This window comes from Notolepis coatsorum (assembly GCF_963971535.1).
Source record: "Notolepis coatsorum genome assembly, chromosome: 11".
Lineage (NCBI taxonomy): Eukaryota > Metazoa > Chordata > Actinopteri > Aulopiformes > Paralepididae > Notolepis > Notolepis coatsorum.
Window position 1 is genome coordinate 99039069 of NC_140175.1, and position 72089 is coordinate 99111157.

The following is a 72089-nucleotide window of genomic DNA, read 5'->3' on the forward strand; positions in this document are numbered from 1 at the left end:
TTTCACAGGTTTTTCCTACATTTATGATGAAACACCTTCAATTAAGTGACATAACTTAAGTTCAGCAGTGAAACACTGTTATTTTACAGGTTTCCCCATAATTATTACAATCAAACTCCTTCAATTAAGTGACAGAACTTCGTTCAGCAGTGAAACGCTGTTATTTGGCAGGTTTTTCCTACATTTATGATGAAACACCTTCAATTAAGTGACATAACTAAAAGTTCAGCAGTGAAATACTGTCATTTGACAGTATTTTCCTAAATTATTACGATCAAACACCTTCAATTAAGTGACATAACTTAAGTTCAGCAGTGAAACACTGTTATTTTACAGGTTTCCCCATAATTATTACAATCAAACTCATTCAATTAAGTGACAGAACTTCGTTCAGCAGTGAAACACTGTTATTCTACAGGTTTTTCCAAAATGATTACAATCAAACTCCTTCAATTAAGTGACAGAACTTAAAGTTCAGCAGTGAAACACTGTTATTTCACAGGTTTTTCCTACATTTACGATGAAACACCTTCAATTAAGTGACATAACTTAAGTTCAGCAGTGAAACACTGTTACTTTACAGGTTTCCCCATAATTATTACAATCAAACTCCTTCAATTAAGTGACATAACTTCGTTCAGCAGTGAAACACTGTTATTCTACAGGTTTTTCCAAAATGATTACAATCAAACTCCTTCAATTAAGTGACAGAACACAAAGTTCAGCAGTGAATTTTTTTTTACAGATATTTGCTATATATTCTCTGTATTTTTACAGCCCAACTGCTGTATACAAATTCAAATTACCTATTATTTGAAATCCCTTTAAAAGTATCTGGACAAGACATTTTTCTTTTTTAAATGTCAATGCACATTAGGGAAAATGAATGATGTTCAAATAAAAGCCCAAGTTCTAATCTATCGGTTTTCATTTCATGTTTCAATCTGCTCCAGAGGCTGATATAAAAGGTTTTATTAACTGACAATTCTGAAAATCTTTCCAAAAAACCCTAATTGCATAGGTTTTAATAGGAGTTTTTAGCAGGCGTTTTATGTCTAAATGGGTTAAGTATTCATTTTGCATGGTCTCAGCTGCACTCCAGTTCAACAACCCACAAGCAAGCACTCTTCTCAGTATATTTGGAGTACATACAGTTGATATATACAGTTGATATACCTTGTAAAAGTCAGTACAGTTAATGTGTCAAAAGTAGAAATAAGCATTTAAAAGCTCTATTCTCCAATGTGGATGATAATCTGCCAATGGTGAAAAGGAAACGACTATATCTAGCATACTATTGTATAGTGCTGAGAGATGAGTCGGCGGTGGTGTCTCGAAGGAGAGCGGTATTTATTAGCACAACATTTTATATGGAAATCACAACATTTATATGGAATGTCACTGTAAACCAGTGTTCATTTTGGCAGCTATTTTCATTTTAGTTTTAGTCTTAGTAATGTGTCAAGTGCTCCTTTTTCGTTTATCATATTTAGTCATTTTCATTTATTTTTTTCGTTTAGTCAGTTTTAGTCAACAAAAATGTCTGAGCATTTTAGTAAACGGATGACATTTTTGTCTATTTTTAGTCAATGGAAAAAAACTTGGCAGAAGTCAGAAATAGTCAACATGGAACATATTCTGATTTAAATTGCGTATTTATTTTTTAACCTATAGGGGAATCTGAGTCGGCGGCACAAGTAATAAACAGGAAGGGTGCAGCACTCACTGTCGATCTGTGAATGGAGAAATAACTTAATAAGACAGTCACATTATGGCCCTGTCCACACGAGAGTTTGGATTTAATATGACCGAAGTTTGAAAAAATAAAACTCCGTCCACACGGTGAACACAGGTGGACAACCGTGTATAACTGCGTACTCACGGGCAGAGCTGGAACCCAGCAACCGATACATTTAGTACAATGTAATACAATGCCAAAGCAGTAGGCGGCGATGTTGTTCAGACATGAAGGCCATTTCAACCAATCAGAAAAGACTGAACGCTCACTAAACTTCCTGTTGGGTCGCGATCTGCCATTAATTTACTGAAGAAGAAGAAGTAAACTTCCTGTTTAGAAGCACAGCTGGACCCTATTGATCATTTTGCCAACGGAACATATATTTTCAGCAAAGAAAGAAACTGCAATAAACAAACGGATACATTCACTGTGTTCTGCCTCTCATTTTGTTGATGAAACAAAACCATCAGCAACACAATTTACCACCAAGAGCGGATAGTTTAGTCTCACAAAAAAGATCTCCGGTGTTGTTAGCTACATGCTAATGTCAATGGCATTCTCTATGTATAGTATATAGCTTAAATGCTAACGTAATAATGTAACGTTAACGCTAGTATAATGAATGGATGCAAACGTTATTTAACACATTGCAGAATGGGTACAATACAATACGGCTCAATACAAACAATTGTTAAGGGGATGCAGTCTGGACTGGGTTCCTTATAACAATAACTTGACAACACATGAGTTTAGTTTAGCTGCAGCTACATGTTTACTCTGAGCGTCAACAGACATCAGTCGATCACAACACTCTTCAACACAGACGATACGTTTTTAACAAAAGTTTGTTACAATCATTTTCATATAACGCTACTTGGGACAGCTCTGCTGTAAACACTGGTGTAGTTGGCTCTGCTCTAATCTCTCTACCCCGCGGTCTGCCGTGAACATGGGGAATAATTGCGACAGCTCTGCTGTAAACACTGGGAATAACCCCGGTTGCTATGCCCACACGCAACTGCAAAACCGCACAACTCCACCCTGGCCACCGGTTTCAAAGACCGCGGTTGCAGTGTAGCAAATCCCCGGTTGTGTGTGGCCGAACAGTGCAACTGCGCACATACAATCACGGTTACATTAAACCCAGCGTTCGTGTGGACGGGGCCTATGTCTGGCCTTGCTCACCTGGCAGCGATTTATTTGAAAATATTAAATAACAGTAACAGCAGCCAGTGTAACAGTGTCAACAACACTAACAGGATACTGTGTTTTGTAAACAAACAAACACAGTAGTTGAACTTGAGTAGATAATAGTACAGTACAATAGTGTATAGCACACAGTAGCAATCTGATTGCAATCTGCTTGCATAAACATAAAATGATAAATCACATTTTGAGGTTGTTGTGTAAAGTGCCACATGGTGATGGAAGGTCTGGTTAGGGGTTAGATTTAGAGGTGGTCTAGGTTTGGTTAGGGGTTAGAGTTAGAGATGGTCTAGAGGTCTGGTTATGCCTCTATTAACCAGACCTAGACCACCTCTGACTCTAACCCCTAACCAGACCAAGACCACCTCTCTGACTCTAACCCCTAACCAGACCTAGACCACCTAGGCTCTTACTCTAACCCCCAAGTTAAGTTTGGTGATGGTCATTGGTCAGTGCTGGGCTGCTGCTGGCAGCGGTTTATTCTATAACAACATGATACTGTAAACTAAACACAGTAGTACTAGTAGTACACACTGATTGCAATCTGCTTGCATAAAAATATACATTCTGAGGTCAGTGTACTGTTAAAGTGCCACATGGAAGAGGTCTGGTTAGTGGTTAGAGTTAGAGGTGGTCTAGGTCTGGTTAGGGGTTAGAGTTAGAGGTGGTCTAGGTCTGGTTATGGCCTCTATTAACCAGACCTAGACCACCTCTGACTCTAACCCCTAACCAGACCTAGACCACCTCTAACTCTAACCCCTAAGTTACGGTTGGTGATGGTCAGTGCTGTATTCTATAACAGTGTAAACGTCCGTGCGGAACCAAAGTGCTCAACCATAATATACTATAATGTGTATATGTACTGTATATCACTTTATATACATGCCAACACTAATTTATTAATCATATTGTAAATAAGCTGTGTATACCAACTATGGGGTGCTCTTTGCCATGTGTGTATGGATATATATATATATATATATATATATATATATATATATATATATACATACACACACATACATATCCATGGCAAAGAGCACCCCAGTTGGTGTACAGCTTATTATTTATAATATGATACAGTATTTATGGGATAAATATATATGCGTGTGTGTATATGTGTATGTATACAGTATATACAGAACAATGCTATAAACATCATGTATGAATATGTATCATGTATGAATATGTGCAGGTATATATGTGTATAAAAAATGGGAGTCTTCAGGCGTAGGCCCGGCAAGCTATATAGTGCTTCTCCCTAGCCCTTTTCGGACAATGCTGCAACAGCAGCTGGTAAAACTTGCGATTTATGACCATTGTCATGTGTCCAATATAAAAATTAACTGAACTGAAAACAAGAATGTTATTCATCCTCTTTCTTCCAGTGCTGCTGTATCTTGTTTCGCTTCATTTTAGTCCTGATGGCTCTGGATTCTCTGTAATACACACAAACAGAAATACTATTTCAATCAACCTCATGGAGAAATAAAGAAGAAATTGCATCAGATTGATGTCCAAATCTTCAGAATTTGGACATGAGACCATTCTGATCTTGTGAGCTCACGTTTCACTGCCCACATCATTCTGGCAAATCTCCATAGAGAGAAGTTTGTAATCTACGAGAAGAGGTGGTTTAGGTGTGACAACAGTGAGAAGCAACTGTTCATTTCAAAACACCAATGGCGGAGGTTAGCGTAGATGCTGCTATTAACATTAGTTATATCTGAAATGAAATGAGTTTCTTAATTGGAAGAGCAAAGAACAGCACTGAAGGTTTTCTTTCCTGTGGAAACTGTATTCGCTTTACTCCCGACCTTGTGGTGGAAAGAATTAGATTTACCTGAATAGAGGTTGATCCGATCACCTGCCAAATAGTTTTGAAAAAAGGGACATGAAATAAATCACAAGTAATCAAATGAATTAACAGCAAACTCACCAGTCATTCCAGCCAGTCGTGCTCTGATATCTTCGATATGAGTGACAGGACCTTGGGATTGACTGCGAGACACTTCTTATTGCCTTGTTTGTGGACTTTTGAGCCCTTGTCCGGATTTATCTTGAACATGCATCTGTAGAGGAGTGGTACATAAAAGGATTGACATCGTTATCAAATGGTGTACATTTACACAATTCCGTTCATTCTCACATTGGTGGGCCTTGGCTGCATACCGTGATACTGCTATAGCCTATGTGTGTGCTGCTCTCAATGAATGTTTGAAAGAATGGGCTCTGTCACTCATGCCCTGCCTTCTGCACTGCATTGATTCACTCTCAAACTGCTACAAGGACTTTATGATTAAAAGTTCATTATGCTGCGGTTAGGTGGCCGAGCGGAGATTGCGTTCGTCACCAACCCCGGAGCTGTGAGCTGGATTCGCCTGTTCGAATCCAGCTCGAATCCAGCTCACAGCTCCGGGGTTGTCACCAGCTTGGCTGGCCGTCTGCACTAATACAATTGGCTGTATTAGAGGGTGGGAGAAGCTGGCGGGGTGGGTCCGGGTCGTTGTAAACAGCGACTTCTACAGTTCGGTCGGGGCGCCTGCTAAGCGCGGATAGGACTTGAGGGGGATAGTGTGATCCTCCCACACGCTACGCCCTCTCGATGAGAATCCGCGCTGCCAGGTGAAAAGAAGCGGTGATTGGCTGGACGTGTGTCGGAGGAAGCACGTGGTAGCCTCCACTCTCCCAGATGATCTGACTGTGGGGGGTAAGTGCGCAGCGACCAGGAAGGGACTGGGAATTGGCATACGACTAACATTGGGATGGGAGAAAATCGGAGGAAAATGGAGGGGGAAAAAGATAAAAAAAAAAAAAAAAAAAAAAAAAGTTCATTATGCTGGTAAATGAATAAAAAGATGAAAAAAATATACAATTACCTTTGAAGAAACTCCATTGTTGCACCCAGCTCTACAGGATAGTCGATGTTGAGGGCATAATAGATCATGAACATGGCATTGACTGCTTCAGTGAACGTTGAGACTCCATCATTGACCACCACCTGGTCCACTGCTACCATGAAGACAGATGCAGTCAGTGGGCTTTGTCCTGTGAAGGTATGACAGACACACGCGCACACACACACACACACACACACACAGAAAAATAGACAACACTGAGCTGACAAGTTTTAACATTAGCCAAAATGCGGGCGGCTAGGTGGCGCAGTGGGCAAGGCGTTCGCCACCAATGCAGGAGATGCTGGGTTCGAGCCCAGCTCTCGGCGTTGCTACCAGCTTGGCTGGTTGTTCATACTAATACAATTGGCAGTATTAGGGGGTGGGAAGCTGGTGGGTGGGGATTGGACATTGTGGACAGCGACTCCTACAGGTCGGTTGGTGCGCCTGCGCAGTAGAATCAGGAAGCAACGAGGGCGGCGTGTCTCTCCCACGCAGACCCTCGCCGCTGAGAGATCACGCTGTGCAGGTGAAAAGATGCGACGGCTGCCTCCTTGAGTACCGGAGGGGACACGTGATGCAAGGCTTCGTCCACATTGCAGCCGGCTTGTGGGAGGCATGGCCTAACAGCGTTCGAGACAGGGGAGGGTAGGGGGAAGGGTAGGGTAATTGGACAATACGAAATTGGGGACGGGAGAAAAATAGAAAAATGGGGAGAAAAAGTAGATAAAAAAAAACATTTATTTTTCGATAATTCACCGCTGTCATGGGCAACGCGCAATAATGACCGCTGTCAGGGGCAACAGAGCGCTATTGACCAATCACAATCAAGCATTTTGATTGCAGTCACGAAAGCTAAGCATTACCATTATGCACAACTGCACTACATCAGTGCAATCAAGTCCACACACCTGCCGGGTGCCGGCGATGACAGAGGAGCCACAGAACAACTGAGTCTGCATTTGATCTCATCTTGTCGATGGTGTAAAATGAATTAGGTATATTGTTAGTAAGTTAGCCATGTAATAAGCGGGATAATGTATAGCTATACTCTGTCAATGTCGCAAAATAATTGACCTTCACTGGGTTTAGAACACCTCGGCTGTGCCTCGGTGTTCCAGAACGCAGTGTCTGTCAATTATTTTGCGACAATGACAGAGTATAGCTATACATTATCCTTTACTTAACTTACCACACAGCAATATGCATGGGGTTGTGGGAAGATCCTGAGAGTTCACATCTGCTGCAAGATCGGTATCGTCAACATTTATGAGCATCTTGTTTTGGTCTTCTTTGAAGTGAGCTAAAAGCAGTAACACAGTCCCAACGGAGTCATCACAACCCGCAGCCTGGATTTGAGGTTGGAGTTTTCCTGCAACACTATCTCTTTCTGGGCGCAGACACTTGAAAAATCCCAGGACTCTTTTGTATTTTACATTCATGGCCTCTTGGAATTCTTCATTTATCTGGACCCCAGTCAGTTCATTGAAATGAGCCTTCAAGCCAGTTGTGTTGAAAAGATAGGGCCATTCTTTTTTCAAAGTCCGTGTGTCTTTCTCATCTAGGACATCTCTTCTCTGGGAGGCAAACGTGTTAGTCATCAATGCTTCTATTTTCTTCTCATCTTTCTCATTTTCCTCAAACATTTTATGTAGGTCCTCTTTCATCTTCCTCTGTGATTCGTCATTTGCAGCACGCAGTTGAGGTTCTGGGTTCACACATCCATAAGACATTTTCCTTCGTGTCTTTCCCTTGTCAACACTGCTGGGAGTCATCGTTGGTGGACCTATCCTTTTGTGGTTGTCCACTCTGCATTGTAGTTGTTTTGCTAGAGCATCGTAGCCACTACCTATGACTTGATCCTCAATCACATCCTTGAATGACTTAGGATACTCTTGTACCATCTTGCGGGCAATTTCATTCAAATGTTTCTTTTGAGGATGTTTGCAGACAACCAGGATTTCTGCGGAAATCAACCTGACTATTTCTCTTCTATCCCTCGCCGTTGGCCGCTCTTCATTCTCCAATATTTTTTGTATATTCGACGGCATGATGTTCCACTGTATCTTGAAACTGAAGTGCCAGTTATTGTCCAGTGCTGCTGTTCCCTTCTCACGGCTGATGGAGCACTCATTGGTGGAGGACAATGAGGACATCGGCAGACCTGGAATACAGTAAGCCATAATTAGCACAGATATGAGAGATTGGTTGTTTTGCCTCTGAGACAATATCATTTATATTTTAAATGAAACAATGAACTATGAGGTAAAAGTTCAGAATGTCTGCTTTCAATTCATGTGTTGTTTTTTAACATACATTGAACCATTTTAGAATAGTGCCATTCTGTATGACAGGTGTTTATTTTTTTTTAAACACATTTACATAGTCAGTAAGAACAGTTTTGGGCCGACCATTTACCAATTGAATTCAACATCCCCAACAGTATACATGGTAAATGTACGCACGTTTATTTGTGATGGGGCATAGTCTTGGCGTGAACGGAGGTGACAAGGAGCTTGTAGGCGAGCAGGAGTCAAACAGCGCATCCGCATTTCTGTCTGGAGTGTTGTTGGGAAAGTCTGTAGAGGGGTCCAAAATGGTAGTGAATGATAACGTTATTTTCAAAACAGGCACAGAGGAGTATTATCATATTGTTTGGACCACCACCTCTGCAAGTACACTACTCAGTGCGACCATGGTTGGATGTTAACAGTGAAGACGGCAACAAATTGAGCCCACAATATGAAACTCACATTTGAAGCTTAAATCAGTGTATTTAAGGGGGGTAGGCTCCCAGATTTCTATGTACTTTTTATTATAATCTCTGCATTTGTCATAATGTCTCGATGGTAATCAATAGATTATGATGATAGGTGCATTCTGGTTCGGCTTCTGACGCACAACTAGGCCGTCCAATTAAACCTGCTGGTTTGAGTTTTGATTGGGTGGAGGTAAATCTTCCCCTGACCCCTTATCCATTATGGATTTTGATTTGACATCATAATTTATTGATTACCATCGAGACATGACAAATGCAGAGGTTATAACAAAAAAAAAAGTACACAGTACATTTCACAGAGTAAATTCTACTCAAACTGAGTACATTTGACTCAAACTGAGTAAGATTTTACCCAAACCAGTTTGAGTAAAATGTACTCAGTTTGAGTACAATTTACTCAGTTTGAGTAAAATTTACTCTGTGAAATGTACTGTGTATATCTGGGAGCCTTCCCCCCCCCCCCCCTTAATAGGAGAACCCATTAGAACCCTAATACTTGAACTCATTCCATGTGTACCTCATTAAGGCAGCAGCTAATTATGTAATGAGCACAGTGCAATCTCCTTTCTGGTCGTAACAGACCTCTCAAGTATTGTCATTTGAAAGGAAAGTGTGCACAATGGTTTTACTTACTGCTGCTAGAAGAAAAAATGCCTGAACTGGCAGGAAAGGCTGTAGACGGGCTACTGGAATCTTCTTCCGATTCTCTGCGGTTGTAACCTAAAGATAGATACTTTATTAATCCCATTTTGTTAAACAAAAGTCAGTTTGACATACACTCTACTATATAAAAATGAAGACATGCTCAAATAGAGTGACAGTCAATGTTTCACTTACGCTTGGCATGAGCAAGTAACTTTCTGGATTCCACCGGCTTCAGTACACCTTCAAGTTCATGCGGTTGCAAAAACTGTAGATCGTCCACACTAGTCACTCCGAGGCCGTCAAGTAAATCCAGTAGTAAAGGTTGTAGTCCAGAGCCTGGAAGCACGGCATTTATGTAACTGGCCAGGTCACCCATGACTACAAAGAAAGATAAACACAGCTTGAGCCCAGATTTAGCTAAAAGCTAGCAGGTGAAAAGATGCGACAGGCTGCCTCCACATGTATCAGAGGGGACATGTGATGCAAGGCTTCGATCCTCCCTACAACCGACCAGTGGGGGGCATATGCAAGCAACAATCAGGACAGGGGAGGGAGAATTGGCACAAGAGGTAAATTGGGATGGGGAGAAAAATCACAGAAAGGGCAGAAAAAGTAGAAAAAAAAAAACAGTAATGAAAGCTGTTTAGGATGGTAGTTCAATGCTAAATAAATACGGCTGTTTTTATTGGCTCACCTGGGGTGGCATTGGCTGAGGGGCACAGCTGTTTGATGCCAGCTCCTCCTTGCAGTGTGTGGAAGTGTGTGAAGACACTGAACGCCAAACTGCTGACACCTATCCTGCCACTTTGCCTGAGTCTGTCCTCAGTGTGTGTGTGTGTGTGTGTGTGTGTGTGTGTGTGTATGAGAATGATTTGGATGCCTATACTACATGTTATATATGCCTCGTGCAGCAATTTAGAATTTAGAATGTATGTACCCAATCAATTATGAATCGAATCATTACTCCCAAGAATCAAGATCAAATATAACTGAGATTCCCATCCCCTCCCCAACTAATCAGCCACCCCATATATCGTCAGTAGCGAATTCAGTAAGCTACTGATCCAGAACACTGTGTTTAAGGGACAGGACTCTCATTCCACATAGACTATATGCAGCTAGTGGATAAAAGTCCAAACACTGTTCAGCATTGATGCAAACCATTTGTCTAGCTGCTTCTCCAAGGTTATAGAGGCCATACTCTGCCAGATAGGATGACGAGTGTGGTATCACCAGGAAGTACACACACTTGTTTTCCTTCATCAGAATGAGCTCAATTTGTCCAAATTCCACTGACTCTTCATTCTTAATGCATAGAAAATAGCCTTTCCTATACAGGGTACCCTTCCACTGCACTTCTGTGGACACCAACTCAGGATGTGGGAGCGAGCTTGCTTTAACCGCATCACGCACTTGGTCACTGTACAAGTCAGTGTGGTAAGGAAACATGTTTTTTACTTGCAAAGTTGCAGGAAAGAAAGAGCTGGAGTTCAGATATGACTGAAGCAGCTGATGATTGTTTGCAAGTGTCTTACACACATTTTTGAAGTTCTGTGTCCTCCTTATGCATCTTTTGAAGTATGAGTGTTTGCTCTCAAACCTCATTGTCCACAACCGTATGAGCGGACCAAGTTTCACGATCAAAGAGGGATAGTGGACGAGGTAGTGATGTTTTGGTTTGAGTTTCTCTGTGGGAAATAGTTGTTTCCTTGTTTCAAGATAATCTTGAATCTGAACATTGAGGAAACAGATTTGAGGTACAGATATCTTGGGGGCACAGACCAACTCACAAAGCTCTTTCAGCAAGATCAGTAACTGCCACACTGGATCCTTAGTATCCGACATCTTATCCCCAATAATCACTGGTAGAAGTCTCAAAAGACACCAATTCTCAGCCGCCTGACCACCAATCTTCATACCACTTATACTTACTTCACAAGGAGCAGAACCAGCATCAGAACCCACATATTTGAACTGTGCGATTCGTCGGTTCAGCTGTGTGTATGTGAACCATTTCTTCACCTTTACAAAATACCTCAAGTAAAGGGTAAGGTCATAGGCTACTACGCCTTCAAACAAGTCATGGCCTATGCATGGTGGGAGCCCTGGCTGGCATACATGGAAATACTTAAGAGAGTTGAAAACAGAGTCAAACTTGAGTCCCTTTACATGTGTTGCCTCAGAGTCCTGTAGTTGTCGCAGTGCTTCCTTGTAGGTCTCAACTGTTCTTACCGGAAACCGGTCTGTCGGGTTGTCCATTTTATTTGTAGGGACTAAGCAATACCTGCAGCAGTGACTTGCAGTACTGAAATTCTCAGTAAAGCCACCGATCGAGTGAGAGCCTAAATTGTCCCCCAGAATACATACGACTGTTGCCCGCACCACCTGGCCAGATGAAGTGACCAGTCCATGCCTCTCAAGTTCTCTAATATCTGACAGCATCCGTGCAAACAACTTTTCATGTGCAAAGTACTTAAAGTACCTCTCAGGACACAGAAGCAAAAGCTGCAAGTTGTCAACACTAGAACGATAGATGGCCTCGAAGTTGGCAAGTGTAAAGTAAACTCCTACAATTTTGTGCTTCTTCTTTGATGATCCAAGAGGGTTCACTACCTCAAATGCATCCTGGTACAAGATAAGCTTTAAGCTTATACCTGGCTCCATGAATAAGTCGTTGGACTTGAAAACAGATCCATCGCAAATATCAGTGAACACATTAGTAGAAGCAGCATTATTTTGTGGCTTCACACACTGTTGCCACACAACTGGGTCTTTTAACATGGATCGTAAAGTATCCTGAAGTGGGATATATTGTGCATAGCACTCCCTTCTATTCTCGTCTGTGCCAAGATAAATAGCCTGTGGGTGCACATATGAAAAGTTCTTTTGGAAGAACATCTTTCTTCTGTGCCCAGTGGAAAGGTGAGAGCTGCACAGCGAATGCAAATCTGCTTCTCCCAAAATACTCAAAACACTGTCAATATCAGTCTCAGACAAGTTTGTTTTAGCTCCCATTAACTTTTTGAATTCCTTCTTAGTGTACCGATGACACGCATCATTCAAACTGTCAATTTCTTCAACAATAATCTGTATTGTTGATGATGGAATGAGGCATTTAGCCTGCAGACGCATGTAAAAAAGGCATAGATTTTTTTGATACAGGGCTCTCATTTCAGTGTCATCTGGCATGTCGTCAGATGAACTTGCTACATGACTTTCATCTAAATCCCTTTGCACCTCAGCGGAATCCTGAGTAGACTGCGATTGTGTAGGGCCAGGGGTTACAAACAACTCTGTTTGATTAATATGCAACCGTGCGATATGGCTAGTGAATGATGATTTTACTTTATAGGTTTTGTCACAATTTGCAAATGGACATTTTACTGTCTCTTTTTTCAATATATGCAATTTCAGATGTGCAATGACATCCCTGAGATTAGTATATTGCTCCTGACAACTTGCGGCCTCGCATTTGAATGAACATCCTATATAATTTCTTTGTGAAGCAGAGATGGTCCTGTGGTCACGGTACATATGTTTTTTCAAAGCAGTATACTTCAGAAACTGATGTTTGCAGTCAGCCACACCACAAGGGAATTGCTTGTTTGCTTCATGTCTATGAAGTAACTGATGGTCAACATAACGTTTAAGCGATTTGAATGACAGGCCACAGGACCTACATTTACATGTATGACCAGGCATTTTTCAGAAGTTAAGTATTCCCTCAAATCTCATGTTACATCTAACAATTCCAGGAAGTTCTGTGTGTGCATGTGTATATAACCTGTCCTAAATCTGCAGATAGGCTAAATGTTGCAACTGATGAAGCGGAACTGCAATCCAAACTGTTGAGACAAAATAAGTGGAAGTGAAGCACAAATAAACTTCAAAAAAGGTTATTTCTAGTGCCGTCAGGCAATTAAAAAAATTAATCTAATTAATCGCATTTTAACCGCATAACCATTTTAGGCCTGATATTTTATATTCTATAATCATATTTCAAATTGCATGCGTCCGGATGGCAGAATTCAGTACTGTATCTACAAAACCTTCTGTTGTATTTTTGTTCAATAAACAATGTGGACTAGGCCAACAGTGACTTTCATGAAGAATGGGGAAAAAAAGTATTGAAATTGACCCAGTTTTAGCGTTTTTATCAAACATTTTGTCTGCCCAACACAATCACTGCACGTGCATATTTTAATCAATGGTTCATATGTAATCGAAATGATCGTCACAACAGGTGCAGGGCACCAGGGGGCGCTGAGAGTCACACACAGCTAGTGGCATGGCACTGATATATGCTTGCTACTACTAGCCGAATGAAAATGTATCTGTTTCACCTAACACTATTGCTCCGTGATTATAGCCACCCATCTCTAAAGCCACAACCACGTTACCATATTTGTAATAATGTAAATCATTGTGTCGTTGTACACATATTGTGTTTATAACTTAGCTAACTTAGCTAACATAGCTTAGCTTGGTAGCTATTGTGCTAACAAAATATCCCGACATCCGGCTCGCTGGCCGGCATGAACGGCCGACCCAAAATGGTTCTCTCCTCTCTGTACACCCCGTCCCCACGGGTACCCTGCCGGGGGGCCATGGACGCGACAACGGCGACAATGGTGGCAGCCTGTAGGGCATAGATATCTATAATAGAATATAGATGTCTATGCTGTAGGGTGCTCGAGCCCGTAAAGGCTAGTGGTTCACGATAGCTATGAGCTAACAACGGCCGCCGCTGTTGTCGCGTCCACAAGCTCCTCCGCAGGACACCCGCGAGGACGGGGGCACACAAAGAGGAGAGAACCATAGGCTAACGTCAGTGTAGTGGTCCTGACTGTAGGCAGCAGGGACGGCGGAGCTATATACTATATAGGCTAACTGTGATGCACCTAGTGGGCCACCATTGAACTAGTACTATGACCCGGACGAGCAAGGCATTTCCTGAAGTGACGTCACGGCCGTGCTAGCTTTTAGATTCGGCTCATTAATATGCACCTGGCTGTAGTGACGTCGGCGTTTGATAAGCTTTTTTGATTCGCACGTGCATGTTATTCGTGCGTGGACCTTTTTAACTCTTTCAGAGTGGCATTTCCGGTGTCAAATGGAAAAAAATAAATAATGAAATTATATACCAATGATGTAAACTACCCATAATTGATCAGTAGGGTTTAACCTGGAGGTTGGGCTTTAATCATCTTTAGGATAGAGGGGGGTATCATGCACCCCCCGGAAATATACTTCTAACCAGTGTTTCTAGATTTGAAAGTTGTCAGAGTGTCCCATGTATCATTTATATGCAAATTAAGGACATGATTATCAAAAAACCGCAAACAAATCTGTTTAATATATCTCAGCCAATATTGCAGATAACTGAACCAATTTGGACAAGTCAATCAGGGCAAGCTTATTTGACGCATATCTCGCCTAGAAAGGCTTTCGAAATAGTGAAATGCCATTTGATGGTAGAAATTCGTTTGTTTTCACTCATAAGATGGCGGCGGTCATAAGATGGCGGCGGTCTCGTAACAATAACCTGCAAACCATCCACGTGGTACATACATGTACATAGGCGCCGCTATACTATAGGTGGCAGTGAGATCCTGCTGTAACAACCTCTGTGGAAATATTATCACATTTAAAAAAAGATAAAATCTCCTAAGTTTTAACCTTAACCTAAACAAACGTATTGCTGAAAATATACACTCTATGACTGCTGTCATATACTGCAGAGAACTCTTTCATGGCAAATAAGTAATCTGGTCTTTCCAAAGACATGCGGGACACGTGTGCACGAATACACCTTAAATGATTTTCGAATATAATGCAAAGTTTTGTTCATATTGATTCTACCAAGTGTATACTTTTTATTTCTGAATTTCCCATTCTTAATTCTTACATGTGTGCATGAACACATTCATTGCTTTAGCTGCTTTGCACGAACAAACATGTACGCTAGCATATTGTTACGGTAAAATACGTGGAAATGTACATTTTAAGACAAGACGACAGTCGCAGATTTCTATTATATAATGACTATTTGAAAACAATGACTTAATATAAATGTCTTACTGGGTCGGGTCTTGCTGCTGTTCCTGTCTTTCAGGGCGGAAAAAGGTTTTTTTTTTGTGTAATGACGATTTATATAAGAACCTCCCATGCGCAGAACAGCTTGCATAGGTATCTGTGTCTTTTGCCGGTAGCTAAATGACAATGTAATTATAATGTGATTGATTGATTGATTGATTGATTGATTGATTGATTGATTGATTGATTGATTGATTGATTGATTGATTTAAAAGTTTATTAACAGATTGCAGAATGGGTACAGTGCAGTACAGCTCAATACATACAATTGTTAAGGGGATGCAGACCAGAGAAAGACTTCCCCCATTTTCAATTCATCATATGTACACGACTTACAGATAGACAGTACTGCTACATCTATACATTTATGACATACCAGATTTGCAAATACAGTACTGTTTGTGATACAAAAAGTGTCCAGAAAAAGAGTGTATATACATTTGATGTCGAAACTGTATACATTGGAGGAGGTTGGGTAGGTGGGGTGGGGTTGGGTGGGGTGGGGGGGGGGGGCTGTACATTGGAGGTGGGGGGGGGGGGGTTGGGGGGGGGGGGGGGGGGGGGGACAACTGGGTTAGGAAATGTTTCAACTCATTCAGAACGCAGCGGCCCGCCTGATCTCAAACCTACCGAAGTCGGCCCATGTCACCCCACTTCTTAGGGACCTGCACTGGCTCCCCATTGCTGCACGAATCCGCTTCAAGGCCCTCGACCTAGCATACCGTGCGGCAAAGGGAACCGCTCCCGCCTACCTCCGATCAATGGTTTCTAACTACACACCCTCAAGACCCCTACGCTCTGCATCTTCTGGCCGCCTCAGACCTACTCCTATCCAAGCTCCGGGAGGGTCATCAAAGAGAAGTCGCCTATTCTCAGTCCTTGCCCCACAATGGTGGAATGAACTATACCCACCCCAGTTAGGACAGCCGAAACACGTCCAATCTTTCGCCGTCGACTAAAGACGCACTTCTTCAACCATTATCTGAATTAAAAAAAAATAATCTAACCCTAACTAACCGTACTGTCATGCACTTGTCCTAATAAACTAACCAGCACTCAACACTTTGATGAACATTGTTGCTCAGCTTGTGCCCTTCCTGATGGCTTGTCGTACAGAACATGTAAGTCGCTTTGGATAAAAGCGTCAGCTAAATGACTAAATGTAAATGTAAATGTAAATTTGTAGGGGCCATGTTTCGAATTGCAGTATCCCGTATAGGTGTTCTTTGAGGGTGTTTTTGAAAGTGGGTAGTGATTCACATTCCTTTACAGCTTTGGGTAGGGCGTTCCACATTGATGTGGCATAATTGCGAAACGTGTTTAGTTCATTGTTTGAGCCGAATCTGGGTTTAACATGATTTGTTGAGCTTCCTCTAGTGGTTGTGGTATTCACTGACCTTTGGGAAGTATTTTGACATGTACATGGGTACCTTAGTCGTATAGTGTATCTTGTAGACCAGGCCCATTGCAAGTTGCTGTACTCTGTCGTCTACTCTAAGCCATCCTAGGTTGTCAAAGTGGGCAGGGGTGAGGTGGGTTCTGGGGGTAAGGTCAAGTAGTAGTCTGACCAGTTTGTTTTGTGATGTTTGTAATTTAGATTTAAGCGCTTATGAGGTGCTTTGGTACCATGAGGTGCACGCATAGTCGTAGTATATTGAATGAGGGCTCCTGCCAGAGTCTTCAGGGTATTCTTGTTTCTTGAGAGGAGATCCGGTACAAGAATCTAGTTCGTTGGTTGACTTTTTTTATTACATTGGATGCCATTTTGTCACAGGAAAGATTTGCCTCTAGGATGGAACCCAGGTAGGTAATTTCATCTTTCCTTGTGACAATATTGTCACCCATGCACTGCAACTGAGAAGCCGTCGGTCTTGCTGAGTTTGTTATTTGAACCGAAGAGAATGGACTCTGTTTTGCCCATGTGTAATGATAGTTTGTTATCAGCGAGCCATATGCAGATTTTGCCTATATAGTTCCGAGCTGAGGGTTTTTTCAACCTGCAACTTGTTCTTGTCAGAGACCAGCATGGCTGAGTCGTCCGCAAACAGGAACAAGTTGCAGTCACAGGCTGACGACATGTCATTTGCATAAATTAGGAAGAGTAGCGGTCCTAGTATGCTTCCTTGTGGAACACCACAGCTCACTGTGAGGGGGGGGGATAGAGTATACCGTTTACCTCTACCATCTGTTCTCTCCCCTCCAGGTAGGATTGCATCCAGCTCACTGATAAGCTATCAAAATCAATTGCTTTTAGCTTGTCAATCAGAATGGAGTGATTGACAGTATCGAAGGCCTTTTGTAGGTCCAGCATGACCATGCCGCAGTATTTGCCCGCGTCCACCTCTTGTTTGATGTGGTCGTTCAAATAGAGGAGGCATGTGTCAGGGAGCAGCTAGATATATAGCTTAGCACAAGGGCTGGAAGCAGTAGGGAGCAGCTAGCTATATAGCTTAGCACAAGGGCTGGAAGCAGTATAGGGACCAGCTAGCCTGCTTAGCACAAGGGCTGGAAGCAGTAGGGAGCAGCTAGCTATAGCTTAGCACAAGGGCTGGAAGCAGTATAGGGACCAGCTAGCATATAGCTTAGCATAAGGGCTGGAAGCAGTAGGGAGCAGCTAGCTATAGCTTAGCACAAGGGCTGGAAGCAGTATAGGGACCAGCTAGCTATAGCTTAGCACAAGGGCTGGAAGCAGTATAGGGACCAGCTAGCATATAGCTTAGCATAAGGGCTGGAAGCAGTAGGGAGCAGCTAGCTATAGCTTAGCACAAGGGCTGGAAGCAGTATAGGGACCAGCTAGCTATAGCTTAGCACAAGGGCTGGAAGCAGTATAGGGACCAGCTAGCATATAGCTTAGCATAAGGGCTGGAAGCAGTAGGGAGCAGCTAGCTATAGCTTAGCACAAGGGCTGGAAGCAGTATAGGGACCAGCTAGCCTATAGCTTAGCATAAGGGCTGGAAGCAGTAGGGAGCAGCTAGCTATAGCTTAGCACAAGGGCTGGAAGCAGTATAGGGACCAGCTAGCTATAGCTTAGCACAAGGGCTGGAAGCAGTATAGGGACCAGCTAGCTATAGCTTAGCACAAGGGCTGGAAGCAGTAGGGAGCAGCTAGCTATAGCTTAGCACAAGGGCTGGAAGCAGTATAGGGACCAGCTAGCCTGCTTAGCACAAGGGCTGGAAGCAGTAGGGAGCAGCTAGCTATAGCTTAGCACAAGTTTCAAGTTTAGTTTCTTTAATAGTTGTCATACAGAAGTACAGAATACTTTTGTACAAAATGCTTCTTACTGTTGCGCTCCAGAGACTGTGCATGACAAGGTAAGTATGAAATAAAAACATAGTAAAAATTAGAAGTAAAAAAAGAGGTCACAGTGTTCAGTTTAGACATATGTACAATGTTCGTAGACGTAGTTACCATACAATATACAATACTGTGCAGTGTACTAATATACAATACTATATAGTGCAAGGCATAAATGGACGAGGTGCAGTTTAGGTACAATTCACAGTAGGTGTACGAGTTGTAGTGCAAATCCTTTATCAATAAATATAAAGTGTAAGTGTGTTTGTGTGATCTAAAGTGTGGAGAGTGGGTGCTGCAGTGTGTTGTTGTTTGAGTGAGTGTGTGCGTGTGGGTGTGTGTGCTGGAAGCAGTATAGGGACCAGCTAGCATATAGCTTAGCACAAGGGCTGGAAGCAGTAGGGAGCAGCTAGCTATAGCTTAGCACAAGGGCTGGAAGCAGTATAGGGACCAGCTAGCTATAGCTTAGCACAAGGGCTGGAAGCAGTATAGGGACCAGCTAGCCTATAGCTTAGCACAAGGGCTGGAAGCAGTAGGGAGCAGCTAGCTATAGCTTAGCACAAGGGCTGGAAGCAGTATAGGGACCAGCTAGCCTATAGCTTAGCACAAGGGCTGGAAGCAGTAGGGAGCAGCTAGCTATATAGCTTAGCACAAGGGCTGGAAGCAGTATAGGGACCAGCTAGCTATAGCTTAGCACAAGGGCTGGAAGCAAGCAACTATAGCCTATAGTTTAGCACAAGGACTGGAAGTAGGGAGCAGCTAGCGCTCTGTAAAAAAATTAACTCTGACGCACAGAGATGAAATTGATGAAATTGAATTGGGTGATGGTGTTGGAGGTCTGACCCCCCACCCTGACCGCCTGGGGTCTTTCACTCAGAAAGTCCAGTACCCAGGCGCTCAGGGCGGAGCTCGGACCCAGCTCGATCAGCTTGTCCACCAGTCTGGTGATGGGGACTATGGTGTTGAACGCTGAGCTGTATGAACAACAGTCTCACATAGCCCCCCTTCTGACGGTCAAGGTGAGAGAGGGTGCTGTGCAGTACCTGGGAGACCGCGTCGTCAGTGGACCTGTTTGAACTGTATGCAAATTGCATAGGGTCCATATCACTGGGGAGGGAGGCACAAATGTGGTCCTTGACCAGCCTCTCGAAACATTTCATGACCACAGAGGTGAGTGCCACCGGTCTGTAGTAATAACTGTGAATTGAACTTGCATTGCTGCACTATAGTCCATCCGTTGCAAGTCAACGCCCCCCCCCCCCTCCATCCATTAACTCAACTGGACTGTCACTGTAATATTTATGTACAGTTGTACAGTGTCCCCCACCCACCCCTCCTACCCAACCCCCCCACCCACCCAACCACCTCCAATGTACAGTCAGATTGGTTATTTTTGGTTGAGGTTGAAAAAGCTATGTTGATTCAATATTTAATTACAGATACCATTTCAACATTTGAAAAACTGTCGTTGAATCAATTTAGTAGATTCCCCCTCCCCTCCTCCCCCTCCCCTCCCCTTCGAGAGGGTATAGTCCTAAGCAACTCGCGAGACCTAGAAGATCTCACGGGACTTGAGGTATTCAAACACTTTGGCGCGATGGATGGTGTCTTCACTGACTGCTTGACAAATAGTCTGAGCCAAACTCCTTGGTAAGTCATTGACAATATTATGTATTATGCCATTCACATACCATAATCTTGCTGTCATCGTTTGACTACATGCTACTTTGTGAATTATTACCGTGGTGGCAACTAGTAGGCTAGAACGAAGCTTGTTAGCATTATTAGCTAACATGCTAGATGGTACTTAACTGGTAAGTGAGTTCTTATGGGAATAGTATGATTCTGTTCAGATACCATCACCGGGCTGTTATCGTTTGACTAAATGTTATCTCTGTGCCGTGGCAAATAGTTTGGAGCTTGTTTGAGCAAATAGTGATGCATATTATTATAGCTACTAACGTTAGCTAGCTATCATGCTAGCTAACGTTATTCTGCCATTTTGTTTCGTGATTAAAATGTACGTTTTTAATAGTTACATAAGCATTGTTGTAACTAGTGTTAACAAATACTTTATTATAGTTCAATTGTGTTAAACTTGGGACACAGCCATGGCTCTATTTTATTTCGTTTTGTATGTGAGGCATTTTAGCTTGCAGTTGTTGTGTTGCATTGTGGGTCTTCAGCACAAAGTAATCCCTTGCTGAGGGTAAGATGGTTTTCTGTCTGCTCAGACTCAGAATACTTAATTAACATGATCTGTGCTTCATAAAAAAACAGATATTATTTATCTGGTTTTGGTTATTTTGCACAGTAAATACTTATTCAGGCCTACCTGCAATTCAGAATTTAATCCAGCAGGGCGGCAGTGATGTTCATTCTGCCTTTTGTTATATATAAAAAATGGGGCTTTGAAAGACTGACATATTTGAACTTCTAGCTCCTGCTACTCTAAACATATATATATATAATATACACAGTCTTGATAAATTGCATACAAGGTTTTTTGAATATTTTGATCGTCTTCTTTTTAGAATTCGCTGGCAATCATCGCCGCTATCAAGGTGAGTTAACTAACACATTCTCAAATCATGTTTTGTTTTTACCACCAGACATGCGCTAGGTATATGGAGCTAGGTACACTTGCTACTGTAGGTTATATGGTGCTCATTGATAACTACTTTGATGGTGCTTATTTTTTCCTTATTTTGTTAATTATGTTGCTCTTTCTCTAGGAATGCCAATGTATAACTCCAGCCCCTATTACCACACTGCCATTGATTCAGCTCAGTAAGTATTATCTTTCAATTCAATATTGTCTGTCTCTCTCACCCCACTTCAAACTTCACACCTTTATCTGTGTTTTCATCTCTGTCTTTCTGTCTCTCTCACCTCGACCCCCTCCACTTCACACAACACCTACATTGCCAAAGCCTTTGTCATTTGATGACACAGCAGTGCTATGTCTGTCTCTCCCTCTATCTCCGTCTCCCTCTCTCACTGGCATAACATTTTTATTGTCGTATTCAATATTTCAGAGATTCTTCGCCAGAGGAACTTGAAGCCATTCCTGAATTACCACCAGAGACCAGCAGTTGCACGCAGGCAGAGACTGCCTGTAGCGTGAGTTGAATTTTATACACAAGTTCACTGGTGTTTATTCTTATATAAAACGTCTCTAAAGACGTATGTTTACCTTTGCATTGATTGGCGGATTTTTGACTGAAGACATTGGATCTTTCCTGCTCTCCCATCCAAGTCCCAGGTTGTAATGACGTAATCATGACACTTAGTTGATTTTGAGTAGACAATTACTCGTTGCATCTGGGCTCATAGTCATAGCCATATAGGAATGACCGCTACACCGTCGCGCCAATAGCGGCCGAGGGAGGGAGAGTTAAGCGATTTCTTTGTCATTCAGACAGATTCTCCTATCTGCACCTATCTGACACGTATAGCCACTGATGGTGGAGAAGTGCTGTCCAATTAGCCATTTTGGGGAAATTCAGGCATAAAATAATATTCTGTTGTGTGTCACTGTCAAACAATCCAATATTTCAGAGATTCTTCGCCAGTTGCGGGAAGTATGTCACCACCTGAAGACGCAGACCACCACCTGAAGCCCATGTAGAATTGTGAGTTGAATTTTATACATGATAGATCAGTGGTTCTCAAACTTTTTACACCAAGTACCACCTGAGAATGTAGCTGGCTCTCCAAGTACCACCATATGACCGGTGTTAAAATACAGTCTATTCAGCTATGCACAGTTCACGCAGGAGGCAAATGTATTCCTAATACCATTATTTATTGTTAACTTTTGTCAGACACAGCCACAATGTACAAAGGGATAGCACTAGAACTAGCAAACGCGTCCACACAACTCATACAATGCAAGGGCATTGAGAACATAATAACTAACATTCTCACATAGCAAGTGAGAAAATTAAGAACAACTGTATTTCAGCAAATGTACTTAATCTCTATCTCTCTCTCTCTCTCTCTCTCTCTCTCTCTCTCTCTCTCTCTCTCTCTCTCTCACACAGCAAGCAATTGTCCATCATTCTCTCTCTCTCTCTCTCTCTCACACACACGCACACACACACACACACACACACACACACACAATTATTTTGTTACAAAAACTTAATTTCCTGCATTCTGGTGCAGGACTTTTTGAAATTTGACCCTTTAAATGCCAGTTTGTGTGATGGCATCACAAATTATTGTTAAAATAAACACACAAAGTAAAATATGTTCAATAGGATAGGAGCCCCGCATTTAGTGATCTAGGAGGCAAGTATTTTGTAATAAGATCAGATAGATAGAGCAATCACAAAATAAAGAAATGAGGCTCATCGTGCTCGCAAGCCACTGTCTAAAGTCTAATTGTGTTCTCAGAGGGATGACACTGGTGATCTACACCTCTACCAGAGGCCAGCAGCCAGAGGGGGACCCTGCTGACCACAAGGCCATCTGAATCATCCTATGCTGAATTGACATGGATGGCATCTCCCTTAAGCTGATGTGAGTATAACTTCCATGTACAAACACAAACACACCCACTCTATCTATATCTCTCTTCTAGGACATGTCATCATCATCAAACCTTTATTTAATTCTTGGGAGAACAGTAGGGTTGTAAAAAAAAGTGTAAACATCTTCAAATCATTATTAACACATCCACGCTGTAAAGGGTTATTGCCCGCCATGCTTTGACCGCCAGATCTCGCAAGTAGGGTCGAGCTGCAGACTCGGAGCCTCGGTCCAGATTGGAACTTCCGCTCGGAGCCTCGGTCCAGATTGGAACTTCCGCCCTGCCACAGGACTATTACTCCTGTGACAGGGCAATGCGCTGATTGGCGGAAAGTACGGAAGTATCTCGAAGTACGTCTGACGTATCTCGAATTACGTCTGACGTTTCTCTACGTTAGCGAACATTAAACGTTGTATTCATAAAATAATATAAATTCAGCAGCATGGGGAGGGCCGGGGGGAGGGGAGGTACAGGTAGTAGAAGACATAGAGGTACAGGTCACATAATTATAGTACAGTGGAGAAGTAAAAATAGAATAAAAAGGCAGTGGAAACAATATACAATATTATTAACTCTAATAATAACACGCCTCGCGGGCTCATTATAATACGAGAGCCGTGGGTCTGCATTGTATAGAGCGGATCCCCCGGCCGTATTCAAGCGCTGGAGCGCTTTGCGATGGATCAAACTGTATTAATATAGTAGTAATAATAGTAGTTGGCTAGTTGCGCGCTTCTGGCCACCTCCCGCAGTGCGCGCATACACACATACTGTCTGTAGCCTATACAGTACGTGCAAAATTAGTTGTCAAGAGCCAATCGCACAGGTTGCCTCATCTCATCTGGCTCTGCAAATAGATCTAGAGTCTGAATATCATATATAGCCTTCTGATGATCTCTCTCTCTCTCTCTCTCTCTCTCTCTCGTCTCAAATCCATTCTGAGAACGGAATGCAGTGCCCGCGACGAGGGTCTTGATTGATTGATTGATTGATTGATTGATTGATTGATTGAAAATTGTATTAACAGATCATGCTGGACCTACAAAACAGTACAGTACTGTTTCTCATTCCTGTACTGTTGTTTATACTCTGCTCCTGTGTTGTAACCCAACCCCCTCCAATGTACAGTAAATGACCAAGTATGGTTTTGTCAATATTCCAATGTACAGTTTTGCTTGTACAGTTGCACAGTGTCCCCCACCCACCCACCCCTCCTACCCGACCCCCCCCCCCCCAAGGCGAAAGTCTTTCTCTGGTCTGCATCCCCTTAACAATTGTGTGTATTGAGCTGTACTGTACTGTACCCATTCTGCAATCTGTTAATAAAATGTTCAATCAAGAATGGAGTGATTGACAGTGTCAAAGGCCTTTTGTAGGTCCAGCATGATCTGTTAATACAATTTTCAATCAATCAATCAATCAATCAATCAATCAAGACCCGCGTCGCAGGCACTGCATTCCGTTCTCAGAATGGATTTGAGAGAGATCATCAGCAGGCTATATATGATATTCAGACTCTAGATCTATTTGCAGAGCCAGATGAGATGAGGCAACCTGTGCGATTGGCTCTTGACAACTAATTTTGCACGTACTGTATAGCTACAGACAGTATGTGTGTATGCGCGCACTGCGGGAGGTGGCCAGAAGCGCGCAACTAGCCAACTACTATTATTACTACTATATTAATACAGTTTTATCCATGGCAAAGCGCTCCAGCGCTTGAATACGGCCGGGGGATCCGCTCTATACAATGCAGACCCACGGCTCTCGTATTATAATGAGCCTGCGAGGCGTGTTATTATTAGAGTTAATAATATTGTATATTGTTTCCACTGCCTTTTTATTCTATTTTTACTTCTCCACTGTACTATAATTATGTGACCTGTACCTCTATGTCTTCTACTACCTGTACCTCCCCTCCCCCCGGCCCTCCCCATGCTGCTGAATTTATATTATTTTATGAATACAACGTTTAATGTTCGCTAACGTAGAGAAACGTCAGACATAATTCGAGATACGTCAGACGTACTTCGAGATACTTCCGTACTTTCCGCCAATCAGCGCATTGCCCTGTCACAGGAGTAATAGTCCTGTGGCAGGGCGGAAGTTCCAATCTGGACCGAGGCTCCGAGTCTGCAGCTGGACCCTATTGGATCTCGCTGTACAGCGTTATTGAGATCAATATTGAATTTTTTCGCCATGGCATTCAAAATTCATATATACACCCATGGCCGCCTAGTTATAGTTGAAAGTGGGGGTGCAAGATTCTTTTTTATTCTTTTTTTTTATTTTATTTTTTTTACATTTAATGAACACCTGTATGTGCAATTTCCTGCAATATAGAGCCTTCAATCTTGACCAAAATAAAGCTGCTCTTTTCACTATAAAACTCAGTTTATATTGCAGTATGATAGCTATAATAATAATAACTTCACTGCGAGGGCTCTTTTAGCTAACGCTAGCTAGGCACGTATGATAGCCAATTACTATTATAATAATAATAATAATAATAACTTTCCCATCCTCCCAAAGCCCCTCCGGCCCCGTTCACATCCGCAGCGGCAGTACCAACAACAACAACAATTAATTGACGCTATCAATAGCCCCAGTGAGCGCGGCGGCTGGCTGAATGAATGAATGAAAACTTTATTTAACAGATTGCAGAATGGGTACAATACAGTACGGTTCAATACACACAATTGTTAAGGTGATGCAGACCAGAGAAAGACGTTTGTCTTGTTTACATCAGGGTCCATAGCCCCTTTCGTGACTGTGCTGCACCGAGTGAATCCACAGTCACTTGCTCCTCAATGGGAAACCAACCTAGATTTACCCTGAAGGACTGGTTCTGGCCGAACCGTTCGTTATACAAGTATCACAGAGACATTACAAATGTGCTCACAGTTGCACGAGGGTTTCGGACAGAGATACGGGATGGTGCGCAGGCGCTGTGATCACCCAACGGCGGAAATAATGCCGCTTTGAGCAGTTTATAAAAAAATATTAAAAATATTTATTAGCAACGCCGAGCTTTCAAACCATCCCGTATCTCTGTCCGAACATATACAGAAATAAATACAGTAAAAACATACATGACATCATGACATTTATGGCATAGGGACATACATGACATACAGGTATATACTGTAGTACTGTTACATTTGTGACATATACGATATGCAAATAATATACAGTACTGTTACCCAGAGATCCTAACAGAAAATATTATATATATATGATGGGGATGAGACTGTACATTAGGAGGAGGGGGGGGGGGGTGGACATTTACGGTGGCCAGTTTCGAATTGCAGTCTCCCGTAGGTGCTCTTTAAGAGCGGTTTTGAATGTGGGCAGGGGTAAAGTGGGTTTTAGGAGTGAGGTTAAGCAGTAGTCTGACCAGTTTGTTTTGTGATGTTTGTAATCTTGTTTTTAGTGCCTTTGAGGTGCTTTGGTACCATGAGGTGCAGGCATAGTCGTAGTACCCTTGAATGAGTACTGAGAGTACCCATGATTTTTGCCATTTTGTTATCGTGAAATTGGTATTAAATTTAATTCTGATTGGCATTAAAAAGTCTTAAAGCCTTAAATCTGACTGGGCTAAACCCTGGTTATTTTCAGCCCAATTTATTCATTTCACTGCAAACCATCTGATCAATATATCACCCATACTACATAAAGCATTTACTGACGATCACGTAATTATAAACGCCGCCCCCCCCCCCTTTCCTCCGTGCATGATGACGCATAACGTATACGATCATATACAGTTGAATTTTTTAATATAGCGTGTCTAGGGAATAAACGGCAATCGATGCATTTAGGTCTATAACTCACGTTCTAGGAATTACTACAGGAAATGATAAAACATACTTATATTCTAGAAGGTATTTTTGTATGAATGAAAAAGTATAACGTTCCTACATCCTGAACAATAGATAATCGATGTTGAATGCAGGCATTAAAGTGTTCCGTCTCAAGACGGATTTCCGTCAATTTGATTGGGGAGATCCGTCAATTTGATTCGCAGTCTAACGGAATTGACTACCTGGTATAATATGATTTGTAGATGCATACAGATTGAAACAAAATTGAGCCAATCAGAGGCGCCAAATATCATGAAAAGGGAATTTTTTCTACCGAGGCGGCGCCAAGCAGTCATCACTCAGGGACTCGAGTGGTTGCAGCTGGAGGCTATTGGGCGAGTGACATTTGCGAGGTCTGTCCGCCACATGGCAGGGTAACAAAATAGTTGTGTCCCCTGCTGTGGTTGTGAGTATAGTATACGTTTATTAGCTTAACTCCGTAGCAACATCACACAGGTGTATCTGTAGACAGTCTCCTCCCCACCGTATATATCTTTTTTCCTACCACCCACCCCCTCCTAATGTACAGTCCCGGACTTTCCAGTGAATCATAGTGTCCTTTTTTTTCATTTTCCCAGATGCACCATGCACCAAGGATCCAGCTGATTACTGCCAATCTGGAGGATTGTTCCTTATCTGCTCTTCACTTGTGCCACTGATTCATTGACCTTTTGTGGTGTGGTATGTTTTGATTTTTACTTAGTAATACACTGTATAGTTGGGATTCTGAATTAAACAGTATAATGTTCACATATATTATGGAGCCCCCAGGGGTCGGGAGAATATTGTGGAAAACAATATAAAACTGAAATGGTAAAGCTAAAAAACTGTAGACCTGACCACAACCCCCTCGGTTCAACAGCACAATATGTTGCTTTCTCCGCTTTTAAAAGTTGAAATCATCTGATGACATTGAAGGGATAGTTCAGAATTGTGGACATAAAGTTTAATTTACTACTTGGCCATTATGTTATGTTCAATGGACTGCACTTATATAGCAATAGCGCTTTTATCCAAAGCGCGTATGGCCTCTCATTCACCTATTCACACACATTCACACACCAATGGTGGCAGCTGCCATGCATATTGATCCATAAATAGTGTTTAGATTGTACTTCTATAGGTTTTTAACTTTACATACTGTATTTAAACATTATATTTGAACAAACACTGCAAGCTAAAGTTTTAAATCATTTGAATCTGTTTTATACAGCACACTTGCTTCCAAAATAAAGCAGTTTTACAATCCTGATCGTTTGTTAACACTTGAAGCTTTTTGTTTCTAACAATCTGTACAATAAAAGTGTTTCTCTGCTGAACTTTGAGTTCTGTCACTTTATTGAAGGAGTTTGATTGTAATAATTGAGGAAAAACCTGTGAAATAACAGTGTTTCACTGCTGAACTTTAAGTTCTGTCACTTAATTGAAGGAGTTTGATTGTAATAATTATGGGAAAACCTGTAAAATAACAGTGTTTCACTGCTGAACTTTAAGTTCTGTCACTTTATTGAAGGAGTTTGATCGTAATAATTGAGGAAAAACCTGTGAAATAACAGTGTTTCACTGCTGAACTTTGAGTTCTGTCACTTAATTGAAGGAGTTTGATTGTAATAATTATGGGAAAACATGTAAAATAACAGTGTTTCACTGCTGAACTTTGAGTTCTGTCACTTAATTGAAGGAGTTTGATTGTAATAATTATGGGAAAACATGTAGAATAACAGTGTTTCACTGCTGAACTTTGAGTTCTGTCACTTAATTGAAGGAGTTTGATTGTAATAATTATGGGAAAACATGTAAAATAACAGTGTTTCACTGCTGAACTTTGAGTTCTGTCACTTAATTGAAGGAGTTTGATTGTAATAATTCTGGGAAAACATGTAAAATAACAGTGTTTCACTGCTGAACTTTGAGTTCTGTCACTTAATTGAAGGAGTTTGATTGTAATAATTATGGGAAAACATGTAAAATAACAGTGTTTCACTGCTGAACTTTGAGTTCTGTCACTTAATTGAAGGAGTTTGATTGTAATAATTATGGGAAAACATGTAGAATAACAGTGTTTCACTGCTGAACTTTGAGTTCTGTCACTTAATTGAAGGAGTTTGATTGTAATAATTATGGGAAAACATGTAAAATAACAGTGTTTCACTGCTGAACTTTGAGTTCTGTCACTTAATTGAAGGAGTTTGATTGTAATAATTCTGGGAAAACATGTAAAATAACAGTGTTTCACTGCTGAACTTTGAGTTATGTCACTTAATTGAAGGAGTTTGATTGTAATAATTCTGGGAAAACATGTAAAATAACAGTGTTTCACTGCTGAACTTTAAGTTCTGTCACTTTATTGAAGGAATTTGATTGTAATAATTCTGGGAAAACATGTAAAATAACAGTGTTTCACTGCTGAACTTTAAGTTCTGTCACTTTATTGAAGGAGTTTGATCATAATAATTTAGGAAAAACCTGTGAAATAACAGTGTTTCACTGCTGAACTTTAAGTTCTGTCACTTTATTGAAGGAGTTTGATCGTAATAATTTAGGAAAGACCTGTGAAATAACAGTGTTTCACTGCTGAACTTTGAGTTATGTCACTTAATTGAAGGAGTTTCATCGTAAATGTAGGGAAAACTTGTGAAATAACAGTGTTTCACTGCTGAACTTTAAGTTCTGTCACTTTATTGAAGGTGTTTGATCATAATAATGTAGGAAAAAACCTGTAAAATAACAGTGTTTCACTGCTGAACCTAACCTGTCAATTAACAGTGATTCTCTGTTCTCGGGTTCTCAAATAATAAACAGAATTATCTGTAAATTTATTGCTTTTCCACTTTATTTTAATTAGGGTATTTCAATGTAAATTTTACACTAATTCAATGTCCCCAAACTGCCAGACTTTTACCGTTTTTCTACCGATTTTTTTTTTACAGTGTAGGGCACCAAATTTTACTTTGTAAAATCTGAAGTTTTATAAAGTAAACTGCTGGACATCTAACTGGTTCACGGGACGGGACCCCAAATTATGTATTGTAGTTGATCCTGCTCTTTAGAAAACACCAAGCCAAAGAAACATCTGAATATCACATGGGGCAGAAAAAAGGAAAAAAAGAAACTATAACTGATATAAACACATGGCTGTAAAGGCGGTTACCTGGGGGAGGTTGAGTATTGCAGTTGTCAGTTGAGCAACACTTGGACGTTATCACAATTCTGATGGTTCCATAGTTGACCGAGCCACTGAAACAATGATTGGCCTCAGCACAAGACTTCATGTTGTCGTTGGAGACTTTTATACCACCTGAATATTGAAGAATGAAAATGGAGGATAATTGATTAGATTGTTACTTAGACTGTGCCAAGTTAATTCACAAGTGTTTGCTGCAGACATACAACCTATGGGCTATAGGTTATGTTAAAGTGGTATGTGGTCCAGTTATGCTGCTCTGATTAAAGGTTATGCTAAAGTGGTATGTGGTCCAGTTATGCTGCTCTGATTAAAGGTTATGCTAAAGTGGTATGTGGTCCAGTTATGCTGCTCTCATTAAAGGTTATGTTAAAGTGGTATGTGGTCCAGTTATGCTGTTCTGATTAAAGCGTATGTTAAAGTGGTATGTGGTCTAGTTATGCTGCTCTGATTAAAGGTTATGTTAAAGTGGTATGTGGTCCAGTTATGCTGCTCTCTCTTGGAAGTTGTCAGGCTTCACATTTGAAAGTACATCATCTTCAATCAATTGTTCCCATGTTTTCTATGCAACATATTATAGGTAACTAGTAACTGAGGGGTTCAGATCAATGTAGTGGAGTAAAAAGTACAACATTTCCTTTGAAATGTACTGGAGTAAAAGTACAAAGTTCCCTAAAATGGAAATACTCAACTTGGATTTGTACTTAAGTACAGCGCTTGAGTACAAATACTTTCCACCACCGTTAAGAACATTCCAAAAAGTGTGTATTCTCCATCTACAAGTCAAACTCTTCAACATACATTATACCCCAAACATAGATGGTTGAAAAAATTTACCTTTAACCATTATAAATGTAACACCATACACTACGTTTCAAGTTTCTTTAATAGTTGTCATACAGAAGTACAGAATACTTTTATACAAAATGCTTCTTACTGTTGTATGTGGTGACTCTCCCTACTACACACGTCGTCATGTTGCCAGAACACTGTTTCACCTGTGGGGCAGTGCCCCTGCAGATCCTCGACACTCTAGGACACTCGTGACAGTGCAGGGTGAAAGCTAAGGTAACAGATAAACAAGCTCAAATGAGTTAAATGGTAAATAAGATAAGATAAGATAAGATAATTCCTTTATTGATCCCCTTGGGGAAATTCCAGTGACACACACATACAGCTCATCGTCTCATTAACAACAACATATCACAATCATTACATTTTTACAGTAACAACGGCACAACATAAATTCAAACAGACATGTACATTTGTTGACACATGTCGACTACAGAATGCCTGAGACACCATATGCGATAGTCGGCTGCGACAACACCGGGGTGTCGTTGCGCCAGGTGGCGGGAGGGAGGGTGGAAAGATTGTCCAGCGGGAGGGGGCAGGGACAGGGGGGATCGGGCTTTGGTGATGAGACAGTCTTAGGCTCCCCCCCTCCAGCACGCGTACTAGTCGGCTGCCGTCACCATCACGTGGGAGTGGTAAATGGTAAATGGGCTGCATTTATATAGCAGCTTTTATCCAAAGCGCTTTACAACTTGTGCCTCACATTCACCCATTCACTCACATTCACAACTCGGCTGGTGTTTTAGGGCCCCTCGATGCCAAAAAACAAAATTTTATAAAAAGCCTTGGTGTCACTTTTGACAGTGATCTGAAACTTGACAAACAGATTGGGTCTGTGGTTAAAGGCTCCTTTTTTCAACTGAGGCTCCTGGCAAAGGTAAAGCCCTACCTCTCTCCCAAAGACCAGGGCCCTCATTCATCAACGTGGCGTAGAACATCTTCTATTTCCACACGTAAGCACAGAATTTAGAATGAGTGTACGCACAGGAATATTGGGATTCATCAACCGTGCGTACACAGGTCCTATGCTCCTCCGTGTTGATGAATACCACTTTGTTCTACCGTCAATGCTCGTGCATGATTATCCATATATGGTCATGAAAGTGAGGAAACCCCCCCCCATGGGATGTGAAATAATGGACTGACCCAAGCGGAACTCTGAGAAGCTTCACAGAGATTTTTCACTGCTGTCGAACCAAGAAGACACAACGCGCGTGTTTATGGGATAAATAAAAGGCGGACTTGTAAACGGTGATGTCAGATATCAACGGCTCCCTAAGACCATTGCTGCAATTCTGCCTGGACAGCTCAAAATACTAATAAAGACCGTTCGTTGACCACTGTTTGGTGTTGGTTGTGTGTCATTATAACCGTGCTGTAATATGAATGCCTTTATTAGTTGTGTTCGATTGGCTATATGATTTTTAGAGGCATCTATTTTGTTGTCGGTATTACCGACAACAAAATAGATGCCTCTAAAAATCATATACTATTAGGTAGCCTATATGAATTACATATAATAGCAGCCATAGCCTACATTATGCAACAGTAACTTGCGCATACCAGTGTATGCGACGGACCAGTGTATACCTTGTATCATATCATATTCATATAATAGTTTACTCTATCAGCATACCAGCATGTAATATGTTCTTTGTTAGAACTCAACTCGTTCGACAGGCTGACAGACGTGTACACTTACGGTGATGTCGGATATGATATCTATTAACCATTGCTGCCTGGGCAGCGCAAACACAAAGACCGCGCTGGAATATGACTGCCTTTTCCCGTGTTGTTTGATTAATACCCAGGGATTAAAGTTCTCCTCAATTTTATTCCAAATCGCGATGGATCTTCCGTCAATTTTCTACCTGCTGCATATGATTTCTAGAGGCATACTACAATCTATTTTGATGTCAGTATTGGGTAGCCTATATAAACAATAATACGAGAGCATATACAGGAACAATGAATCTCACTGCATGTATGATGTAGCCTGCCTTTCAATACATGAACTTGAATTCCATCATGTTTGTGTGCGGGACTCACAAGGCTGTTGTCACAATGGGTGGTACCGGTGTACAGTAATAATAACAGTCCACACAATATCACGATCCATGCCATAGCCTATGTTCTATTAGGACATGATCTGTGACGACAAATGTTCTAGAATGTTTGATTAAGATATCATACTCTGACAGCATGCCTATGATCAACAAAAACGCGAACTTGAATCCCATCATATACATAGTCTGTCCACTATCTGGTGTCATTGCAATGCGTTTTCTATTCTTTCTTATGCAGTAAAAAGGGGGAAGAACACTATATCGTGGGTGTTCATATGACTCTGCTTACAGCTTTGAAACTCCACTTGTTTCGTTTAACGTAAAGCCTTATAAATATAATCAAAACGTTCCCGTGTTTCTGCGGTCTGTGCGCAAAATAATAACGAGTTGAGATACGCGGAGCGCAGTCAGTCAGTAGCCTACACCCCGTATATTCCGATAACGCTATATAAACCATGCTGCATTCATTCTTAGAGAAAGATCTATTATTCCAAATGCTATTTATAGGGTTTTGACCATAATTACACTACTGTTGCTATTTTACAATGAACTATAATGAATTACGGTTCATACAGAAGTTCTCATTTCCTTGTTGTAATGATATATTCTACCACTGGGCGTCAGGTAAGTGTGCTCAGAGCTGTGCGTAGACATAAGCACAAAGTCAAGTTCAAGTTGAAATTGATGAATCCCACTCTTTGCTTAGAAATGATCGTACGCACAGGGTAAGCACAAATCTGTGCGTAAGACACGTTGATGAATGAGGGCCCTGGAGAGGGTCATCCATGCTTTCGTATCATCAAGGCTGGTGGACTACTGTAATGCCCTGTATGTGGGTCTCGACCAGCTCTCCCTACGACGCCTGCAGCTAGTGCAGAACGCTGCTGCACGCCTCTTGACTGGCACAAAGAGGCGTGAGCACATCAGACCAGTGCTAGCTTCTCCGCACTGGCTCCCTGTTCGCTTCAGGATTGATTTTAAAATTGCGATGTTTGTGTTTAAAGCTTTAAATGGTCTGGCCCCTCAGTACCTAGCTGAACTTCTCCATGCTTGCACCCCAGCTAGAGCACTGAGGTCATCAAACAAACTACTTTTAGATGTCCCAAGGCTAAAAACAAAAGGTGACCGAGCTTTTGCAGTGGCTGCCCCTAAACTGTGGAACAGTCTTCCACTACAAATTAGGTCTGCTCAGACCCTAGAGAATTTTAAGGCTCAGCTAAAGACTCACCTATTTTCTTTGGCGTTTTGAGGCTTAGTAAGCCATACATCCCTGGTCGTGTCGTGATTGTTTTAATGTATTGCAGCTTCTGATTTTGTGTATACTGTATTTTGTATTATTATAATTTTTTTGTATTTCTCAGTTTTTATATTGTTTTAATGTATTGCAGTTTCTGATTGTGTGTATACTGTATTTTGTATATATATTTTTTGTATTTCTCAGTTTTCTATATTCTACTTCGGTTGGTTTTAAATGTGCTATATAAATAAAGTTGACCATGACCTTGACAAGTGGTATGTGGTCCAGTTATGCCGCTCTGACTAAAGGTTATGTTAAAGTGGTATGTGGTCCAGTTATGCCGCTCTGACTAAAGGTTATGTTAAAGTGGTATGTGGTCCAGTTATGCTGCTCTGATTAAAGGTTATGTTAAAGTGGTATGTGGTCCAGTTATGCCGCTCTGATTAAAGGTTATGTTAAGGGGAGAACTCAATTTTAAAGTTCTTAGTGTACGCACTACCATGAGAAGACACTGCATTTAAATATGTGGAGTGAAACTGTGGAACAGTCTGAATGTGGTGCTAAAGCAATGTCCAAATATGAGACAATTCAAACTGAATTATAAGGAAATTATGTTCATGAGGTACAGGGATGAGGAAGGGATTTGACATTCACGGGTGTTTACATTTTAATTTGATTTCTTTCATGTTTTACATACACTTTTTTTTTGTTTTGCATATATATATACATATATTTGTTTTGTAAGGTTTTAAATTAGTACACTCATTTGAGTAGTGGAAAAGGGGTATAGGATTAAATAAGTGTATACTTCTTCCTACTCCTTTGCGAACATGTAAATTGAGTTATGTTTTGCTTTATTTTAATGTTTTCCATTTAATTTCTTGAGATCAATGATTTGTTTTGAGTTTATATTGTTTGTATTTATTTACATGTTCGAAATAAATAAATGCTCTGATTAAAGGTTATGTTAGAGTGGTTATGCTGCTCTCTCTTAAAATTTGAAAGTACATCATCCTCATCGATTTGTGTCATGTTTTCTATCCAACATATTATATACATATTATAAGTAACTAGTAACTGAGGGGTTCAGATGAATGCAGTGGAGTGAAAAGTACAAAATATCCTTTGAAATGTAGTGGAGTAAAAGTACAAAGTTCTCTAAAATGAAAATACTCAAGTAAAGTACAAGTGCCTCAGATTTGTACAGCACTTGAGTACAAATACTTAGTTACTTTCCACTACTGTTAACGATAGGTTATGTAGATAACCTAGTTATATTAGTATTGGCTGAGCGTCCCGCTCTGAGCCTTATGAGATACCCCTTATCTCCTATGATACCTACTGTATCCCCAACGAACAACTACATGCACCCACACCTGTATGGGGCCCCGCCCCTATGGAGGCGTAGCCCATATAACCATGACTCTGGTCACCAAACACCCTTCCTCGCCAAATCCCGTTCCAGGAAAAGATCCCTCAAGAGGGAACTCAGGGCCGCGCAGAGCGGGACGCTCAGCCAATACTAATATAACTATTAGTATTGTTATATATCGTATTTGCTTATCGCGTCCTGCTCTGAGCCTTATGAGATATGGGGAAGAGCGGACGCGAGACCCGACAGATGTACCCCCTGAGGACCCGTAAGCCCACATCAAGGGGTGCGGGGAGCCCTGTCACCCCATCCTTCCTAATGAAGGGGGGGCATAGTCAACTCCACCTGAATGCGAACAAGAGGGAACCAGAACCCCTTGAACACACCGTACAGGCGGAACCACGTGTGACTCAACACACTGTGGCCCATACCCATACACTCCTGCTACCCGACCAAGGACGGGAAGCAGGAAAGGCCACAGACCCCAGAACCGCCTGGGAGACAGAACCCCCGGTCATGTCCATGAGGTAAAACCTTACAAAGGGGCCCGGGGAGGACCATGAAGCTGCAGCACAGATGTCCTCCACCGAGGCCCCACCCAGGAGAGCGGCAGAAGCAGCCACCCCACGAGTGGAGTGCGCCCTGACGCCCCCAGGGGGATCCTGCCCAGCCAACGTGTAGCAGAGGGTAATGCCCTCGCACAACCAATGGGACAGGCGCTGCTTCGACAGTGCCTTACCAGCACAAGCCCCACCGTAACAGGCAAAAAGCTGGTCGGTAACCCTGAAGTCCTGAGTACGGCTGAGGTAAATCCCCAAAGCACGGACTGGACATGACAGGTGAAGGCCCGCATCTAACTCACTAGTGTGAGGAGGAGGACGAAACGCCTGAACCACAATATCCCGGGAGCGGAAGGAACTCCGGATATTCTTAGGCACGAAAGCAGGATTAGGTCGCAGAGTGGCACCGCAATCGGTCCGAAAAGACAGGCACTCTGGACGTACCGAGAGAGCACAGAGCTCACCTACGCGTTTAGCGGAAGTGACAGCCAGTAGGAACGCGGTCTTGAAGGACAGCTGTCCCAACAGCGCCTGCTCGAGCGGCTCAAACGGGGCCAAGGACAACCGACCGAGGACCAATTGAAGATCCCAAGTCGGAGCCAAGGAGCGTTGCACCGGCTTAACGCGTCGAGCGCCAAGCAGGAAACGCTTCACAAGAGGGTGGCTGAACAAGACATCCCCTCAAACCCCTCATGATAGGAGGATATAGCTGCTGCATATACCCTCACCGTCGAAGCCGACAGTCTATCAAGGAGAGACTGGAGGTAACTAAGGACAGCATCCAGGGGGCAGGAGACTGAGTCCCGGCCCCCCGCCTTACACCACACTTGGAACATACGTCATCTGCCCGCGTAAGCGCGACAGTGGAGGGAGCATGCGCATTCCAGATGGTAACACCATCAGGATCAAGAACCTGCGCCCCTCAACGTACCCGTCCCAACAACTGACCTAACAGATGTATGGGGAAGAATCCCTGGCGGCACGGCATCGGTCCCAGACCTGCCTGGCCATGTTCTGTACTCCTCCCTGTCTGTCGATACACGACACTGACGTTGTATCGTCCGTCCTGATCAACACCATTTGTGGACCAGAAGGACCGCTTTCAACACCAACACATTGAATGTAGCGCAGACCGGGCAGCATGGTTTGCCAGCTGCCCCCTACTGCGTTGGCCCGACGTGTCACCAGCGAGGGAGGCGTCGGTGAAAACGCGACGTGAGACAGCGCCGTAACCGCCCTAGGACGGAACCTCCCGAGCGTGTTGACAACACGCTCTGAGATGGATGCCCATAGCCCTCCAACCGTTGACTGGGAAGAGGAGTACTCTACATCCAGTCTACAGCAACCCCAGGCTGGTAGAGACCTGCCTGGTACGAGACCTGACGATCCACCTTGACCGCGAAGGACCAGAACGTCATCAGGGCAGAACACTCCGTAACCCCTGACGACACAGAGGCCCCAGTGCGGCCTCCACGCACTTGGTGAAGATGCGGGGAGCCAGAGAAAACCGAACGGCAGCCTCTGGTACTCATACGCTAACCCTGCAAAGGAAGCGTAGGTAAGCCCTAGGATGGAAGATCGGAGATGCGCATACGCATCCTACAGGTCTATGGAGGAGAACCAGACCCCCACCTGACAGTGTTCAACAGGTAGGAGACGATCCAAAAAATGCTGAACCTTCCCATGGGACAGGTCCAGCCTGGGTCTTACACCCCTCCCTCCCAACTTCTCAGGCAGAGAACACCGGGAGGAGAACGCCACGACGATGGCTTGCTTCGTCCACAGAGATTGGATCTCGTTGACCAGAGCTGTCACTGCTGGAGACCCTGAGAATAGGGTCTGTACCAAACCTGAAAACGGGTGGGGTTGTGAAACACAAGTCCCCGCCTCAGCGTTCTCTCCATCCACCTCGACATATGGTACTGCCGTAGTCATATGTGACGACACTCCCAACGCACCCGCCGTCACGTGGCGCAGGTCCGCCAGGAACTGTAGATAGTTGGCCCGGTCCCCCCGCTGAGCGTAGCCAACCCTGGAACCGTGCGAGCAGCGCGTTCCGTGTTGGAAAATGTGACCCTGACACCACCCACGAGGCAATCGCACCCAAGGGGGAACCCCGACAGAAAGGGCCGGTCTGATACGGGGGGCTTCCGATGAAAAAAGCCCCCCCACTGAACACCCCTCCAGAACATGCTGAGGAGTTGTTCTGCAGCCGGACATGCAAGGTGTAAGGCCCCCATGGGTTCCTACACACCGTAGCCCTGCAGTGATATTACTACCACCCCAAATCACGTGTGCCTGCGACCACTTGCCAATATTTCAGGAGTGGGAGGCACCAACATGATACCTGGCCTGGTGAAGGCGAGGCCGGGGAAGCCCGCACTGTGTGCCTCAAAAGGTTTCGAGCCCCCCTGCTGACAACACTTAAGTTGACAGACGTAACACCAGGCTCAACCAACACAGCTCAAGGTGTGGGAGCCGCTTGACAGCACAACATTCTCACAGACAGACCCAGGCTCAGCCATCAACTGGGTGTCAGCCCCTGTCCCCATGAGAAGCGAAAGGGGGGCCGCCCGCGCATCAACGAAGGCACGCGGCCCGCAGCCAAAGGAAACAATCAGAGCCCACTTTTTCCGCTGGTGTTGGGGAAGGGAGTGATCGGAGAGCGGGCTGCTCGCGGCAGGACGGTGACGGCTTGTTTGTTCAAGCCGAACCCATCCTACATGGCCGATCCCTCGGCCGCCAAGGCTGTCGGCCTTGTGGACACCTGTCGAATCAACGCCCAGGATACCTCCGGCGGGGGAAAACATGGCCGCCTGTCGAGGGCCTCGTCATCGCCGCTGACGAGGCCGTGCTCTCTCTTCTTCTGGCTGCGCGCTGTGAGGCGGTGTAGGGCCTAGGACAATACCGCCCGCGCTCCAGCAGAAGACCAAAATCCCCTGCGGAGAGGGGAACCCTGAGCGGTTATAGCTTGCGGCTGGGTCAAAGCTAATAACGTCAACAACCTCGCGCGATGTGACGACGTCGGCTGGCCCTCAAGGCCCCGCCACCAGACACCATTTTTTTTAATAGAAAAAAACAGCAATTCGAACAGCCCACCAGCCACTCGCCAGGCCGACCCACCCATGGCGTCGGCCGGGCGGGGCACTGTTTCAATATGTCAAAAACAAAGGACTGATGTTAACACGGAGCACCAGTGGTGGTTGCAAACAGCAACCTCCACTGTGGTGTGCACCATGAAAGGGTTAAATGAATAAAAGAACTAAACCACAAAATACTGTAGAATGAGCAAACCCATACACACAACGTTAAGGGGAGGCGGACCAGAGCGAACTAGTCCCGCCTTCATTCAAAATATTCACAACAGCACACCAGCCCTAGCTTAGCCCATTTAGGGCTGGGCGATATGGCCTAAATATGATATCACGATATTTTCTGACCTTTCGGCGATACACGATTAGTGATGCACCGATGTGAAAATTGTGGCCGATACCGATAACCGATATTAATATTGCTGTTCTGGCCGATACCGATATTTACCGATGTCGATATCTCTGTATAGAAAACACTTTTTTATGATAATCAAATAAAGAGCTATTTTCCAAAACGCAATTTTTTTTTTACTTTTGTAACTTATTTTCAGAAATGACTGATATTTTGAAACTATTTAAGGCCAAAACATGTAAAAAGAAGAAAAAAAATATAAAAAAAAAATATCGGCCCTATCTTGATATCGGACCGATACCGATGTGTAAAAAAACGGCCATATCGGCCGATATTATATCGGCGGCCGATATATCGTGCATCACTATACACGATACACATCACGATGTTTTTCTTTTTTCCCCCAAACAATTCATTATGAGGCTTACCAAGACAGTATTTGAGTTTGCAAGCTAACATTAAAGACTAAATAAAATACCCATGCATTTAGCATTTTTATATTATATATTAGATTTAGATTATTGGATTATTAGATTATATATTGCATATATTTAGCAATGAGATATTATATGATTTAGATATGAAATATGATTAATTGAAAATGGGGGACCCTGATGTAAACAAGACGAAAGACTTTCTCTGGTCTGCATCCCCTTAACAATTGTATGTATTGAGCTGTACTGTACCCATTCTGCAATATGTTAATAAAGTTTTAAATCAATCAATCAATCAATAAATAGCATTTTAGCATTTTTATGAAACTACTGTATATTTGTATGTCTCTAAATGTTTTGATGAATTGAAAATGGAGGACCCTTATGTAAAAAAGCCGAAAGTCTTTTTCTGGTCTTCATCCCCCAGTCCACTGTTGTTGTATTGAGCTGTACTGTATTGTACCCATTCTGCAATCGTTAATAACGTTTTCATTCATTCGATCATTCAGCCGGCAACAGAATAATTTTGATTGACAGTCGAGTTTGCCAATTACGTCACACCGATTGAACCCGCCCTGCTGTTCTTAGCACCAATCGGCAAGCTCTATGCGTTTTTTACTTCTGCAATTGATTTTGACGAGAGCTGAGCTCAGCTCAACGACAACAACAGCTCCCTGCGGCAGACGAGTGATTACCAGCGCACCGCAGCATGACTAAACAAGCCATAATGATTTTATTGCAACAAATGTTATAATAAAAGCCTTTCCATACATCTGTCTGATTGAAAACTTTATTAACAGACCGCAGAATGGGCATGCACAACTCCGCACGGGCTGAGATATGAACAGTAACGCTTGCTATCTATGTCGTCATCGGACGTTGCTATGTTTGGGTAAATACGCTAATGTTATTGAACGTGTAACTATATAACGTTAATGCCACAAAACGAATGCCTTTGTTAATAATAATTAGTAACTTTGATGCAGTAGTGTGTGTGGGGGCGGCGTTGTTCAAAAGTTTGAACGGGTGTGGACCAGATTGACGCGACACAATCCTCTTGGGCAAAACATCACGATATCCACAATACGTTAAAAAATTGTATCGTTAATGAACTGTACCCGATATTTATATAATATCGTCATATCGCCCAGCCCTAAGCCCATTTACCAAAAAAGGTAAACAAAGCCCCCCCCGCACTACTCCCCCAGTATACCGATTGACCGTCAGTATGAATGGTTGAGAGGAGAGAAAACTGTAGCAAGACAGACCTTCTCATAGCAGAGTGACAGAACGAAACAATAGCCCACTACACAGGGCCGCCTCAGGGGGTGGGGGGCCTCGCGTTTAAATTCCCTGCAGTGAACGTTCACCAAACCATCCTGCCCCCGGTGCCAACACACAACATGGTTGTGTAACAAAACAAACCAGCATTACTAACACTAATACTCATGCCTGAAGACACAGGGCCTACCTGGGTACAAGCTGGCCCGACAGCCAATCTTGTACAGCTGAACCTCGATCTGCTGTCATCAGACTAGGAACATCAACATAGGCCCGTCGTGTCGCCGAAAACATGCGTTGAAGATGCCAGGGGCCAGCAACCTCCGGTAAGCTTTCAACATTATGACTCTGATCTTTTTCATCCTGCTAGTTACGTATGGTGCACGCAGCCAGTACGCTGGAACGAAAATAGAGGAAGGGTGTTTGGTGACCAGAGTCATGGTTATATGGGCTACGCCTCCATAGGGGCGGGGCCCCATACAGGTGTGTGTGCATGTAGTTGTTCGTTGGGGATACAGTAGGTATCATAGGAGATAAGGGGTATCTCATAAGGCTCAGAGCGGGACGCAATAAGCAAATACGATATATAACCATTTCACTGTAGTGTGGTAGTGAACGGGTTAACCCTTTGTCGTGTGGCAGTGAAAGGGTTAACCTTCTGTATTGTCGCAGTGAAAGGGTTAACCCTTTGGTAGTGTGGTAGTGAAAGGGGTAAGAACATTCCAAAAAGTGTGTATTCTCCATCTACAAGTCAAACTGGAAGAATATGGGATCAGGGGGGTAGTATTGGATTGGGTGAGAAGCTATCTAAATAAAAGGCAACAATTTGTGTTGATGAGAGATTATAAATCTGAACGTTTGGACATTGCTTATGGTGTCCCCCAGGGGTCAGGGTTGGGTCCAAAATAGTTCATCTTGTACATAAACGATATGTAAAGTATCTGATATATTTAAATGTATTTTATTTGCAGATGACACTAATATTTTTTGTTCTGGTGAGAATATCAGCAGCTGTTAGAGTTCATCACATCTGAGATGAAGAAATGTTTTAAATGGTTTGATAGAAACAAATTATCATTGAATTTGAGCAAAACTAAAATTATGTTATTTGGAAACTGTAGATTAAATACTCAAGTACAAGTTAAAATAAATGATGTGATTATTGAAAGAGTTTATGAAAATAAATTCCTAGGTGTAATAATACCCTAAAATCAGCTGGAAACCTCACATAAAACATGTTCAAACTAAACTGTCAAGAAGCATTTCAGTCATGAGTAAAGTAAAGCACATTCTGGATAAAAAAATCACTCTACATTCTCTACTGTTCACTAGTTTTACCATATTTAAATTACTGCACGGAAGTCTGGGGAAACACTATTTCTCCACTACAACCACTTTTTATACTTCAAAAAAGGCCATAAGGATAGTTCACATTGCAGGTCATCGTGATCACACAAACATATTATTTTTTAAAGTCAAAAACATTAAAGTTAAATGATCTTGTGGAATTTAAAACAGCACAATTAATGTATAAAGCAAAAGGTAATGTACTTCCAGGAAACATTCAAGAACTGTTCTTTGATAGAGAGGGGGGTTATAATCTGAGGGGAGAACTCAATTTAAAAGTTCTTAGTGTACGCAGACGCACTACCATGAGAAGACACTGCATTTCAATATGTGGAGTGAAACTGTGGAACAGTCTGAATGTGGTGCTAAAGCAATGTCCAAATATGAGACAATTCAAACTGAATTATAAGGAAAAGATGTTCACGAGGTACAGGGATGAGGAAGGGATTTGACATTCACGGGTGTTTACATTTTAATTTGATTTCTTTCATGTTTTACATATATAGTTTATTTTGTTTTGCATATATATTTGTTTAGTAAGGATTTAAATTAGTACACTCATTTTAGTGGAAAAGGGGTAGGATTAAATAAGTGTATACTTCTTCCTACTCCTTTTCGAACATGTAAATTGAGTTATGTTTTGCTTTTGTTTATTTATATATTTTTCCATTTAATTTCTTTTTCAATTATTTGTTTTGATTTTATATTGTTTGTATTTTATTACATGTTCGAAATAAGGGGTATCTGCAGGTTTAGCCCAGTCAGATTTAAGGCTTTTTAAGACTTTTTAATGCCACTCAGAATTAAATTTAATACCAATTTCACGATAACAAAATGGCAAAAATCATGGGTACTCTCAGTACACTCATTCAAGGGTACTACGACTATGCCTGCACCTCATGGTACCAAAGCACCTCAAAGGCACTAAAAACAAGATTACAAACATCACAAAACAAACTGGTCAGACTACTGCTTAACCTCACTCCTAAAACCCACTTTACCCCTGCCCACATTCAAAACCGCTCTTAAAGAGCACCTACGGGAGGCTGCAATTCGAAACTGGCCACGGTAAATGTCCAACCCCCCCCCTCCTCCTAATGTACAGTCTCATCCCCATCATATATATATACTATTTTCTGTTATGATCTCTGGGTAACAGTACTGTATATTATTTGCATATCGTATGTCACAAATGTAACAGTACTACAGTATATACCTGTATGTCATGATGTCATGTATGTTTTTACTGTATTTATTTCTGTATATTTTATTTCATTTTTATTCTATTTTACTCTACTCTTATCCTAGGCAACTTTATTGATTTGTGTTATTATTCTAATTCGTGACCTGTCCTGTTTAAATGTTGAGCGATTTGCAGTGTCAAATTTCCCACGGGATAATAAAAGTATTTCTATTCTATCTATTCTATGTTGTGTATGTCAATATGAATTGAAAATGGGGGACCCTGATGTAAACAAGACAAACGTCTTTCTCTGGTCTGCAATGCATCCCCTTATTATTGTGTGTATTGAGCTGTACTGTATTGTACCCATTCTGCAATCTGTTAAATAAAGTTTTCATTCATCCAGTTGTTTTGTTTTTGTGGTTTGGTTGAATGAATACTTTATTTAACAGATTTCAGAATGGGTACAATACAGTACAGCTCAATACACACAATAATAAGGGGATGCAGACCAGAGAAAGACGTTTGTCTAGTTTACATCAGGGTCCCCCATTTTCAATTCATAGTGACATTTATGACATGCACAACATACATGACATTTATGGCATAGGGATATACATGACATACAGGTATATATTACCGTTACATTTGTGACATACATGATATGCAAATATACAGTACTGTTACGCATAGATCCTAACAGAGTCAGGGAACATCGCTTGAAACACCTCTCCTAGTCCCTCATTTCCATTGTAGGACTGATGCTTTGCGACCGTATTTAGAACCCACAGTACCTCAGCTTCAAGGGTTGGCGTGGAGCCGAACGTTACCCGGACAGGTGCAGATGTAATTGGTGGTAGACCTACCTGTCCCTGAGCAGTTGATGTGGACGGCGTCGAAAAGAAATTTGATATTGAAGTTGTCTGCAGGCGGGTTTTTGTAGAGGTAACATGCTTAGCGCTGTGCATGCGTGACTCGACTGCTTTTATTCCCATCGTTCCCAGTTTAAAATCCTTTTTGCAGAGTTTGCAGCGGGCCTCGTACTTTCACTGGGACCAACCACACGGTGCAAACAGAGGGTTTTCGAGCCAGTTCTCATTAAATTTGCACTTTCCCATGTTAAATTAACGAGTGCAAATAAATACAAATCAATTAAACTAAACTAAACGTCAGCGTTATCGCTACGGCTTGAATAACGTGTTACCTATGCTCCGGTGTTCTGAAATAGCTCCCGACGGCGACACACATTAAGGACCATAAATTGGTTCCGCCCCACTGCGCAGCGTACCGTTTGCGTGAAAAAAAAAAAAAAAAGTCTGACTTTATCTCCCGTTAATAATAGTTTCCCCCCAGATTTCACAATGAAACATAAGATGACATGGCATGTTTTTAAGACCTCCGAAAGTCGGATTTAAGACATTTTAAGACAAATTAAGGCCTTAATAGTTGATAGTTGAATTTAAGACTTTTTAAGACTTTTTAAGGTCCCGCGGACATAATTCAAAAACATACATTATCTACACTTATATGTTTAATACTCATTACAACGTGACTATTCCAACTAACGCTGAATGTTATTAGATTCAGTTACCGGTAACTTACCCCTCCTGGTGACTTGTTGTTCACAATTTGTAAGTCGCTTTGGATAAAGGCGTCAGGTAAATGACTAAATGTAAACATTAAATGGTAAGCAACTGATTAACCGTCAATGTTTTAAACATACAATACAGAGAGTAAAATAGAACAAAGTAATAATTAAAAACTTGCCTTTGGGGAGAAGCACACTCCCTAGTATCAGTACCAGCAGATGCATTGTGTGTCGATTGAATGAGTTCAACTGAGTCAAAGAAGGATGGGCTTGGTTTACAGCCTTTATGAGTTCTATTCAGGAGGTGGGGTTTCAAGATCCATTCTTTTATTTAACCTTTATTTTACCAGGTAGTCACTTGAGATCAAAGATCTCTTTTTCGAGCAAGACCTGAAATTATGTTTTTGTGACATAATGGACAAAGTACAATGGGGCGAGATTTTTTTATTTATTTACTCAGTTTATTTGATATGGGACAGTGCATATAAATCAACAGTTATACATTTATAAATGAATCAAAATGAAAAACTGTAAATATGCCAACGTTAGCAGGGTTGCTATAGTTGCAGTTGTAGTCCCTGTGCTAGATGTTAAAGCCAGAACACTCCCTAGTATCAGTACCAGCAGATGCATTGTGTGTCGATTGAATGAGTTCAACTGAGTCAAAGAAGGATGGGCTTGGTTTACAGCCTTTATGAGTTCTATTCAGGAGGTGGGGTTTCAAGATCCATTCTTTTATTTAACCTTTATTTTACCAGGTAGTCACTTGAGATCAAAGATCTCTTTTTCGAGCAAGACCTGAAATTATGTTTTTGTGACATAATGGACAAAGTACAATGGGGCGAGATTTTTTTATTTATTTACTCAGTTTATTTGATATGGGACAGTGCATATAAATCAACAGTTATACATTTATAAATGAATCAAAATGAAAAACTGTAAATATGCCAACGTTAGCAGGGTTGCTATAGTTGCAGTTGTAGTCCCTGTGCTAGATGTTAAAGCCAGAAAAGAAAGATCATTCACACCATAAAACTTGATGAAGCCATCATAACTGACCATCTTGTTCTTTTTCAGAATGAATTACAGCTCCACGAAAGGATGCAGATGAAAAAATTGCAATAACATGTCTTATTGGGACTGCTACCTTATCATTTAATTGAGCTGTAATTATACCGCCCCTCCTACCCCTTCGTTTTATGCATGGTAGAGTAGGGGTTCCCAAAGTGGGGGTCGCGAGCCGCCGTGGGGGGGGGGTCGCCAGATGATTGAAAAAAAGAAAAAAGATTTTTTATTTTTTTTAATGCAGTCAGGCCACTGAACTTAGAAGCAGACCAGGCCAATAGTTAGATAACCTAGGTGGGGAACAACCTTTCTTTAAAAAAAATTGTTTACCTCCTATAATAGTGGGGGTTGCGGCTCTCTGACACTGTTATTTCGGGGGTCGCGGCCTGAAAAGTTTGGGAACCCCTGGTGTAGGGTAGGGTGTCCCGATTATTTTGTGGATGGAGTGTATAGCCACTGGCCCTCCAACTACTAGCCCTTGTGGGATAATGACCCCCCCCCCCTCAAATAATCATTCACCTTTTGTCTCACCTGATCACCGTCAGTGATCAATTTCCATTTGAGATCATGAGTAGAAGGAGGCTGCTTTACCCGATTCTGACAGAGGCTAGAAAGAACAAGAAGAACGCCCGTCTCATCGTTGATCGACTCTACATCGATGGGAACTTGTATAGAAATCCTCGGGTAACATACTGGCTGAGCGGTGGTGACGACAACATCTTCCATGATGCTCAGGAGATTCTACCGAATATCCAGAATGTTTCCCCAGCTGCTGTCAACATGGAAGCAGGAGGATTACACCAGTAGTGCGTTCTGTTTGCAGCATGGCTCCACAACCGTTGTAAACACGGTCGCATGATGATGATGTCATCAAACATCTGAGCGTCAACATTCCCACCTAGGACGGGATGGAATGTATGTATGTATAGATATATACGTGTATATATTGAATGTATATACTATTAAAAAAAAATATATATATATATATATATATATATATATATATATATATATATATATATATATATATATATATATATATATATATTTTTTTTTTTTTTTTTTTATTACTATTATTTGCTATTTCATTATTATTTTAAACATATTTTTTATAAACATGGATGCATGGTGATGACGTCAGCAGCACGCTGTCCTTACCGCGTGTAGCTTTATGCCAAGCAAGCAGTGCAAAAATGTACCGTAGTGGCATGCAGTAATGCGCCTTTCATTTTCCGCCGCCCAGCGCCCAGGTCGCGCGGAAATAGGCTGTCTATTGCCATTCTCTTTGACAAACTCTAACCTTAACCAGCTCCTTAACAACGCCTAAACTTAACCGTTCTAACCTTAACCAACTCCGAAACAATGCCTAACCTTAACCTTAACCTTAAAGTGGAGATGAAGCAGTGAGCAATGTGATCCTAGTTTGTTTGTTGTGTACCTTGTGTAAGACAGGGTTCTATAATCAAATGTGAAATCTATCTTATTTGTCTGAAAAATATAATATAATATCCCTGTTTTCAACATGGGCGCCGCCATTTTGTTGCTGACGTCATGGCTGACGTCATACCGTGGCTTGGGTGTATACACTCTGGTTAGCTGCCTATATTGAATGGGTCGGTCAGCAAATAAAATGTTGCCTACAAAACAACGGGACCGCGGTGGTTCTGTTTGTATTGCTCCTGGCTGTTCAAACTAATTTTACCATGTGAGAGAGAGGAAAGTTGGTTAATTTCCACAAACTACCAGTGAAAAAAACAGTGTTGTTGACATGTTGGCTCGGGCTGCCTGCACCCAGACGGCGCGACCAGCCTGTTGTACAGGGAAGGAGGATCTGCAGCGAACACTTCATTGCCTCGGATTATGTTGTTGGGGTGGGATGTTTGTCCAGAAGACCACTAATCAGCTGAAGCCGGACGCGGTTCCCTCGGTCTTCGATAGACAGACCGGCGTTAGCTCTCGGGAGCTAGTTGGCACCAGCCGGGGCCAGGCGTTAGCTCTCGCTAGCTAGCGTTAGCAACCGGAGCGTCGCGGAGCATTCAGCCTGCTGGCTACCTAGACCCACTTCAACCAGCGTCGCGGAGCATTCAGCCTGCTGGCTACCTAGACCCACTTCAACCAGCGTCGCGGAGCATTCAGCCTGCTGGCTACACAAGCTGTGTAGCCAGCAGGCTGAATGCTCCGCGACGCTCCGGTTGCTAACGCTAGCTAGCGAGAGCTAACGCCTGGCCCCGGCTGGTGCCAACTAGCTCCCGAGAGCTAACGCCGGTCTGTCTGTCGAAGACCGAGGGAACCGCGTCCGGCTTCAGCTGATTAGTGGTCTTCTGGACAAACATCCCACCCCAACAACATAATCCGAGGCAATGAAGTGTTCGCTGCAGATCCTCCTTCCCTGTACAACAGGCTGGTCGCGCCGTCTGGGTGCAGGCAGCCCGAGCCAACATGTCAACAACACTGTTTTTTTCACTGGTAGTTTGTGGAAATTAACCAACTTTCCTCTCTCTCACATGGTAAAATTAGTTTGAACAGCCAGGAGCAATACAAACAGAACCACCGCGGTCCCGTTGTTTTGTAGGCAACATTTTATTTGCTGACCGACCCATTCAATATAGGCAGCTAACCAGAGTGTATACACCCAAGCCACGGTATGACGTCAGCAACAAAATGGCCGCGCCCATAATGCTAAATGCTTCAGAAATGTACACAACAAATCGTTTTTTCTTAGAAACTGCTTATTTTTATAACGTGACTTCTTCTGTGGCTTATCTAAATACTAATGTGATGCTATGAATATGTATTTATGCTCACTGCTTCATTTCCACTTTAACCATGCCTAACCTTAACCATAGAAATTATATTGCCATTCTCTTTGACAAACTCTAACCTTAACCAGCTCCTTAACAGCGCCTAAACTTAACCGTTCTAACCTTAACCAACTCCGAAACAATGCCTAACCTTAACCTTAACCTTAACCATGCCTAACCTTAACCGGCGAAATAATACACGTTAAAAAAAAATCACGTTAAAAAATATTTTTGATGGGATTCGAACTCGCCAGCAAACAAGCCATAGGATCCACAGCCATGTGTCCTTGCCAATTGAGCTATTGCTAGATACTGAATAAGGGGCGGTGACTTATATATATTGAGCTCCGCTCGTGTCAACCAAGGCGGGATCTCATGCGCATGCGCGGGCACCTCGCGCGAGCACGCCGGCGCACGCACGCACCTGAGCGAGCACGCCGCCGCCGGTGCACGCACGGTAGCATTTGTCTGAAAAGAAGGGCGCTTTACCGCACTAGCGTGCGGTGACGAATGCGGAAGCATTTTTGCACTGCTTGCTTGGCATTAACGTACAGGCGTCCTTACCAATACTACCTGGACTGCATTCTGTGATGTTGATACTGAAGACAACTGTAGATAAGTTTCTCAAGACATTATTTTGCCTCTTTTTTACTTTCTTTTAATGTTTCTTCTCATATATTATTTCCTCTCTTATATTATTATTTCTATTACTATTAATATTGGTTATATTGATTGGTTAATCGATTGGTTGGTTAATTGATTAATAAGTAATATTATTATGTTAGTTTACTTTTCTTTCGTTTGGATTTCGTATGTCTTTTGCATTATTTGTATGCACGAGCACGTACAGTAGGTATGTATGCACATATGTAGGTGTGCATGTTAGTATGTTAGTATGTGTGGATGTTGCGTGGTGTGTTTACTTGTGTACATGCACGTTGAATGTTTCTGTGTGTGTGCATATGTATGTGTGTGTGCCTGTGTGTGTATGTATGATGCCTATGTATTTCTGTATGCAACGATGTTATTGTCCATCCGATTGTCCTCTCTCTCTCTCTCTCTCTCTCTCTCTCTCTCTCTCCCCCTCATCTTTATTATCATCTTTTGGCTAGGGAGTTGTGTTTAACGTTAGGCTACTCACCTAAAATCCTTGGGCCTATGGGGTTAAGGTTAAATGGGCTGGGTGGTTCTGTGTTGGTTGTTGTTTTGATATTGTCTATTTATGTCTTGTCTGTCCGCCTTGTCTTGTTATGTCTTGTCTTGTTATGTCTTGTCTTGTTATGTCCTGCCATGTTCAGTATAATCGATGTTACTCCTGAGATGTGGTTTATGTTGTCTTGTTCATATATTATTAATATGGGTTCTATTTGCAAGCATAGCAATTTTTTTTCTGTGGAACAGTGATTGTTGTTGGATTAATGATGGAACAGATTTAAACACTAAATATCAATCTGGATAGCGCAAAAGGAATTAAAATCATACATTTGAATATTAGGAGCCTTGTACATAAAATTGACCTACTTAGGGTATGGGTTGAACTGCACAAACCTCATGTAATTACTCTATCAGAAACCTGGCTTACAAACAATATATCCAATAATGAAATAAAATTAACTAACTATACTCTATACAGAGCTGACAGGGGCACAGGGGCTGGTGGTGTTGCCACATATGTCATATCCAATCTTGTCTCTGAGATAACGGTGCCTACAGTTGAGCCTTTACATTTTGAGAGCATTTTCATTAAGATATTTTTCCATAAGTCCTTAACCATTGGAAACATTTATAGACCTCCTTCATCTCCTGCTGAATCATTCAACTGCATTATTTCCACCATAAATTCTATCAAAGAAAAACATGAACTTATAATACTTGGTTATTTCAATAAGAATTGGTTGGACAAATCCTGTAATAAAGTTAAAAACATAATCCGAAATGTTAACCTAACTCAGCTAATTGACGAGCCTACTCGGGTCACTCCAACATGTCAAACACTACTTGACTGGATATTGGTCTCACATCCAAATAGGTTTTATAATTCAGGGACCATGTCAGACTGCTTCAGTGACCACCACATTGTATTTTGCATCTGGAAAATTAAAATACCCAAACTTCCACCCAAATTTATAAAAATTAGGCAATACAAGAAAATGAATACTGATCAATTTATTAATGACCTGCTTTTAGTCAATTGGGACCGGTACCAAATCATTTCAAAACCTCAAGACGCCTGGAATTTCTTGCACTCAGAACTTACAAAAATTATCGATAACCATGCACCTTTCAAAACCATGAAGGTTAAGGGCATTCATCTTCCTTGGGTCACATCTGATTTAATTCATATATTCAAGCAGAGAGATAAGGCCTGGGCCTCATTTCGCAGGACAAAAGATCCTGAGGAATGGAAAATATAGATTGTTGAGAAATAAAAGTAAAACTATGACTAGAAATGCCAAATCTAATTACTATAAAGATTCTCTCACTCAGGATTTAAAAAAAACCTAAACAATTTTGGAAAAATATAAAAAAATTAACAAATGCACCAGATAAAACGATAGGTTATGACTATAACCAAGTTCTGTTAATTAGGGGTGACGCTCGGCATCACTCATGCACTCCCTCGCGTACGTGCCCGCGCACTGAATAAATTCCACAAATGTACCTTTAATACCAGTATTAGTCTGACCACACCCCTCATTAGCTTACCTTCATAAGCAGGTGTGTGGTCACCTGCTCTCCTCCTTCCCAAGCATTCACCACAAGGTGAGGTCAAGGGCTGCAGCGGCGTCGGATGCCGAGCGTCACCCCTAATTAACAGAACTTGGTTATAGTCATAACCTATCGTTCTGTTTCATTAGGGGATCCGCTCGGCATCACTCATGCACATAGGGAGGCCGAGCGGAGCCACCGGCCGACAAATACACCCCGCTGAAGGCCCCCCACAACCAACAGAACAGGGAGGGCCGAGCCCCCCCGACCCCCCCTAATGGAGGGCACCCCCCCTATTAGAGGTTTCCCGGGAGGGCGACGGACCCGACCGTGCGAAGAGGCACTCAAGCAACTCAACGCACAGGGTGAGCAGACCGTGGCTTGACCCCACGACTACACACACGCACAACCCGCATGCCACCCGGGAACGAACGGAGGGAACAACCTCGTTACTGCCCCCAGAATCACGGGGTCAAGGGCAAACCTAACCCCGTGGCAAGGCCATAGCAGCGGAGCACGAAGGAAGACCCAGACCCACCAAAGGGACTGGACCCCCTGGAACGGGGGCCCGGAGAAGTCCATGATGCCAGCATCAAGACCCCACCAGGTGGGCACTTAGTGACCCCGCCCCCCACATCGCCAGCGTATTCGGACAAAGGCCCCTCAGCCGAGCGGGCCCTGTCCTCCCCAACAGTACACCGCCTGGCACACTGACCCTGCAGAACAGGCAGTCAGCATGGCCGTAAGCACACAAAAAAGGTTAACCAACGGAAGCAGGCAGCGCACCGGGGAAAACCAGGCAACAGGCTGTTAACCCTAGCCTGGAGACTGCGGACGAGACAGGCGCCAGAAGGGACAGCTGAACACAGCCGCCCCGGCGGAAGGGGCGTATGCTGGCGTTGTTGCATGACCAAGCCTCCATTTAAAAACCCCCACCCAGAGGGGTCGAGGCAGAGAAGGCTGACACGATTGGCAGACATCATGAACGTGCAGGGGCACCCTCAACCGGTTAACCCGGGAGTTGACACTGCAGCAACACACCAGAGAACCAACCACCCAGGTGTTACCTTATGCAGTGGTTGGTCCCATAACCCCTCAGGAAAAAACTCCAAAACACACACTGCCGCAGCCCGTGTTCCAGTTTCCAACAGGGTTATCCCGGGCCTACGGGTCAACGAAAAACATTACTTCGGACCGGGCCCGGTGATACGGGAAGCACAGGGTCCCCCGAGGAGGTCAAGACCACCCCAACAGGCCCCTCTTCGCCATGCGTAAGAGAAGAGCGTAAGAATGGAAAACCAGCCCCAGCACCCCGTACTTGGTATTCCCAGGAGGTCACCCAACCAAGTACTAACCAAGACCAACCTGCGTGGCGGCCGAGATCCGACGAGATCGGGCGCGTACAGGTTGGCACGGCCGTAAGCCATTACGACAGTGTAGAATACAATGTACCCAACAAGGGTTCCATAGCGCTTAACCCTGTGACACCCGGACCGACCTAGCATTTTTCCCCCTGAAAAAAGCCCAAGTCCCTCAGGGTACCAGAACAGCAGATCTGCATCCCCGGCGGACAACGGGTTTAACTGATCCGGACCAGCGTGACCGGAACCAGTCCCGTGCCCTAACCACGCCGACATGCCAACTCCAGGAAAAGGGGCAGATATGCGTGTTGATCTTAAACATAAAAAGAAGGCGCCACTCAGACGTTTCGGTGCGAACCGCGCCCGGCGGCCCACCCCCAGGGCGTGAGACCCTTCCACACATGTTCAGATCCATTCCGTTATCATCCCCTGATATGAACGAGAACCCGTCGACAACCACACAGGTCGTCGGAAGAGGAAAACCCCCATCCCAATTGCTTTATAAAAACGCTGTTTTAACACCAAGCAACCAAGGCGCGCCAGTCAGTTACCTAATGTCCAACAGAACATCCTGAGCTAGCACTATGTGTGCGTTGGGCATATCCACATCAATAATAGGCTATTTAGACCATCTTATTGAATCCCCAAGACGCCCAGGGGAACGACAAGAGGGGCGGGATGCAACCAACTCCATGAATGAATGAATGAAAACTTTAACCAACAGATTGCAGAAAGGGTACAACACAGTACGGCTCAATACACACAATCAGTAAGGGGAGGCAGACCTGAGAAAGACGTTAGTCTTGTTTCCATCAGGGACCCCCATTTCCAATTCATATAGACACATCCAACTCTTTATAATAATAAAGAAGAAGCATCACCCGTATGAACCCAACTGCACAGCTGGGAGTAAAAACCCGTTTTCACATGATTTTACATCCAGTCACTCTTTTTAATCAGAGAGTAAAGACTAGACCCTCCCAGAAACCTTCCCACATGAGTTGTAGTCATGAGAAAGACATGCCAACTGTGAGTCACGTGACCAACTGACTCAAGTTACACATAAATCGAGCGTAGCAGACCCGTGAGCCCTACGCTCTAACTCGACACCTTAACACTCTGTAACTCATGGAAGGCGTCGCCATAGCAACACCGCTACGACGGGGGGAAACCCTGCACACGGCTCCTGTTTGTAATAGGAGTCGGCAGGATAACCCCCCCCCCCCCCCCCCTAACCCTAACCCTAACCCCCCCCCCCCCCCCCCCTGCCAAGACGTCCTAACGGCTCGGCCCTGACTTGCTGGAGAGCAACAAACTAATTGAAAATTGTCGTCCAGTTTGTTTGACTTCACAACACCAGACATTTTAAGGACCTTGAGCATTAACTCAATCAGTGCCATCCACGTAATATTACATGTTTGCCTGACAACCGTTGGGTGCCAGCCACATAATATTACGTTTTTGGTTCATTATTCTTTTTTTTTCAATATTAATATCCTATTCACTGTCACAGAGCTGTATTTTGCCTGGAAAATGCATATTGGGAGTCCGAAGGTGCAGTATCGGCCAGATTCTGGTAGTGGCGCTGTCTCAAGAATGCAGTAACCCATGTTGCAGACCAGGTGTCACACTGAAATCTTTGTGAGCAGACTTTTCTGTTAGTCTGAAGCGAGGACTCGATCGCATGGAATACTTTTTGGGATGCCGAATTCATTATGCAGTAAAGGATTATGATCATGGGACAATGGACATATGATCTACCAGATGGCGATCAAATAATTGGAAAATTCTTTTTGGAATCCAACCGGCCAAAGGTAAGAGCAATTTGACGTCAGTTTCAGCTTGATCGTGCAAGGATTTAATAGCCATCCCCCAGATCAGCCTACACACTAAAAACAGATGGGTCAATTCTATAACCCAATTTCTTGGTTAATCGGGCAGGTCAAAATGATGGGTTAATTCTCTGAGCATAACCATTATTTGGGTTATTGAGATTTTATTTTGACCCAATTTTTACCCAATTTGTGAGTTATAATAATTATGGGTACATTTTCTGAGACATAACCCGTGTGTTGGGTCAGAGAGCTGGGTGTTTCCGCCGGGATCTGCAAAGCTACACCCCTCCCCCACTGGGAACTATCGTACACGCCTTTTGTGTACTCCAGTCAGTCAGATGGTCATGTTCACGTTCACAGTCAACACGGTCCAACAAACCCTCTTCACCGAATAGACTTCACTGACTCAAGGTAAGATCTCATTTCGTTAGCACAGTATTTATATCTCAACCCATCCATTGTGCCTATAGCGTTGTGTTAACCATGAACTGTGAACGTTGTGGAACTAAATTAGCTAGCTCTTCACAGCTAGTCTGTAGCTACATACAGGTAGTCATCAGCTAGTGGCTAGCTGGGACTCGTTACCTAGCTAGCTAGCTAGCTAGCCACCGCAAGTTGCAACTTAGCTACTCATTTCTATAATCGGTTCATCTCTAACCTTGTAAAAATATGTGGTAACCTCTATTAATAAATAAGCCACATGACACGACACAACACATAAATCATTACCGTTCAAGCATGCTACCGAAAGTGACCAAGTCGATGAGTATTAGTTAGGCACAAAGGTTCTGGCTAGTAGCTAGGCCTAGTTAGCCAGTACTAGTACTAACGTTACTGTTATTGCTAATTTTACCGTGTTTTGGGTTGTAATGATACCAGATTAACTGGAGACTATCTATAGCTGTGTAACGTTATATGATTGATATCTTTATTAACCATATGTGTGTAATAAAGCTGTTGTCCTCTCAATGCGGTGACATAGCTAGTTGGCTAGCTAGCTACATACTGTGATTTAGCGCCATTTTGCGCCATTTTGAGGTCTACATTTTCCATCATCTCTCTAATGTCCCGCGATTCGGGCATCAATTTACAACATCCTATACTAAATTAAGCAGTAGACTGCGGAAGCCAGACATGCGGTGAGTCTTTTTACACCTGAATTCAGTGCTAAATATTCTAGGCTGCTATGTCAGCTAGTACTTGGCCTATCGTTCACACGTGGCTGAGTACTTGGGCATGAGGCATTAATTAATTGCAGATGTGTTCATTTCCACATTGCTTTCTGTTTTGTTTCAGGCCAGTCTTGATGGACAGCTTTGTCACAGAAAAGCTAATTGAGTGGCAATTGCCAGAGCTCACAGACAGTTTTAAAGGTGAGAATCTTTACTTTCTTGACCATGAAATTTTTTCCATGACTAAGCAGTATTGTTCAGTAGGGTTTCAACACACATGCATGCACACACACATTATTCTGTTCTTCATCTTGGTTCTCTGGTCCTGCCAGCCTGGTCCTGTGTTGGAGTTTGCTGCCACTGGATGGCACTGAAATTACTGTAAAAGTATTTTTGTTTTCTGTCTTTGTCTTTCAGATCAAGATATCGATGAGGAGGCGTTTCAACTTTTAGATGACGAAACAATCCGGAACCTCATCCCCAAAATAGGCCCAGGCTCAAGTTCTCAAAACTTTACAGAGAATTTGTAAGTGATCACTAAGTTAAGAGTTCTAACATCAAGGCAGATGGCGTATACATGCTTTAAATGCAAAAGGCTAACTCCTGGTGATGCCAAGTCTCTCTTTTCACATTTACGAGTAGCACACAATATAAACGCTTCATCCACTTATTTCCAATGTTGTGAAGGAGTTTGTAGCAGAACATTTTCTTTCATTCGGTCTTACAGAAAGCACTTGCAAGGAGAACATAACGACAACCAGGCCCTGGCCCAGCCACCTAACGTACCAAATCTGGCTGCTAATATTTTCAATATTGAAGAGCTAGTACGGCAAGTTGAGGGTGAACAAATGGAGGAAGATGAAGATAATGATGATGAATGGGATGAACTAGAGCAAGAGGGAATCACAGAGAGAGTAGCCCATTTTATAGCTCATCTTAGATCCAAATCTTCCCAGACCTTTACAAATATAAATGTTGTGGTTCAGCAAACCTCAAGTTTAATTGGAGATTTAGTGAGCAGACTACAAACAAAGACCATGTCGCTTTTCAGTCAGTTTGGGCATGATCAAAACCCACAGGTAGAGGAGCTCAGGCAGGACTTTTTAGATGCAGCTAACCCTTTCGAGGGTCTGGAGACAGACTATAAACATATTAGGTATTTTACTAACTCTGGAAACTTCATCCAGCTAATTGAGGAGTGTTTTTTCCGATAACCAAACCTTTGTACAGCGGAGAGACTCTGCCACTGGCACCGTTCGACAAGTTGCTCTAACTGATACCTTTCAGCGTATTCCACTAAAGCGTCTTCTGGTCAAGATACTGGAGCTTCCTGGTGTTTTACAGGCCATGATGGAATGGCAACAGAGAGAGAGTGATGCTCTTCAGGATATATTTGATGGAGATTTCTGTAAAAATCATCCACTCTTTTTGAAAGAGGTGTCAATCCCATTGCTGTTATACAATGATGATTGTGAAACTGTGAACCCCCTCGGGTCAAAGACTGGGGTTCACAAGTTAGGATTTAATTAATCAGAAACGACTCCCCCCCCCCCCTTTCATGCATTCATGATGGAACATAATACCGATCATATGCATTTGGATTTTTAACTGTGTCGTATGTAGGGACGAAATGCCAATGGATTTAACGTTATTAGCTTAGCGCCTTATAAATAGCCTTGCAGGAATTATCCCAGATCATTCCGATATAACACTCATATTCACCACGGTATAAAACGGGAACGTATTGACGAAAAAAATATTTCTTTATGGCATATTGAACGGAAGGTTCATACTGTTAATTGACAATGAAATTGGATACATAGTTATAATATAAAATATAGATTTAGCTCTATAAACAACGTGACACACAGTGAAAAGTTGTAATGGAAAGCTACAGGGGCGGGGCTAGGGGTGGCTACTTGGGCTCAAGCCCCGAATGTTTTCTGAAAAGCCCCGAATCTATTTAAAAAAATTAAAAATAAATGATAAATACTTGAAAATATGTTTGCACCAGATTTAGCAGAAGCTAATTTCCATCTGTAGTCTATCCAGCTGCTAACTGTATTTGAGTGAGTTAAGTCTTGGTGTTATGGTAGACTCAGACCTAAGCTTTAAATCACAATCAACAAGTTGACAAAAACATAATTCTTCCACCTTAGAAACATAGCTAAAGTACGGCCATTTATAAATCAAAAGGACGCTGAAAACCAGATCCATGCCTTTATCTCAAGCTGACTCGACTACTGTAATGCACTCCTTACCGGCCTCCCGAAAAAATATGATGATAACTATTTTATTGCAATGTACTATTGCATTATTTTATTCTATTTTACTAACTATTTTATTGCACTGCACTATTTTACTTTGTATCAGTGATAATCAAACAGTAAACAAAGACGCATATTAACACTTTGGTTGCCTAAGGTTAAATTAATGATATACCATAGATTGCCAGCGCTATTTGTCTATGGAGAAAGTCCCCTTCTTTGCAGGGCTATAACTTTTTAAATTCTATTGCTACATTGCCATTATTAGGGCCCATTCAAAGTCCTATATGTATTGTTCATTGTGTAGCAACGTTAAACTTTTTCATTCACATATTCATAGTAAAGTATGGTCTAATGTATAAGTATGTTTTCATCTCTTTCTGCAGCTTTCTCCAGAACGTGATATATAGCCCCAAATGCATTATATTGATGATGAAATACAGTTTGATGGCAATCAGCGCGATATAAAAAATTCCAACTAGACGTACTTCTAGAAGTTACTACACGTCATCTGATGTTGACCGGATGGGCGAGGGGGCGTTTATAATTCCGTGGGCAGCGTTATACCAATCATCTAATGTGGGTCAAATGTTGATAATATCAGTTATTATCGAAGACGGTAACGTTACACGCTGAAACTCACCCCAGTCTCCGCGCGCCGTTGGGCGATCATCGTCGAGTAGAAATTTTATCATTATGGGATATATTATTACCCGGTCCATCTCCAGCTTGTATAATGGTATATACGTCCAAATCATGTTGTTTATCGAGTTATTGGCAATCGATCGCTATGTAGTGTGACGAGCTAGAGTGCCGGAAGCTATACCGAGTGCCTGGAAGTAATAGGGCCGACCAGCAAAACCTCTACAGCGCTTCCTGTTAAGCAGTTGCGCCGATCGGCCACCAGATGGCGCTCCTGAACCGCCAGAGAGCTCAGTGGGTCCTGCTGGAGGATCTCAGGCCAGCGGAGGGGGATTATGAATCCGATCGCAGATTTTTGAAATATTGATATAAGGACGCTGTACAGCGTCCCCCGGCAACTTTAGCATGGCCAGCAAAGACGTGAGAAGACGTCTCATGGCAGTCAAAGTGTTAACACTTTCAAGGTGGTGGTATAAGTTAAAGGTTGTGGTGTCGAAGTAAAAAAAATCGATCTGGGCTAAGCCCCGGATCTCCTATAATCCTAAATCCGCCCCTGGAAAGCTGGCCTAACTACATCGGGCCCAGTAATAATAGCTGGCACTGATTGAGTTAAGCATGCATTTTCATGTATTTGACACAGACATGTCTTCCGATCAGATGCTTTTAGTGCTGTGACATAGAAGGGCCTCAGAGCACAGAATGAAGAATAGCTCAGCTTTACAGTGGGGTTCTTAATCTGGAATTCAGTATGGAGGTTGAGCATGAAGTCTGGCAGGATCATTCTCTGCCGCTTGATCTTGTTCCTGGTGATTGTGTCAGTCTTATCCGTCGTGAAGATCTAATGCTCCTTTATTACTTAAACAACATAAACTGAAGAAGGAATTTGTATTTTCCCCAAAATTAACAAAAATAAACATCAGTCTTATCTGTCGTCACACGTGCAGTGGAGGAAGAAATCCTGAACAGTCTGTGTTATACCCTGTATGAATGTTGGCTTTTTCTGAGGCTGCTCCTTTTCTATCATTAACTTGTAGGTTAACCCAAACTCTTTCATTTGTTGAAGAAGACGATACTTTTTAAGAATCGTGCCTGATGAGTGATGACACACTCAGTGCTGGTTTTTGGCACCGTGGGCCAGGAGTTTGTTTGTTTGTCTTCAGCTCTCTTCTGAGGATGTGGTGGAATAGCAGGGCCTTTTGGATTTTCTGATTCCTTACTTTGCTTCCTGATAGCATATTCTTTGTTTCTTTGTTTGAGAGTCCAGTGGTGATGTATTTGTAGCCTTTTTTCTGCACATTATTGTTTTTATCAGGTTGTTTTGTTGCTTTGTTACATTTGTAATCTTCTCTTTTAAAGTTTGTATTTCTCTTGAATGCCTTTTTCGCGTTTTACTTTGTTTCTGTTCCTGTCTGAGAGACTCTCTGCGCTGTCTGGCATTGTTATCTAGATTAAGAATATCCTGATCTGGGGGGGTGTCCGCCTCCAGCACCGCACCTTCACAGGACCTTTTCTATCTGCACCTTTTCTGGACCTCTCTCCAATATTTTATCCGATACCTCTGTGCCCTGTCTCCCATCTTGTCTATTTCTATAACTTTTTTGTCTTGAACCCTCTTCTTCCACCTTTGTCTTTCCTGCTCTTGCATGGCATGTTTTCTCTCTTCGTCACTGTGTAATCTTTCTCTTCTCTTTCATTGGTACTCTCTATTTCTTCTCCTTCGCTCCTCAACTGACAATTTTTGTCCATGCTTTCCTATAATACAAAAGTCATGAAAATGTATTAGAATAAGACTATACAATCAGGTGTCTATTTACTAAACATGATTGATTGATTGATTGAGGTTAAAGCTGCAGTGCGTAGTTTCTACAACTAGATGTTGCAAACATCTTCACACTGGCTTGTGCAGACAAAATCCATGTTCAGTGGAAGCAGTGGGAGAAAATTCAAAAAGACAGTCATTCCAATATTCCTAGGGTATATTACAACTGATAAGATTGTGACAACTGACTAGCAAATAATTATCCTGTTGATCACTCCATACCATAATGTATTACACTATGGATGTAAAAGTCAGAGAAAGGATGATGCAGCAATCTAGACACGCATGAACCAGTCCTATATTAAGAATTATTATAATAAAAGATATTAAGATGAAATATCCACAGTTTACCACCTTTGCTCTGATGATCTAAGTAAACAGTATAATAACAAGAATAACTGTTTTCTTCTGTCTTGTATCCCTTCTGGGATATGAAAGGGCAACATGGAACTCCTTCCCCGCTCTATAAGAGGCAAGAGTGTAGATGTTTGGTAGTGAAAACTACACACTGCACCATATTTTACATCAATCAATCAATCAACGTAGACAAGTGATATATTTATATTTATTTATTAACACATGTGCTGGGAAAGTAAGACAATTATTCAATAAGCAGACCACAGCCTGCCCATGCTCTAAAAGTCAGAAGTGTATTGTAATGCATGCTATTATATGCACACTTCTGTGCAGATAAAACTCTGAAATAACATTTAAATCATTTACCATGTTCAAAAATAGTATAATAATAGCATATTATGAGGTTATTGATGGATTTGTCAACTCCGTCAGCTTACACGTCAACTCCGTCAGCTTACACGTCAACTCCGTCAGACACAAAATCTGATGGAGTTGACGTCTGACAGAGTTGACAAAAGGGCACACATTTTCCCTCCAAGCCTGTATTGTGCAGTACAGCTAGCTAGTTTTTTGGCAGTTGCTACTGTAGCTGTCTTAATAATCTCACTGAAACACTTGAATTCAATCCACTATTGTTTTTTAAAAGTATAATAACGGAGAGATGGTGTTGACATGTTCCAGCTGTGACCATCGGAATATTGACATTGTTTGTCTAAAATATCAAAAAGTGTAAAACTTACCAGACCATGTGTGGTAGTGTTGCATTCACCACATTCAGGGGAAGGAAAATGGGTCCTCAGGGATAGAGCTGGCCATGCTATTGCCTGATTTAATTAGGTTAATGAAAAGGTCTGACAGAGTTGACATAAACTGAGGACACTTTGATTTCTATAGACAATATTATTTGAGTTTCATGGCATGCATTGTTTTATACATGTATAACCCTTATCTTTGATTTGATATGTATGTTTTCACAAGTGGAGAGGTCTGTCAAGCTTTTTTGGGCTGGTCAATAATGTGACCCCTTGCTGAGGACAAGATAATTAACATGGGAGCTTCTAACCACAGATTATACATTTAAACAAATATCCCCCAAAAAACAAATATATGTGCTACCTTTAGATGTAACTTTGTGAGTATGTCAATCATTATGAATTTCTTTATTTTTTATATAAATTAGACTTTTCTATGTAGGACATGTTTTGTCCCAACTCTCAAGAATCAGTGATATTCTCAACCTCAAATATTGATCAACTGAACCTTTGAAAGACTATCAACAGAACCTGATTTGGGTTCGCCCTCTGTACCTTCACGTTACCCAATCTGGCCCTCTGTGTACAAAGTTTGGATACCCCTGTTATATACATACTTTACTCTGTACTATGGGTACAGGTACAGTATATACACATCATGGACGTACACAGCATGCACACACACACACACACACACACACACACACACACAATAGATCAAAACTAAGTTTGAGACGTGCAGAGATGAAGGGGTTAAAAGTGGCGTAGCTCCGATGGCAGAAAGTGAGAAGGGAGAGAAAGTGAGTCCATTCTGAGGTGAAGTTGCTTCCAGCTCTCCTACGCCTGACAGACTCAATCTCTCTCTCAATCAAACACTACACCCCTCCATCTCCCTTTTTAACTCCTGCTTCTGTCACTCTCTCTCTCTCTCTCTCTCTCTCTCTCTCTCTCTCTCTCTCTCTCTCTCGCTCTCTCTCGCTCTCTCTCTCCCCCCAGCGATATCTCTCAACCTATTCTCTCTCTCTTATCACGCATTCTGAGGTGTCCTCTGGTTACCTCTCTTATCTCCCACTTAAAGCCTATTACTCCTGCATGTATTAGCTGCTGCTATCTCCTCTGGGGTCCGTGATCACAATATAACTACCGTATGTTTTGTCTCCGTTCAAATCCGTCTGCCTCTGACACGACTGACATACTGAATGTATAACGGCGGGGTGCATCGTCGGTGTTAGTGTTACTTGGTTGGGGACCCCCTGTTTCCATAACTCAATGATGCCCAAACTATTTGACAATTATGGGTCTACATTGAAAGTGTGTCCTAGTTTCCCAAGATGATATTCCCATGCAATCAAACTACAGTATATGGGGCAAACTCAGATAAGCTGGTGTCCCATTTATTGCTGTCTGAGTCTGTGTGTGTATGTGTGTGCGTGTGTGTGTGCATGTGCGAGTGTGTGTGTGTAAAATGTTTACCCTTTAAATGCCATTGTTTGTGATGGCATCACAAATTATTGTTAAAAAAACAAACACACATTTAAATATTTTCAATATATCAAATGCAAAGTGGCATTTTCTGGGGGGGATTATTACAGGCTAATTGTTATAATCATCATGTGTCAATGATTAGCAACAACACTGATTTTGATGGATTTTTTGTTTTTGTAATGTCAGACTTAACAACTCTCTCAGAAAAGTGAGAGTATTTCATTTTTAATCTGACATTACAAGAAAAATGAAAAATAAAAATGGTTATGATCAGGACTGAAGTTGAATAAAAGATTTATGGGGGGAAAAAGTGACAGGGGATGATGATGATGCATGGTAACGTTAGCTATGTTAGCTAGCTAGCATGTTTATTTTTTATCACTGACTAACCTGGTGGTCCCGTGGTGCAAGAAAACATTTGGTCAATGTTGCCACATTTAGCGGCAAGGGCCTTTTTTTTATCTCCCTCTCTGCTCCATGCTTCCTCTTTTTTTCACTGTTGGAGTGTTGAAACATTTCATTTCCAGTCATTTCATCTGACTGTTGCTTTTCCTGTCTGAGAAACTCCCTGCGCTGTCTGGCATTGTTATCTATAATATCCTGATCTTGCGGACTATCTGGGGGGGGGGGGTGTCCGCCTCCAGCACCGCACCTTCACAGGACCTTTTCTGTCTGCACCTTTTCTGGACCTCTCTCCAATATTTTCTCCGATACCACTGTGCCCTGTCTCCCATCTTGTCTATTTCTATTACCTTTTTGTCTTGAACCCTCTTCTTCCACCTTTGTCTTTCCATGGCATGTTTGCTCTCTTTGTCACTGTATAATCTTTCTCTTCTCTTTCATTGGTACTCTCTATTTCTTCTCCTTCGCTCCTCAACTGACAATTTTTGTCTAGCCATGCTTTCCTATAATACAAAAGTCATGAAAATGTATTAGAATAAGACTATACAATCAGGTGTCTATTTACTAAACATGATTGATTGATTGTTTGACGTTAAATCTTAAAGCTGCAGTGCGTAGTTTCTACAACTAGATAGATGTTGCAAACATCTTCACACTGGCTTGTGCAGACACAATCCATGTTCAGTGGAAGCAGTGGGAGAAAATTCAAGAAGACAGTCATTCCAATATTTCTAGGGTATATTACAAAATGTTCAGGATTATTTTTCTTCAACTCTACATTTGTGACAACTGATAAGATTGTGACAACTGACTAGCAAAATATTATCCTGTTGATCACTCCATACCATAATGTATTACACTATGAATGGAAAGAGTCAGATAAAGGATGAATCAGCAATCTACAGTAGACATGGACCAGTCCTATTAAGAATTATTATAAAGATATTAAGATGAAATATCCACAGTTTACACCGTGCACCTTTGATGATCTAAGTAAACAGTATAAGAACAAGAATAACTGTGTTCTTCTGTCTTGTATCCCTACTGGGATATGAAAGGGCAACATGGAACTCCTTCCCTGCTTTATAAGAGGCAAGAGTGTAGATGTTTGGTAGTGAAAACTACACACTGCACCATATTTTACATCAATCAATCAATCAACGTAGACAAGTGATATATTTATATTTATTTATTAACACATGTGCTGGGAAAGTAAGACAATTATTTAATAAGCAGACCACAGCCTGCCCATGCTCTAAAAGTCAGAAGTGTATTGTAATGCATGCTATTATATGCACACTTCTGTGCAGATAAAACTCTGAAATAACATTTAAATCCTTTACCATGTTAAAAAATAGTATAATAATAGCATATTATGAGGTTATTGATGGATTTGTCAACTCCGTCAGCTTACACGTCAACTCCGTCAGCTTACACGTCAACTCCGTCAGACACAAAATCTGATGGAGTTGACGTCTGACAGAGTTGACAAAAGGGCACACATTTTCCCTCCAAGCCTGTATTGTGCAGTACAGCTAGCTAGTTTTTTGGCAGTTGCTACTGTAGCTGTCTTAATAATCTCACTGAAACACTTGAATTCAATCCACTATTGTTTTTTAAAAGTATAATAACGGAGAGACGGTGTTGACATGTTCCAGCTGTGACCATCGGAATATTGACATTGTTTGTCTAAAATATCAAAAAGTGTAAAACTTACCAGACCATGTGTGGTAGTGTTGCATTCACCACATTCAGGGGAAGGAAAAGGGGTCCTCAGGGATAGAGCTGGCCATGCTATTGCCTGATTTAATTAGGTTAATGAAAAGGTCTGACAGAGTTGACATAAACTGAGGACACTTTGATTTCTATAGACAATATTATTTGAGTTTCATGGCATGCATTGTTTTATACATGTATAACCCTTATCTTTGATTTGATATGTATGTTTTCACAGGTGGAGAGGTCTGTCAAGCTTTTTTGGGCTGGTCAATAATGTGACCCCTTGCTGAGGACAAGATAATTAACATGGGAGCTTCTAACCACAGATTATACATTTAAACAAATATCCCCCAAAAAACAAATATATGTGCTACCTTTAGATGTAACTTTGTGAGTATGTCAATCATTATGAATTTCTTTATTTTTTTATATAAATTAGACTTTTCTAGGACATGTTTTGTCCCAACTCTCAAGAATCAGTGATATTCTCAACCTCAAATATTGATCAACTGAACCTTTGAAAGACTATCAACAGAACCTGTTTTGGGTTCGCCCTCTGTACCTTCACGTTACCCAATCTGGCCCTCTGTGTACAAAGTTTGGATACCCCTGTTATATACATACTTTACTCTGTACTATGGGTACAGGTACAGTATATACACATCATGGACGTACAATCATGCACGTGCATGATAATCTTAAAGCTGCAGTGCGTAGTTTCTACAACTAGATAGATGTTGCAAACATCTTCACACTGGCTTGTGCAGACACAATCCATGTTCAGTGGAAGCAGTGGGAGAAAATTCAAGAAGACAGTCATTCCAATATTTCTAGGGTATATTACAAAATGTTCATGATTATTTTTCTTCAACTCTACATTTGTGACAACTGATAAGATTGTGACAACTGACTAGCAAAATATTATCCTGTTGATCACTCCATACCATAATGTATTACACTATGAATGGAAAGAGTCAGATAAAGGATGATTCAGCAATCTAGAGTAGACATGGACCAGTCCTATTAAGAATTATTATAAAGATATTAAGATGAAATATCCACAGTTTACACCGTGCGGCTGGAGAGAGGGTCGCGGCCAGGAATTGATTGATTGAAAACTTTATTAACAGATTGCAGAATGGGTACAATACAGTAAAATACTTCCCCAACCCTAACCTCTATGGTTGAGGGCCTATGTTGCTTTGTTACAGGAAGGATTACCAGCCCTGACTGTCACTCTAACCTTAACCTCTCTTAGATGAGGGCCTAAACCTAACCCTTAAGAGAAACTTCCGTACTTTCCGCCAATCAGCGCGCGCTCTCTGTGGCTGCCACAGCGTCTAGTGAGGGGATCGCTCCGGTGCTGCAGCTGGAGGCTATTGAAATGGTTAGTTGGTGATTAATTAACACATTATTAATTTAACTTGGTACATTATCTTACTGCTTATTATATGATCATTTTGTATTGTATTACTATTTATTTTTAAATGTATTATTATTACTAATAATATTTATGTATGTATTGTATTCATTATTATTATTATTAGAGAATTACCTTTTATTTTCTCCTATATGTATGCATCTTTTGTGAAGCAATTTGAGATTACTTGTCTAAAAGTGCTATATAAATCAAATGTATTATCATTATGTTGTCCTTTTGTATTGTTTCAGTGAGGTGGAGGAATTTGACACAAGGAGGCCAGCAAATGAAGAAGGAAGGGAGACCATGCCACATTTGGTAGGTAGTGCTTTTGCCTATTTTCACAATCCTAGGTTTGAATATCAGCTTAGGCCATGTTATTATGCGTGCCAAGTTGTGTGTTGGGTCCACTTAAGATTCATGAACAACTTTTAAGGATGTCCCTGGCCTTTCTCAACCTGCAGTTTGATCTGTGGTGATGAGCGGCACATTTCTTGTGTGCAACAGAAATATTACTTGTCCTATATTGTCCCTTATTTGAAGAGATGAATGCACACAACAGCTGTACTGGCCTAACAGAAATTATGTTTGTGCTTTCTTCTAGATAACACCATTCAACCATCGCCATGGGACTGGTTCTCTGCAATAAATCATAATACAAATAAATAAATAAAAGCCTGCTTTACAAATTGCTGAAAACACTGGTGTCGACTGATTTCTTCTGCAGTTTATTATTGCATTTACATGTTGAAATAACTATATCTTAGATCAATAACACTAAAAGCTGTAAATAGTTATGTAATGCCATTAGATTTGAAACACATTTTACGCACACAACCCAATAACTGAACTATGTTTTTATTCTATGTGGTAACATACACCCAGCGTCTCAAAATACTCACTTGATCACCACTCAATGGCTCTGGATAAGATGCAACACCATTAAAAGTAATGTACAATCAATACACACATTGTTTTCTAAAGCAAATGTTCTACAGTGAGACGGGGTGAGTCACTGGGGCGTAACATACAGAATAAGAATTGCATCTGTACATAAAGCATTACCTGAGGGAGACATGAATTAAGCCTACTATACTGTACATAGAAACGTCTTTCAATGAAAAACTCAATTAAAAGGCCATTGTAATGGTCATCTCCTCAGGCTCAGCCTGGTTTTGGGCCTTCAGTTTCAGATGCAGCTTCCTCTTTCCCCAAAGGCATCTAAAGACGGGGATGTGGTGAGACCCATAGGAGACAGAAGAGTTAAAGGCGAGAGGTGAGAAGCAGAGGGAAGGAGCTCATGAAGATGGATTGACAAAATGGGATGAACTAGCAGCAGTGTCTATTGTCAAGTCATTTATTTATAAAGCACGTTTAAGAACTCAAGAGCCAACCAAAGTGCTGTACAATCAAAGCATAAAATGTGATAATACAAATTACAAAAATACCAAAAGGCACAGCAGGACAAGACAGTACATTCAGAGAATAGGACAACAGTAGGCCAACACACGGATAGGGAAGCACAGAGTACAGTATAGCACACAGGGGACAGAGGAGCACAAGAAGAGATACAAGGGGGAGGGGGCAGGATAAAATTGCATGGGAGTGTGTGAGTTAGGGTGTGGGAAAACAGAAGTTAACAGAAGGTTTTGAAGGAAGATGGGTCTATGGATCACCAGTCGGCATACCACAACGAAATAATCACTCTGAATCTCCCAACTCTACGTGCACAGATAATATCTTCTCCAGCCCCCGCCCCGACATGACAGATATGACAATTCCCAGTAATCCCACTTCCCAGAATCTCCTTCACCAAGGTCACCTCGACCTTTATCGCCCTGTCATATTATTGACTGGATATCCTGTCCTCCCTTTACCCTTTACCCTTTGTTTACCTAAAATACACATTCCTTCTCCTCATCTAACATTAACCCGTTCCTACCTCTCCCAGCCATGCACATTTTCCACTACAGTTTATTGAAGGCTAGGGAGTAAAAGTGGGTTTTTAGTCGGGCCTTAAATGTCTCCAGCGAGGGGGCAGATCGGATCTCCAGGGGTAGTATAGCTGGTTCCACAGTTTCCACCTTGGCTTTGACGAATAAATCATTGGATGAACAACGATTTCCTTCAAATTGTCGTAAAATCCGTAATGTACGCCTTTCCGGTTGCCAGAGGCTTCGACAATTTTCTTCAAGTTGTCATCAAATCCGTAATGTACGCCTTTCTGGTTGCCAGAGGCTTGAGGCTGCCAGAGGCTTGGTTACGTGATAGGCTTCTCCGGGTCTGCAGCAGGACCCTATTGAAGCTGGCTGCTATCCTGGAGGCGTGAATACTTTCCCCAAGGCAGTTGTCCTTCCGCGTTCGGTTCACGCGACCTGATTGGCCACTGACGCTTCTCGCAACGCCCAATCGCGTTACTCCTAACGCTCGCTCCTAACTTTCAGAACTTCTCTCAGTTCCACAAGTCCATCACATCAGCTACCTACCTACCTGCATCAATATACTACTAACTATCAACTAACTCGCTACCGCCGTGCATCAATATACTAACTAACTAGCACATCAATGCACTAACTACTACCGCCGTGCATCGCTATACTGCTACCACCGTGCATCAATATACTAACTAGCACATCAATGCACTAACTACTACCGCCGTGCATCAATATACTAACTATTGATGTGATGTCGTTTGATATGAATAGCTAGTTACGTTAATATAGAGAGATGAAAACAATACGTTATTTATATTGATGTGATGTCGATTAATATGAATAGCAAGTTACGTTATAGAGAGATGAAAACAATACATTATTTATATTGATGTGATGTTGATTGATATGAATAGCGCTAATTTTATCATGTTAATATGAAAGTTAACACTTTCACTGCCCACGCTTAATTCCTTTTTACCTCTTTGAATGCCCAGCACCACTTCAATGTTAACGTTAATATCGCCTAATCTATGTTTTAAATTATGGCTAAATTGTGTCTAATCTGCCCGTCGCTTATCAAAGACTCATTTTCCAGTCAACATTGTCGTAGCAGATTGTTTTTTTATCGCTTCATTTCCGTTTTCTAGCATTTTGAAAAGCACTCGATTTCATGGAAAAAATAAGACATTCCATGATAATCGCCCTTTACTGGAATATTCTAGAACGTTGTCATTTTTCGGCCTATTTATGAATAGTTTTCAAATAAACGCTAGATTATCGATAGTATAAATTATGTGTGCGCATGCACGCTCGTGCCGCAAGCTGAAAATCGATTCTCCTAGTTACTGACCGCTCTCACAGCCAAACAGCCATATCACGTAATCACATAAAAGCGTATATCTCCGTGAAAACGGATCTGATTATCCTAAGCCTGGTAACATAGATTCCTTACCTGAGATCAGATGGTATCCAAATGGATTATTCCAATTCCTGATCGCCATTCGAAAAAATCTATCATTTTATTGATCCACCGAGTATAGTGTAAAAACACATAATCCCTGCTGCTCTGAAGCTCCAGAGTGAAACTGGTCGACGGCGGTTGCATGAGTGAGAAGTAAAACGTGGATTCAGTTTTTTTTTTCTCATTCATTTTCATTGAGTTCAATCCAAAAGGGTGAATTGCCATCTGGGAGACGATAGGGGGCGCTTTTTTCACATCTGAGCGCCTGGAGTGGTTGATTTTCCAACGGTAGACTTGGTTGATGAAATATGATTTCAGATCGCTAATAAAAAAGAGAAAAAACAATTCCTCCCTCCCTCTGCGAGTTTAGGTCTGTATTACATAACTTCCTACAGGAAGAGTGTCGCTGCTTTCTCTAGTCGGGTCCCAGCTGCAAAACTGCAGAGTTACTGTATTGCCCTGTATTTTACTGTCGTACACTTTTACTGTTATGTAGACTGTTCTGTTTTGTGTTTTTATGTTTACGTGTGATGTATTGTGTATTGTGTACATGCACTTTTATTATGTTCTTGTGTGATGTACCGCACATTTTATTGCTGTCTGATGTTTTCGGGTGTTATTGCTGTCATCTTGGCCAGGTCTCCCTTGCAAAAGAGATCTTGTATCTCAATGGGACTTCCTGGTTAAATAAAGGTTAAAAAAAAAAAAAAAAAATCTATAAAGTAACACTCCAACGTTATGGGAACGACTGCTAGAGTCAAAATAATATAGATACTAGTATCCTCTGTTCGGTAGGGGGTTATCCGGCTGCGAGCTAGCCTAGCTTAGCACAAATTAATGGAAGTGAATACAGACCCCAAGTACTTGCCTAGCTTAAAATTGTATTAATTAATTAATTAAAAAAACACAGACGTCAGACACACTAGTCACTGTGGAGCCTAGAGACAGACAGACACACACACAGATACTAGACACAGACAGACAGACAGACACACAGACAGACACACACAAACAGACACACACACAGACAGACAGACAGACAGACAGACAGACAGACAGACAGACAGACAGACAGACAGACAGACAGACAGACACACAGACAGACACACAGACAGACAGACACACACAAACAGACACACAGACAGACAGACAGACAGACAGACAGACAGACAGACAGACAGACAGACAGACAGACAGACAGACAGACACACACAGTTTAGAATCTTTATTTATGTCCACATAAAGACAATGTTTAAAGGACACAAATATTATCAGTGCACT

General features: G+C 42.0%; 1 long non-coding RNA gene across 1 annotated transcript; it reads left to right on the plus strand.

The window, feature by feature from the left end:
* The first annotated feature begins 20199 nt into the window (after positions 1-20199).
* On the plus strand, positions 20200-27830 carry LOC311236542. The gene is made up of 7 exons (XR_014620219.1): positions 20200-20305; positions 21190-21219; positions 21391-21445; positions 21694-21778; positions 22217-22290; positions 23057-23182; positions 27634-27830. It is a non-coding gene; the product is annotated as an uncharacterized lncRNA (long non-coding RNA).
* Positions 27831-72089: the final 44259 nt, after the last annotated feature.